General features: G+C 34.1%; 1 pseudogene; it reads right to left on the bottom strand.

The window, feature by feature from the left end:
* Positions 1 to 40,272: 40,272 nt before the first annotated feature.
* Positions 40,273 to 41,291, bottom strand: LOC101436198 (carnosine N-methyltransferase pseudogene; annotated as a pseudogene).
* Between the last annotated feature and the right edge of the window lie 30,798 nt (positions 41,292 to 72,089).

Below are 72,089 nucleotides of genomic sequence, written 5' to 3'. Positions count from 1 at the left end.
ACCCCATGGTGACAGACTTTGAGATTATTAAATGTCCTGTTTCTCATCAGATTTCGTCTTCAAATTTTAGTATCTATTGAGAAATCTTGTCTACAACAATTATTACTGTGGTTCTTGCCTAACAGTGATTTTTAATATTTTCATCATTCCATCTATAATTATTAATTAGAATTAAACTATATGGACGAGCTTTCCCTTCATCATTCATTGGTTTATCCAATCATGTATTTATGTCAGTAAAGATTTGTTGATATTCACTTTTTTCTAGTACTTATAATTCATTCCTCTTCATATTATACTTTGCTCAAATTGTCTCCAGTTTGGTTATTGGGTGCTTCTTCATTATGTCTTTTCAATATAGAAAGAATATATATACACACACATATATATGTGTATATATATATATATATATAGGTATGTATTTCAGTAGCACATATATATATATATAACATTTCCCATTTAAACATTTTAACTGTACACTGTAGTGATATTTATTACTTTCACAATGTTGTACAATTATCGATATTATTCATTACCAAAACTTTTTCATTACCCCAAACAGAAAGCCTGGGACCATTAAGCATTAACTCTCAATCCCCTTCTACCCATACCCTGGTAACTTCTAGTCTACTCTCTTTGTCTGTGAAATTACTTTCTAGATATTTCAAATAAGTGGGATTAAACAATATCTTTACCTTTTTGTCTGGTTTATTTCACTTAGTATAAAGTACTCAATGTTCATACATATTTTACTATATATCAGAACTTCATTCCCTTTTACAGCTGAATAATATTTCATTGCATGTATACAGCAAATTTTGTTTAGCCATTTTTCATTTAATAGACACTTGGGTTGTTTCTACCTTCTGATTATTGTGAATAATGTTGTTATGAACATTCACGTGCATCTATCTGTGTTCCTGTTTTCAAATATTTTGTGTATATACCTAGAATTGAAATTGCTGGTCATACAGTAATTCTTGGTTTAAATTTTTGAGGAACTGCTAAGTTGTTTTCCACAGTGACTGGATAATTTAATATTCCTGCCAATGTACAAGGATTCCAATTTTTCCATATCCGCACCAACATTTGTTATTTTCTGTGTATATATGTGTTTTTATAATAGCTATCCCGGTGGGTATGAAGCGATATCACATTGTGGTATTGATTTGCAATTCCTGAATTACTAAATGATGATGAGCATCTTTTCATGTACTTATTGACCATTATCTATTATCTTTGGAAAAATGTCTCTTTAATATCTTTGCCCATTTTTATATCAGGTTGCTTGTCTTTGTTGATGAGTTTTCAGAGCTCTTTGTATATTCTGGATATTAAATTTATTCAGGTAAATGATTTGTAAATATTTCCCCATTCTCAAAGTAGTCTTTTCAAATTCTTGATGTTCTTTGAGGGACACAAGTTTTTTTATTTCGATATTATCCAATTTATCTATATGTCTTCTGTTGCTCATGCTTTCATGCTTTTGGTCTTATAACTAAGTATCCCTTGCCAAATCCAAGGTTACGAATATTTTCCCCTATTTTCTTCTAAGAGTTTTATGATTTTAGCTCTTACATTTAGGTCCTTGATACATTTTCAGTTACTTTTTGTGTATGGTATGAAGTAAGGAACCATTTTTTTTCTTTTTATTTTACATATGGACATCCACTTTTCCCAACACCATTTGTTGAAGACACTATCCTTTCTCCATTGAATGTACTTAGCACACTTGTCAAAGATAAATTTGGCCATAAATATGCAGGTTTGAAACCAACATTTTTGAGCAGTTTCTTACTTGCTGGCACCAAGGTTTTTTTTTTTTTTTTAACTTTTCTTATATTTTGTCTTTTCCAGCCATGGAAGTATTATTTTCTTTGAAGTGTCCTAGCTCATTTTAATGAAGAATAATATTTAAAAATAGAAATCTGGGTGTTAGTTATGTTCATTGCTACTGAATGCCACTGATTCTAGGACAAGTTTTCCTGTGGCTTCCCTGTCTTCAGCTGGCTGCTCCAGGAATCCATTCATGTTTCTGAAGCTGCCACTATTTTTTCAGTGCTGCCACAGGCCTAGGAAGTAAGACAGGTCACTGATTCATGCTTTCACTTAGAAAACCTGAATTCTCAGCATCCTCTCCCTTTTTCCTGCACTCTCATGGCAATTCTATATGTCCAATCTGGTTCCATGGTTGCCACCTTGTAAATTCCTAATCCTTTTTCCAGTTCAGCCATTTTCCTAGTAGAATGAGTGAGGTAAAGGCAATATGGTCTCCATTAGTACCTCTTCCTGCTATTAGTGGGAAAAATATTTTTTCCCAATACAGTTTAAATTTATTCCAATAAAAAATGTGATCAATCCATTTACAAACATTCAACCTTTAATTTAAATGAAATTTCCCAATTTGTCAGTTATTATCAGCCTTAATCTCATCATTCTCTTCCCAAGAAGAATAGCTTCCTTGGCCACATTCTGGTCTAGCTAGTATTGAGAATAATGTTTCTTGTCTATTTGGGAATATACTGCTTTGTTAATATTATTGTTTATAGTATGCAAATGCTATAGTCTGTAAATACTGAAATTTGTGCTCTCAACTTTTTTCACTTTGTTAACTTCCTAGATCAGGGGTTCTTAACCAGGAGTCCTTGGAAAGATTTCAGGGGTCTGTGAGCTTGAACTGAAAATTCAAAAAACAAAACAAAACAAAACATTATTCTTGTGGGAACATGTGGGTGTATTTGATATATTTATTAACTAACATACAGTATACTTTGGACTTATAGTGGGTCCATGTTTTTCACCTCACTGGCAAAGGGGTCCATGGAACAAAAGGTTAAGAACTCCAGGCCTAGAACATTTCCTGGATTATAATCCCAGACAGTTGTAAATATTAGAAAGAGTTCCAAATTCTCTTTCCAACTTCCTTGCCCATTTGTCCACAACTAACCCTTGCTGTGGAGTCAACTTGTTCTTATACGGACCTCCAGAAATGCCCACTAGCTCTTAACTCAGCATTCAAATGCCATGTAGCTTAAGGTATGACTAAAAAAAGCTAAACGTGAGAATCCTTTTCAGCATGATTTTGCTCCTTGAACAAGTCACTGGGACTGAGTCTCAGGATTATGTGAGGTTTGACTGGGGGCAGCAAATGAGGTGATATCTATTGAGAGACCTCATCAGAGACTTATGGAAAAAGACTCCTTTCTCTACATCAATATTACTTTCATGTACTTAACATTATATTGCTTGTTTTATTTTCTTTATGAGAAGTTGTGGATTTACAAAACAAGCAGCAAAAAATACAGGATTCCCATATACAAACCTGTTACTAACACTTTACACTGGTGTGGTACATTTGTTACAGTTGATTAAAACACATTTTTATATTGTACTTTTAACTGTCACCCATGGTTTAACTTAGGGTTCATTGTACAGTGTAGTTTCTTGGATTTTTAATTAAATTTTATTCTATTACTCTATATACTACCTACCATTCACCCTTTTAATCATATTCAGATATATGTATCTCAGTGCTGTTAATTACATCCAAGTTATTGTGCTATGATCACCACTATCCATTACCTAACCATTTCCCTCATTCCTGCTCCTTTTTAAAAAACAAAATACAGAGGAAAGAAATCAGGGGACATATTCTGATCATATATTCTACTTCCTTTTTTCAGTGTATTAACATCAGTTTACAGAACAATCTTTTTAAAATGTTAATTTCACTATATTGTATTCTTCTTATGGCCTTGATGCCAAAGGTGGGAGAGGTAATTTCCATACATTACAAATAAATTATAAAATAGGTCCTCCAGACTTAGCTGTTGATATACAAAGGTAGGAAGACCAGAAGTGGTTAATAAAATATTTAGCATGTTCTTTTTAAAGAAAAAAAACGCTTGCAAGGTTGTTTCTTTTCAAATAGCCCTATTTTATATGTAAAATGTGGGATGTTACCTATCTTCTTTTTTCTGCATGTTTAATTCCTCATGTCTCCTCACTTGCTTCTTAAACCCCATTCCACTGCCAGATAATTGCTCCAGGTCAATTAGGAAAACATCAAGTACTTAGGAAGTTAAACATAGAGAAATTGTGTCAATAATTTAACATGAACATCCCCATTGCACATTAAGAAGCAGCATGTTAACTTTCCATAAATCTCTTTCTCTATGTATTTTTCTTTTTTTCTTCCTTTCTTACTCCCTTTTTTTTCCTGTCTATTCAACCATCTTCTTCTAGACTAGAAATAGCAAATTCAATAAGAAATAAAGATATACTGACAGACATAAAAGACTGCAAAATTAACTAAGTGGTTTCTGTGAATAATGACTTTGGAATACACAGTGCTCCTTATTCACTTTTACCAAGTTGGAAATTTTTCATAATTTTCAGAAAGGACCTTACTTTTTAAAAAGTTTAGTTGCTACTTATATAGAGGAATCATAAAACATTTTAAAGTTTATATTACAAAGGTTTTGAAAGAAAAATGTCCTTGGCACATAATTAGGTTTCATTTCATAACCTGGTAGGTCCTATATCTCAGTGTGGCTAAAGACCTGAAAGAATAATTTGCATGTTTTGATGAGAAAAACTTAGGATGAAATTTTAATATCCTCCTCTATTTGATTAAAATAAAGGTGAAGACCTGAATCCGTGCATTAAATGTCTATAACTCTCACCTTTCCTCAATATACAGAATTTTACAGCTTTAACCATAGAAATACAATTACAAGTTAGACAGGATGAGAACTTAAAAAGTCACTCCTACCTTTCTGTGTACATCTTGCTCAATTCCCCAATAGTGATCAGGAATACAATCCATCTGGTATTTTTATTTGACTTTTAAATTTTGACTCAACTTGGTCATATGTAAAAACCGAATTGTCAAATTGCTTTCACTTCTTTCTTCTCATTTTTCATTTCTTTATATTTTAAAAATTTATTTTAAAACATTTAAATATTTAGTCAACTACTATATGCCAACTACATGCCAAGCAATGTTTTAAATTCTTAATACATTAGTGAATGAAAAGGCAAAAAATGTATACCTATCCCAATTAAGTACTCATTATAATAAGCACCAAATATTCCCCTTGCATCTGATAGATATCTTTAATAAAAAACACAATAAGTTATTCCATGTCTGGCATTCACTTCAGGGGAATTTGGAACAGTGGAACATAATATCATGGGGACTGTTCAGGTATAGTAACATTATTTTATAGAACAATCCTGTTAACTATTGGTAACAAGTATTAACCAATTGGCTTTAGAGGGTACAGTTCCAGGTGATATTCATTGGTCCTATTAGGAAAATATGATAGGACAGGCAATTTGAAAAGAAATATATATTTTATTTTTTAAAGGAGAAAAGTCAGGGAGCTTAAAGACTAAAAGCATCCAACAAGCCTCCATCCCCACAGAGATGTACATACACATACACACATATCCACACATTCCTATGTACAAAGGAAAGACTTATAATGATAAAATGAAAAATATTGTTTTAATAGCTTCTAGTTCTTTTAGTACTTCATACTTGAAAAACATGAAAATGTAAGAGGTATCATCTAATTTCTCATCACAGTCTCAATGCATGTCTTCATCTCCTTCTCCTTAAGTTCCCCAGTGAAAACATTCCAGACAAAGATAAAAGGATTTCTATGTGAGCAATTTTGAATAAGACTATGCAATATTTAAATTGCCTGCCTATGAAAAGCATTGGAAAATTTACCACATTTAATTAGCATCTAATTAAGATGGGTGTTGTCTTAAATCTTATCTCAATTTATTGCAGTGTTCTAAAATGTATTAAATTAAGTAATATAAATAAAGACAAAAGCACAGTGATTGGATCATAGTTAACAACAAATAGTCCAAATTACTATCATTCTTATCATAATTTTTGCAATAATAAGAGATTATTATTTTTTAAAATCTCAGAATTCACAACTTTATTAAAAGAACATGGATCTTTTTTGATGAATTTCAAAAGGAAATATTGATTACTTTTGTAAACTGGCATTATACCCTTTGATAGGTATTAAATTCAGAGGTTTCACTTTTTCTTGATTAAATGAAGATTAGGGGTTGATTTGGCCACATCAGTAGGATGTTGAATCTTCACTCCCTTGGTGGGTAGACACTCACACAGAAAATGATACAGCAGAGGAGACAGTTTAATTTTTGATTCCAGAGCCCAGGGAAGAGAGCCAAGTCATTCACCTGATAGTTTACAGCTGGCCTTGTGGAGAGACCAGAGCAGCTGAGGCTGGAAAGAGATGAGCCCTGGGAAGAGAGATGAGCCTTCTGCCAGCCTACATTTGAGATTGTAAGAAACTGAGACCATGGAGCCTTAAGAGGAAGAGGAAGCCTGTATCTTCACAGAGACTGGCAGCCATCTTGCTCCAACATATGGCAACAGACTTTGGTTAGGGAAGTAACTTACTCTTTATGGCCTTATGACTGTAAGCTTCTATTTCAAATAAATACACTTTATAAAAGCCAACAGATTTCTGGTACTTTGCATGAGCACACTTTTGGCTGAGTAATACACCAGGAATTAAAATTATATAGCAGTATTGTATTTTTTTAAATTTTGTTAAAAAATAATTCAGGGGAAATCAAGATGGTGGAGTAGGGAACAGAAGGCTGCACTCCTCTTCCAGAAATTGTGGGAAGGTGAGAAGGTACACTTGGAAGAAAGGAAACTGCAAGACATGGGGGCAATTGGAGAGGACAGCAAGAGAGGAGGGGCCCAGTTGATGGGGTCAGGCAAGCCAGCACACAGCCAGCTTAAAGGGAGAGGGAAGCTGGGGAAGTGATTTGTGGAAGACTAGTGCTCAGCTGGCCCCAACGGTGAAGAAAGCCATCAGGTGACCAGGGCTGCATCCTGGTGGCTAGTAGACTCTTCAAGTATGGGAGATGAAGGGAAAATGGGAAAGAGGAGCTGGGCTGCTGGGGAGTTAGGGCAGGTGGTTCCCGGGAAAAGGAGAAATGTCAGCCAGTGCTGAAGTGGCTCCAGGGAAAGGGGAGTAGGGAGTGTATCAGGTATGCTGTCCCACCAACCTGCTTTGGGAGAGAGAGGAACTGGACAATGAGGGTTGGGCTAACAGGAGCCTAACAGCCCAGGTGAGAGGGGAGCTGTGAGAGGCAGCCAGTGAACTGTCAGATGCCCAACTGGCCTGAAGGTAAGGAGGAAGGAAAAGGTATGCAGAAAGTTTGGCAGGTGCCCAGCCAGTCCAGAAGAGAAGGGAGCCAGAGAGCAATTCAGTAGGTTGTCAGGGATCCAGCAGTGTCCCTGGGGAAGGGGGAGCTACAGGAACAAGCAACGACCCAATAGGGAACTCAGAGTGAGCCTTTTTAGTTTATTTATTTTTATTTTATATTATAAAATTTTTAGTTTTTGTTCTTTATTCTTATATTTTCCATCTACACCCAGGTACTTTACCCACAGAGGTCAGACCACAAGGTGAATGATTAGTGAGCAATGACAACCAAAGATAGTTGCTAGTGGCCTGAGAAGGAGGTCTATTTTTTTCTTGTTTATATCTTCTTCATCTTTTTTCTTTTATCTCCTTATTTTCATTATTTCTTTTCCCTCTCTCTTTGCTTTTCTTTTGTTCCACCTTCTCTTGTTTGGCCTTCATTTTTTTCTTCTCTTCTCATTGTTCCTGTCATTTACTTATTTTTTCCTGTTTCTTTTTTTCTTCCACATTTTTAATCTTCTTCCTTTTTATATTTTATAATGTTTCACTCTAATACTTCTTTTTTTCCTTTGCTCTTTTATGGTTCCTTTTCCATCCTTAATTTATTATTACTACTGTTTTTTTTCTCTTCTTTCTCTCATTTTTATGGTCTTAGTATTTTTTCAGGAGAATGAAGACAACTACAAGTCTATAGATTAAGTGGAATATCAAAGAGTATCAACGAGGAACCTTAACACAAAACAAAATGAAGTAAAACCCTAGAGTAGAAAGAGAAGATAACCAATTGAATAAGCCAGTCAAGATAAACAGATGCCTAGACACCAGCAAATATTACAAGCCATACTAAGAAAAAAGAAGATATGGTCTAGTCTAAAACTAAAAAGCAGAAGGAAATGCAGAATGTGGAACAACTAATGAAAGATGTTAAACAAATATCATGAAACAACTTAATGAAGTGAAGGACAAGATAAAGGATATTGAGAAGACACAATGGTAACAAACAGAAGAAATCATAAAAATACCTAAAAAGATAACAGATTTGATGTTGATAAAAGGCACAATTCAAGCAACCAAAAATACACTGGAAGCATATAAAAGTAGATTTGGACAGGTAAAGGAAATAATTAGTGACATTGAAGATCGAAAACCTGAAATCACACAGGCAGTAGAACAGGTAGTTAAAAAAAGTAAAAAGTAAAATAAAGAAAAATTCAGCGGGACTCAGGAAATTGAATGACAACCTAAAATATACAAATATACACATTATAGGCATTCAACGGGGAGAAGAGAAGGGAAAAATGACAGAAAGACTATTGGAGGAAATAATAGCAGAAAATGTCCCAACTCTTCTGACACCTATGAGTATGTATGTCCAAGAAATACAGCACGTTCCAAACAGTATAAATCCTAACAGACCTACCCAAAACACATGTTTATTAAATTGTTAAACACTCAAGACAAAGAGAATTCTGGAAACAGCAAGAGAAGAGAGATTCATTACATAAAAGGGAAGCTCAATAGGATTAAGTGAAGATTTCTCATCTGAAACCATGGAAGCAAGAGGGCAGTGCTTTGACATAGTTAAGGTGCTAAAAGGGAAAGAAAAAAGAAAAAAAAACTTCCAGCCAACAAATCTGTATCCAGTAAAGCTGGCATTCAAAAATGAGTGTGAGTTCTAAACATTTAAATGCAAAACTATTGTAAGATACAAAGAAGGACACTATATATTAATAAAAAGGGTAATCTATCAAGAAGGAGGAGCAACACTAAATATTTATGCACCTAACCAGGGTGCCCAAAAATACATGAGACAAACAGTTGTAAAACTAAAGGGTAAATAGATGCCCTTACAGTCATAGTGGGGGATTTTAACACACTGTAGTAGTCAACCAAACAGGTGCTGATGCTAAGTACCAGAAGTCTGTTGGCTTTTATAAAGGGTATTTATTTGAGGTAAACACTTATAGATACAAGGCCCTAAACTCAAGAATGCTTTCTCACTAAAGTCAGTTGTGTGTTAGAGCAAGTTGTTAGGCAATCCCTGCCTAGTCAGGGTGTCCTATATCAGTTTTTGGCATAGGGGTCATTTCTTTCCCAATCTTCTCAGTTGCTCAGTTGCTCTGTTTGCTTCATATGCAAGCAATCAGGTGAATGGCTCATCTCTCCCTGGGGCCCCAGGATCAAATATGATAAAGCTTCTTTTCCATTTGTCTTCTTGAGTGAGTGCCCATTTATAATAGCTAACCAGGGAATGGGGCTCTTCCCGAGACACATCTTACTGACATGCTTGAATCAAAGCTCTAAATTTAATAGGTAACTTAATCAAGACATATCAGCTGAATCTAATGCTTTCAAAGACTATCACACCAAAAGGAAGAGGTTAGTTTACAAACATAATCATTCTCTTTTTGGGATTCACAAATAATCTCAAACTGCCACATACATCATCATCAACATTAGAATATCTCAGCAGAGGGCTAGCAAAGAAACAGAGACCTTGAATAATACATTAAAGGAACTAAACCTACCAGACATATACAGAAAATTATACCCAAATATAGCCGGATACATTCTTCTCAAGTGCACATGGATCATTCTCTAAGATAGGCCACATGCTAATACACAAAACAAGTCTCAATGATTTTAGAAAGATTGAAATTATGCAAAGTAATTTATCTGACCACAACTGGAAATTAATAAGGGGTAGAAAACCAGAACTGGCACAAATATATGGGAGTTAAACAACACACTCTTACACAATCAGTGATTCAAGGAGAAAATTGCAAAAGAAATCAGTAACTACTTCAAAACAAATAAGAATGAGAAGACAACATATCAAAACTTATGGGATTCAGCTAGAGCAGCACTGAAAGGAAAATTTATAAGCATAAATGCCTATATTAAAAAGAAGAAAGACTTAAAAATCAAAGTCCTAACTACACACCTGTGGGAACTAGAAAAAGAAGAACAAACTAATCCCCAAGCAAGATAAAGAAGGAAATTACAAAGATTAGAACAGAACTAAATGAAATTGCAAAAAAGAAACACTATAAAAATTAACAAAACCAAAATTTGGTTCTTTGAAAACATCAATGAAACTGACAATCCTTTAGCTGGACAAAGGTAAAAAGAGAGAAGATGCAAAAAATAAAATAAAATAAAATAAAATAAAATAAAATAAAATGAGACAGTATATCACGCTAATTTTGCAGAAATAAAGAATTCATAAGAGGATATTTTGAAAAATTGTATGCCAACAAGATGGATAATTTAGATGAAATGGAACTTACAAGCAAATTGCATTTACAAAAGAAGAAATATATTAACTCAATTAGAGAAACTGAATTAGTCATCAAAAGGCTCTTAACTAAGAAAAGCCCAGGACCAGATGGCTTCACAGGTGAATTCTACCAAACATTCTGGAAAGAAGTAACAACAATCCTGCTTAAATGCTTCCAAGAAATAGAAGGGGAGGGAACATCAACTAACTCATGTTATGATGCTACTATCACCTTAATACCAAAGCCACATAAATATACCCCATGAAAAGAAAACTACAGACCAATCTCTCTAATGAACTTAGATGCTAAAATCCTGAACAAAATATTTGCTAGTCACATTCAATACCACATTACAAAATTATATACCATGATGAAGTGGGTTTTATCCCAGTATGAAAAGATGGTTCAACATAAGAAAAGCAATCAATGTAATACACGTTAGCATATCAAAAGAAAAAATCATGTGATCATCTCTGTTGACACAGAAAAAGCATTTGACTAGATATAGTATCCTTTCTTCATAAAAACACTCTAAAAGATAGGAATAGAAGGAAACTTCCTCAACATGATAAAGGGTACATATGAAAATTCCACAGCTAACATTGTACTCAATGGGAAAACCTAAAGACTTTCGCTCTAAGATCTGGAACAAGACAAGGGTGCCCACTCTTATTTTCTTATGTAAAATTATATTAGAAGTACTTGCTTGAACACTTAGGCAAGAAAAAGAAATAAAGGACATCCAAATTGAAAAAGAAGAAGTAAAAATTTCACTATTTGCTAATGACATGATTCTATACATAGAAAGCCATGAAAAATCTATAACAAAGCTTATAGAGCTGATAAACACATTTAGTAAAGTATCAGGGTATAAGATCAACACAAAAATCAGAGCCATTTCTGTACACTAATGAAGAGCAATCTGAAGAGAAAATCAAGAAAAATATTCCATGTACAATAGAAACTAAAAAAATCAAATATCCAGAAATAAACTTACCTGAGGATGCAGAGGAGTTATACACAGAAAATTACACAGCATTATTAAAATGAATAACAAAGAATAAGTAAATGGAAGGACATTCCATGTTCATGGATTGTAAGAATAAATATCATTAAAATGTCTGTCCTACCAAAATTGATTTACAAATTTAACACAATCCCAATAAAAATAATCAGGGCATTTTTTTACTGGACTGGAATAGCCAATTATGAAATTTATTTAGAAGAACAATGGGACCCAAATAGCTAAAAACATAGTGAAAAGGAAAAATGGAATTGAAGGAATCACAGTACCTGATTTTAAATCATACGACAAAGCTACAGTGGTCAAAATTGCATGGTATTGGCACAAGGAGAGACATACTGGCCAATGGGCCAAATTGACCATTTTGATATAGTTTCATGCATATATGGCCAACTGATACTCATCAAGGTGACCAAGCCCATGAGCAGGGACTGAATAGCTTCTTCAACAAATGGTGCTAGAAGAACTGAATATCCATAGCCACAAGAATGAGAGAGGATCATCATCTCACACCCCATACAAAAATTAACTCAAATGGTCAAAGACCTAAATGTAAGAGTCAAGTCTGTAAAGCTCCTAGACAATAAGGTAAGGAAGCATCTACCAGATCTTGTAGAAGAAAATCATTTCATAAACTTTTCACCCAAAGCATGAGCACAAAAGAAAATGTAGATAAATAGGTGCTCTTCAAAATTAAAAACTTTTTTACACCAAAGGAGTTTATCAAGAAAGTTAAAAGGCAGTCTGCTTAATGTGAGAAAATATTTGGGAACCACTTATCCAATAAGAGTGTAATATCCTGCATATATAAAGAAATTCTACATATTGAAAATAAAAAAACAACTCATTTTTAAAATGGGCATGTGATTTGAATATACACTTTTCCAAAGAAGAAATACAAATGAGTAAAATATAAACAAAAAGATTCTCAACATTACTGGTTATTAGGGAAATGTAAATCAAAACTACAATGAGATATCACCATATACCTATTAGACTGATAGCTATTAAAAATCAGAAAACTACAGATGTTGGAGAGGATGTGGAATAAAGGGGACACTCATGCACTGTTGGTGGGAATTTAGAATGGGGCAGCCATTTTGGAGGACAGTTTGGCGGTTACTCAGGACACTAACTATAGAATTGATATATGAGTCATCAAGTCCACTACTAGGCATATACCCAGAAGAAATGAAAGCTGGGACATGAACAGATATATGCACATCAATGTTCATAATGGCATTGTTCACTAGTGCCAAAAGTTGGAAGCCACCCAAGCATTCATCAATAGAAGAATGGAAAAGCAAAATGTGATATATACCTACAATGGGATATTACTCAGCTGTAAGAATGTATGAAGTATTGACACATGTGAAAACATGAGTGAATCTCGAAGGCCTTATGTTGAGTTATGGAAGCCAGTAACTGAAGGACAAATATTGCATGACCTCACTAATATGGTGGCATACTGAGCAGACTCTTGGAGATAATGTCTGGAACATAGGTTACCAGGACACAGAAAGGGAGTAGAGAGTCGTTAGCCAATTCTCAGTCTGGGCAGAACCTACAGTGAGGTGGAAAGAGGTGGTTTGGCAGTGGATGGGGTAATGTTAGTGCACAGATGTGATTGGGGTCAATGGTGCTGTAATATGAGTGTGAGAAGGGTTGGAGAGATTGGTTGGACTATCTATGGAATGGGGGAGAGGACTGTGGGAAGGAACAGGTGGGCTCTGTGAAGTAGAAATCTGTGGTTGAGAATACAATTGTTAACAATATTCTTTTGGCAAAAATGGCAGGGGAGGGTCACTGGTACAGTGTTTCAATCTTGGGGTGGTGATGTATTGAAAAGGTGCACCTGGGACATGTTTCTGTGGAAGATGGATGTGTGAATGTGTTCATCTTATCATAGCTTATCTCGGTGGGTGGAGACCCACACAATAAAACACAAAATATTAACTCACAACCTGGGAAATCCTGCTGTGTTCTCAAATAGAGGGGTAAGAATCTCAAGGATATAGGCCTAATTAAAGAAAACAGACCAATATATCAAGCTTTCAATATTAATGTATACACCTTTGAAATTTATTCTTGAAAAAAAAATTGAAACGTAGTGGTTACCATAGGTTCTGAGTGGGGGACAGAATTTGTGGAACATAGGATATTGTAATTGTTCTACATGATTTTGCAATGATCAATAGAGTCCGTTTTACATTTTGTCAAAACATATAAAATTGTTTTGTGCAAGGTGTAAATTATAATGAAAACTACTAACCATGATTAGTATCAGAGCTTCAACATTTATCAATTTTAACAAAAGTACCATGCTCATGTAAGATGTTATTAATAGGGAAAATCGTGAGAGGAGGAGGGTGGGGTATAAAGATATCCCCTATATTTTAAATATAACTTTTCTGTAAGTTAAAGTTTATTTGAAAACAAATTGAAAAAAAAAAGGCAGTGGGAAAATATACAGAAGAAATTGTAAACATACATAAAAGATAACACATCTTTTGCTAATGAAAGGCACAATACAAGAAATTTTTTTTTACTTTGGGGAGGTTGGCATTACAGAAAAATTACAGCTATTGCAAGATAGGATCACTGGTACAGGGTATTGGTGGTTACGGGTGTATAGGGACATACCTCTATGGAATATGAATGTGTTCAAGTGGTCATGGACTGATATTAATGCATTTGAACCTTATTCATGTAAAATTAAAACTTAGCCTAGTAACCTCCTTGTTATTCAAATTTGATCTCTCTAAGCAAAATTCAGCATATAAACTCACTGCCTTCCCCCTGGGCAAGAGATGTGACACCTGAGGACAGGCTTCCTTGGCACTGAGGGATTATTACAACTAGTGATGTGTTTGGAAAAAGACCTTGACCAAAAGGGGGAAATATTAGATATAAAAGCATTTTTATGGCTGAGATTTCAAAGTGAGTCAAATGTCATTCCAGAGGTTACGCTTATGCATGTCTCAGGAGGATTTCCCTGACTGCCACAGAAAGCAAATCTTCAATCATGAGTTCTCCTGAAGGGTCTAGAAACCTGTGGACACTATAGGCAGGGAAGACAACTCCACAAAATTGGAACCCCATGAACTAGGTTGGTCTTAACTTGGAATATATGTTAACCTTTTACCCCTTTGTTGCAGAGTTAGACTCATTTATAATTTCCATACCCATGGTACTTCTCCCCTTTTATTTGATCATATAATTAGCACTATACTCACTAATATAGGTCCCAGAAACTTCAATCTTGTCTCTGGTCATATGCTAGTTGAACCTTGAATCTCAGCAGATTTGCAGCCACTACCTGCTCTCAGTTCATTGGATTCACGACAACTAAGAATATGATGATGATGGACAGCACATATTGCAAAAAACAGAGAGAATCTACAACTACAAGCAAGACAGTTTTATCCATCTACCCCATATGATCTAAGCTCCCTCTTAGTTGAAAGCAGAGTGGGCATCACCACCTTCAAATTCTCAAGATTGAGGAATGAACATACATAAGGGGAATGATACATGGACCAAATCAGACATATTATTATTGTACTACCAAAAGAACTTGTAACATTGATATAAAGATAGCGGGTCACCAGAGTTTCTGAGAGGAGGGAGAAGGAAGACTAGGTGCAACACGGGGCATTTTGGGGACATTGTATGGTATTGCAATGCTGGATATAGGCCATTATGTATTTTGTCAAAACCTATAAAATTGTATGTGCAAAGTATAAGCCATAGTGTAAACATGGATCATGGTTAGTAGCAATACTTCAATATTCGTTAATCAATTTAAACAAGTGTACTACATTAATAAAAGATGTTATTAACAGAAGAAATGTGAGAGGGAAGGTGGAAGGGGGTATTGGAATCCCCTATACTTTCAATGTAACTTTTCTGTAATCTAAACCTTCTTTAAAAATAAAGTTAAAAATAATAATAAAACGAATTCAGGATTTTTGCATTTAAATAGCATAAAACAAGCAGCCTTGAGCAGTCAGTCTTCCTACTAAATTATCTTTGAAAACAATATGAAAATCCATAACATTAAAATATTTAAGGGTCCATAAAGTATTGGACCCTATGAATATGAACTTAGTGCTGGTAAAGAAGTCTTTGTTCTGAAAAGAAACCCAAGGCCTTCATCAACTGGAGAACTCAACAGATTCATCTTCCCTGTATAAGGAATTCTCAAGTTATATATCACTTTTTCATAGAAGCATTTTTACATACCAGCCTATTAAAGTCCTTGTTTAAACCATATTAGTTTCCTTAGTAGTTCTTACCTCAATTTTCTTTTCATATGAAATAGTGGGTTTACCTCTTTCTCATCCTTTTTCCATCTCTAAAATAGTTTATGCTCCTTTAGGGAAAAGGGAAGAATTTTTTGCTCACCTTCCGATCCCCTCAGTTGGGTACAGTGCCCGACCCATAGAAGAAATACGATTAGTATTTTTTGAATGTTGAACCTTTCTTTCCATCAAATAGAAATAAACGAGTAAAAATAGAAAGCAGAACAGAGCTGGAATAGCACGACACACTGCATCTCAAAAGATAACATCCCCTAAAGGAAGCCCTGTAAATGGGAATGAAAATAATTAAAGGCCTAACAGCAATGCTTATATTATCAGATAATTCATTCAAGGATAAAATTCAGAGGAGGAATCAATCATTAGTAGAAATCTGTATCTCAGTAAATCAAAGTTGTATGGATTGAGTGTTTGTTATGCAGTGGTAATTGAGACAGGCAGTGTGCACAACTACCTGCTGTGTTTCAGTGACCTAGGGTAGCCAATGAGTGTGGAGTGAGGAGAAACTATGTAACATTGCACAATTTGTCTCTTTTTAAACACAAGTCTTGATATATTTTTAAGAATTAAAAGTTTACATTGTCATTTTAAAGAACAAATCAGTGATGTGAAAGAAAAACTTGATAAATACATTACACAGCGAATGGAGAAAAAGAAGGAAAAAGAAGAAAAAAGAAAATAACAATTGTGGAGAATAAATAACAGATCCTACACCACTTTAATCTTATGGAGGAAATTAAGAAAATAAGCAAATAAAATAATAAAATTTACCAAAATATTTAAAAGAAGATTATAGATAGGAAGATTCACCACTGTAAAAAATAAATTATTTTAAAATTAATCAATAATTCAACTTAAGTCTAACCAAAATAATGACAGTCTCTCTAAGAAATGTGACAAAGTGGTTCTAAAAGTTATATTTAAAAGCAAATAGATAAAAACAGCCAAGGAAAGCTTGAAGTAGAGCAATGAGCTGGAATGCAGTACCCTAACAAAATTATAGCTGGCAAATAAATAGATAGATCGATATATGAAACGGAGCAGAAAGCACAGGTACAGTTCTACATATATGTGGAAACTGAATATACGATAGACTTGTATTGCAGAACAGTGAGAGAAGGGTAGAGTCTTAATTAGGAGATGGTATCAAAATTTAAAACTTCTAGAATAATTATGGAAGAAATCTTATATACAAAACTTAAGCATATGCTGTTAAGCCAGATACAGAAAGTATTAACGATGCTTTATTGCATTAAGATTATGAGAATTAAATGACATTTTAATACAAGTCACAAACTGGGAGATGATATTTTCAACAAAATAAACCAGCAAAATATTAACATTGGGAGTTCTGTAATGAAAAAGAACTGTAAATCAATTGAATTTAAAAAACAAAAGACTAGATTCTCAGAAAGGGAAAATATTTGAGAATAAACAAGAAAATAGAAGATCAATTTATATTAGCAATTAGAGAAATGTAAAGATAACACCAAAGAATAATTTTACCTCCAATTAATTGGCAAAAATTAAAAAGTCTCCTATATCAAGTGGACATGAACACAAATTGGTTGGAATACAAATAAATGTAGTTACCTTTGAAAACAGTTCATTGTATTCTTATAAGTTAAATCTGTGTCTAACTAATGGTTCAGTGATTCCCTTCATAGTCTAACTCAGGAGGAATTCTTGCTCATAACCTAGAAAAGACAGGCATCATTATATCCATTTTGAATAAGTTATAGTGATAAAATAATCAGAAACAGCCTAAAAATCCTATTCAGGAGAATGGATAATACATCTTATAAAAACAAATACAGTGCTAAATATACAGTGGTAAATAAAATATATGCAATGGTGAAATGAAAAATACAAAATGTATATACACAATGGTACAAATCAATAAAGTATAACCACACATAAAAATAATAAAATATTTTATAAGTATAATGTTATGTTCAAAAAGAAATTCCAGCAAAACAAACACAATACAATATTGATTTTAAAGCAAATAAGAACATTAAAAAAGAAAAACTAAATGACATCACAATTATGATACATGTATTCAAATCATAAAGAAACTAAACACAGAATTCAAGATATCCTTCATCTTTGAGGAGAAGGTAATGAGACTATAATTGGTATCCAGATAATTTCAATGGTTTATGTAATTTGATATTTGTTGAGTTGTTGGCTCTCAGATGTCTGTTTTATTAATTATATTTTATAATTTGAATATACAATATATATTCACCTATATTAAACAAATATTATGATAATATATCATGGAAATAAAAGTGTGAAATAGCAAAATAATAAATGGAATATATAGCTGACATCCAATTGAACTCAGATAAAATAAATGAGATAGAAGACTGAAGAAATTAGTCAGAATGAAGGAAAAGAAGACAAAAAGAGAAAACAGTATATTAGTCTAGATATGTAGACGAGTGTAAGAGAAGGGCAAAATAACTCATCTTAAGGTTATAATAATTACAGGGTTTTTAAAAAGAATAGTAGTAATTCTATTCAGAGAGGAAACAATGAATCACTTGAAGGAATTCAGAGAGGAAACAATGAATCACTTGAAGGCTGGCAGGTGAAATCATCTGAAGACTTGATCAGGCTGGAGGATCCACTTATTTTCTATTTTTAAAGAAGCTTTAAATTACATAAATGTTACAAAAAAAATATAGGGAATTCAAACCAGCAAGAGGGCAGCAGAGTAAGGAGCTCCTAAAGTCAGTTAATGCTATAGAACAATGAGTAATCACCCAGAGCTATCCAAAGCACCTATTTGTAGGCTCCAGGAGACCAGAAGAGCATCCTGCAACATCCTTGAAAGAGTAGAAGGAGGAGAGTGTCCATCTGCAGGGAAGATTCATAAGTAGAGCACTCCACACTGTGGAAGCAGGTGCCCATCCTCCACTGGTGGCACAAGTCATCTTGGGAGATATTCCATGGCTGGAATTGGAAGCTCCATTTCCAAAAACAGTGGAGGAAGAGAGTCTTGGGCACTAAGTTTATCTACTGATCAATGAATTCATCAGGCTAAATTATAATCATAAACAGCTAAAGTTTGAACTTGTGTGTGTCAGAAATAGGCCAGTAGCTGCCATTTTAACTCTGCCCCTAGCATGAGGGGAAGCAGAGCAGACTGAAAATCACAGCATTGGAAGGGACTGGCTTCTTTCCACCCAGATTGGATCGAAACTCTAGCATGGGCCCTAGCTCTGCCTCTAGCAGGAAGGCAACTTGGGAGACCTGCATCAGCCTGTCTGGGAAACTATAAGCTACACTATAGAGGCCAGTATAATCCTGCTTTGGTGGTTCAAGCTGCCTCTGGAGCTATTCTGTGGCTGAAGTTAGAAGCTCTATTTCTCAGGGACAGGGAAGGAAGAGATGGTTGGCTACCAGCTTTGGCTACTGATTGGTGAATTTGGTTGACTGGGGTATAACCCTAGCAAGAGCTGAAGTTTGAACCTGTCCAAATCAGATAGAGACTGATAGCTGCCATTTTGACTCTGCCCTGGCATGAGGGGAAGCCAGGCTGATTAAAAATCACATTGATAGTAGGGACCAGCTTCTTTTCACCCAGATCAGACTGCAGCCTAGCCTAGGCTTCAGTCCCACCCTTACAGGGAGGAAGCTGGCAGGGCCTGAACTTGTTTCTCTGTGTAGCTGTGGGCATATTTAGTTGGCAGGCTGAATAGTTGGAAGTCTACCAAAGCAACTGCAGTTATTTTGAACCTATACAACATAGATTTCTGCCCACACCTGCAGCTCCATCCCTGATCTTGGCAGAGGAGGAAGGAGTATGAAGCTTTTCATCAGTCTCTCCAGGCAACTACAGTCTAGTCCTGCATGACTTGGATTATTATACATGGCTGTGGCTCTGTCCTTACCTCTAAAAAAGGAGAAAGGTGGGAGAGGCTTCATCAGTCCCTAGGACAATGTAGGTAGCTTGAGAGTGCACAGCTTATAGTACCAACTACATTCTTGGCTCCTACTACAAAATCAGCAAGGGAGAAAGAGCAAGAAAGCCCTAGACAAAAGATAGAAATTGCATCCAGAATAAATACATCTAATAAGCCAGATGCCAAGACATCAACAAAAAATTAAAATCCATGCCAAGAACCAGGAATATATGGCCCAGTTAAAGGAACAAGCTAAACCTCCAAGTGACATATAGGAATTGAGTCAACTAATCAGCTGTTCAAACAAATATCCTTAATAAACTCAATGAGATGGTTAAAGAGATTAAGAATATTAAGAGCACATTGAATGAGCACAAAGAAGAATTTGAAAGCATATAGAGAAATAGCAGATCTTACAGGAATGAAAGGCACAATAAATGAAATAAAAATTACACTGAAGTCATATAACAGCAGCCTTGAGGAGGGAGAAACTGATTGGTTCCCTTGAAGAAATGGCCTCTGAAAGTAATCATATGAAATAAGAGATGGAGAAAAGAATGGAAAAAATTGAACAAGGTCTCAGGGAACGAAATGACAGCAAGAGATGTGCAAATATGTATCACATGTATCCCAGAAGGAAAAGAGAAATGAAAAGGAGCAGAAGGAATATTTGAACAAATAATGGTAGAAAATTTCCAAACCTATTGAAGGATATAGATATCTATGTCCAAGAAGCACAATGTACTCCCATCTCAATAAATCTGAATAGACCAACTCTGAGACACAGACGAATCAGAATGTCAAATGCCAAAGACAAAGAGAATTCTGAGAGCAGCAAGAGAAAAGCAATGCATAACATATAAGGGATACCCAATAAAATTAAGTGCTGATTTCTCTTACATAATTATGAAAGCAAGAAGACAGTAGTATGATATGTGATATGTGGTATGAAAGAGAAAAACTTCCAGCCAAGAGTCTTATATCTGGCAAGACTGTCTTTCAAAAATGAAAGCAAGTTTGAATATTCACTGATAAACCAAAACTGAGAGAGTTTATTACAAGGAGACCAGCCTTGCAGGGAATCCTAAAGGGTGTGCTACAGTCTGAAGAGAGGCTTGGAAGAAAGACTAGAAATGAAGATCACATAACTAAAAGGAAACAAAATTCTTGAAAGAGTGGGGAAACTAAAATATACAGATAAAACCCAAAGGTCATATGGGTGAAATATGTGTAAAATTCTTTTACAGTAATAATATTGAATGTAAATGGCTTAAAATCCCCAATCAAAAGACACAGACTGGTGGAATGGATAAGAAAATATTAGCCATTTCATGAGGGCTGAGAAGGGGTACTGATGTTTAATGTATGTAGAAGTTTTAATTAACTTTACTGTAAAAGTGTGGAAATGTGTAGAGTTGGTGTTAACACATTACAGTGAGTAACAGTTGGTTTATAAATGGGAATGTGGCTGGAAAAGTTAGTCTAAGGATGTCAATGTCAATTTAAAGAAAGCTAGAGAATAATCTAGGGACTGAATAATGCAGTAAACCCAGAAGTGGATAAGAACTGTAATTGATGGTACAGTTGCAAAAGTATCCTTTGAAAGCTAGAGCAAATGTACATCATTATGGCAAGGTAGTGGGAATGTGCAGAAGCATGGGAAAAAATACAACTGGAATGACCTATGGACAGTGATTAACAGCAATGCTGTAATATTCACGCATCTATGCCAAAGATGGACTGTGTTGACAATGGGAGAGTATGGAAAAAGTGTGCCAAATATATGCTATGGACCATGGTTACTGGTAATAGTCTGATGATTTTATCTCATAATCTGTAAAAAATGTTCCACCACTGTGTAGTATGTTAATGGACGGGTGTTGTGGGGGAGTTCTGCACATGTGCATGATTGTGTTGTAAGTTCATAACTTTTGTAACCATGGTCTAGAGTTTACATTATAGTTTACATTTTGTACCACTCAGTTTTGTAGACTTTGGCAAAATGTATAATGGCCTGTGTCCATCATTGCAACATAATGCAGGGCAATTCCAATATCTCAAAAGTGCCCCTTATTATACCTATTCTTCCTTCTTCCTCCCCTCAGAACCTCTGGTGGCCACTGCCTTATAATTATATCAATTATACAAGTTCATCTATTGCTAGAATAATAATAATTATATTTTAGTCCACAGTTGCATTCCCCCTTATGTTTATTCATTACTCAATATTGAGGATTTGGGGATAATGATTTCCATTCTGTTTCTGATTGAGAGGGGACTTAGATACCATGAGGCAGATGGATGGAATTGTCTTGCTTGCAGTTGTGTATAGGCTCTGTTTTTTGGGGGTGGGGGGGTGGGCATTGTCCATCACCATCCTTCTATAGTTTTCCTGGGCAAGTCCAGTGAACTGCAGAGAAGGTGTGGCAACTCTGGTGAGATTCGGGGCTCAACCAGCATATAGTCAGACAGAAGATTTAAGTACCTGGGACATATATTTAATGTTTACAGTGTTAATTATAGGTTCAAATAAAAGAGGCAGAAGTGTCATGTGTAGGGAAATTATCAATAACTTTAACTCTGTTATATTGGGGAGCATGTATTTGAAAGTTGGGCCCACTTACAGGGTGTTGAATTCCTGAGATTGTCTGCCCTGCCTATAATGTCTAAATGCCTCTAGAACACTAAGGAATTTAGCTAGTTTGCTAGTTTACTGTGGCAGTCTATTGAGGGCCTGTTGAGGCATGCATAAGTATGACTTCTGGAATGACTTCCCAACTCACTTTGAAACCTTTTATCCATAGTAACACTTTCGTCAACTGTGAAGAAAGAAGTGAGTTCTCAGATTGAAAGTGCAAGCCGGGAAACGGACTTGGCCCAGTGGTTAAGGTGTCTGTCTACCACATGGGAGGCCCACAGTTCAAAACCCAGGCCTCCTTGACCAGTGTGGAGCTGGCCCATGTGCAGTGCTGATGAGTGCAAGGAGTGCTGTGCCACACAGGGGTGTCCCCGTGTAGGGGAGCCCCATGCGCAAGGAGTGCACCCATGAGGAGAGCCACCCAGTGTGAAAGAAAGTGCAGCCTGCCCAGGAATGGCGCCGCACACACTTCCCGTGCCACTGACGACAACAGAAGTGGACAAAGAAACAAGATGCAGCAAATAGACACAGAGAACAGACAAACGGGGGAGGGAGGGAATTAAATAAATAAATAAATCTTAAAAAAAAAAGTGCAAGCCAATATTGAGCAAGAAAAATAATATTTTCACTTCTATATTGCTTATTATATATTAACATTTATCATAATCTCAAAGCTTTTAAGGAGAAATTCACTTGCAAATAGGTAAAATTAAGGGATAACTTCATTTTTACATACTGTTATAATGATAACTATAGCAAACTAATTAATTAGAATCATAAAACAAGGGAGATGCTAACAAATAGAAGGGGATTTAGGAAGGCAAAAATTATTTTTTTATTTTCTTTTATTTTTAAATTGAGACTTGATCATGGCTCATTATAGTCTGACAATTGGAATAATGAAAATATTTAACCGTTATTATTATACCAAAGTAGAGTTTACTTTGAAATATAGCCCTTTTAGGTACAATGTTGATGAAAATATCAGTAATCCTTTTTCTGTCTTTATTTATTTTTTTAAGTATTACATTAAAAAAATATGAAGTCCCCATATACCCCCCCACCCCCTTCACCTCATTCCTCCCCCCATAGCAACAATCTCCTCCATCATCATGAGGTATTCATTGCATTTGGTGAATTCATCTCTGAGCACCACTGCACCTCATGGTTAATGGTCCACATCATAGCCCACACTCTCCCACGTTCCACCCAGTAGGCCATAGGAGGACATACAATGTCCGGTAACTGTCCCTGCAACATCACCCAGGACAACTACAAGTCCCAAAAATGCCTCCACATCTCATCTCTTCCTCCCATTCCCCACACCCAGCAGCCACCATGGCCACTTTCTCCACACCTATGCCACATTTTCTTCGATTACTAATCACAATAGTTCATGAATAGAATATCAGTAAGTCCATTCTAATCCATATTCTATTCCTCCATCCTGTGGACCTTAGAATGGTTGTGTCCACTCCACATCTATGTCAAGAGTGGGCTTAGATTCCACATGGATGCTGGATGCAATCCTCCTGCTTTCAGTTGTAGGCATGCTTGGATCCATGGTGTGGTGGTTGACCTCCTTCAACTCCATGTTAGCTGAGTGGGGTAGGTAATATCAGTAATATAAGAGTTAAAAATAAATGTAGATATGGAATTGTTTGAATAACATTAACATAACATTAATAATAATGGAAACATAAAAGTTTCCAATTGTTTTTAAAAATGTTTTCATGAAATTTCTTAAATTTTTTTCTTTGAGAAATATGTGCTTTCTTTTCAAATGAGCAAAAGTTTTTCTACACTTGAATACTCAAAAGATGAGGATGTATTTTTAAAACTTAAATAAATGTAGCATTTATTCTAGACTAGCATGCTTAGTACTTTATCACTCATTTTGAAATCATCAAGATTCCCGAGGGAATGAAGCAGAATGCAAAAGAGATAGAATTAATAATTTATATTTTAAACTTTTGATTCACATGCAATTCTTATTTTTCTACCCACTGAATCTTTCTATATTTAAAACTAACACTAGTGAAGATATACTCACTTACATAATGCAGATTCATAAACACTTCAGTGAGCCCAAAGTATAATTTAATAGCAAAAGAAATAGAACTTTGAACAGAGCAAAGGGGAAACTGTATTATTAAAATGCATGCCAAAAAGGTAAGCATGTTCGATTGACTCACATTTCTTGGGACATTTACTCAGAAGTATCCCATATTTCTAAATAATAGGTCAAGTTTGCTATAGCATTAATGCACTTTGGTGATTAATTTTACTAATGAAGAATATCCAGTTTTACAAAGCTTGTGTAAAAATATTTCATTTTTGAGAGAAGAGGTCAAATGAGTTATTAAATAATAGAGATAATTATTTGCACTTATATAGGAAAGAAAAATGAATTATTGTGCCAAGAAAAAATACAAAGAAGGATTTGAGTTATCATGCAACTATAAAATCAATCAGCACAGGGAACAGAAAAGTAGAATTAGCTGGATAGAATCACAGTCTCAGCAAAAATTAGCAGAATTAAAGAAAAGCTCTCCTAGAATCTTTCAAGTTGTATTATTTTAAAGATGTATACTATATTATAAAACAAAATATATAATTTTATTATGTCAACTTTGAAATTTATTTGTTAATAATTTAAAAGGTTGCAAAGCAATAAAAATTGCTTAGCATATTTCCAGAATAACCTTTGGAATTTGGTTCAAATTATGATAATATTTTACTTATTTACTTATTTAGGCATTTACAATGGTATTTATTAATTTATAAGCTTACAATTCTGAAGCTGGGAAAAATGTCCAAATCAATGCATCAGGTGCCACACTCTCCTGGAAGGTGGGCTGCTGGAGATCCTGGCTCTTGTCACATGGCAAGGCATAATGGCAGCTTTGCCAGTCTCTCCTTTCTTGTCCATGCTCACTTTTCCTGGACTCAGCTGTAGGCAGTCAGGCATAAGTCATGTCCTCTTGTCTCTCCTCTTTCCTCCAGGCCTCATTGCTTTTAGCTTCAGGCTGCTCTGTGACTTTTATCTTTCCTGGGTTTGCATATTTCAGCTTCTGGAGGATTCTCTCTGTCTATGCAGATTTTTTCTGTGTCTGCAGCTTTTTACTCCTTCTTTTATAAAATACTCCAGGAGGAAGGTTAAGACCCACCCTGGGTTATGCTATACTTGAGTGATCTAATCAAACAGAAGCTCCCTTAAGGGAATCTTATTGAAAGATTCCATCTACAATGGATTTACAGGCACAGGAATGGATTTCCTCTAAAGACATGACCTTCTGGGATCCGCTCAGCTTCAAACTGTCCCAACTGATTTCAAGACAAGAGCTAATACAGCTTCCTGTTTAAACATCTCCAAGATCTTCGAGGCAAGCCTTTTAAGGTATTTACAGAGTCATTATACATTTTAAACCTAGATTATTTATGTTTTAGGCATAAAGGAGTCCATCCATGTTTGATGTTGGCAGTAAATATACACATGGAGTAACCACCTATTAATTAATCAATAACTAACAATTGCATGGGTGATATTTTAAATTTAGATCCAATAACAAGTGAAACATAATTGCTTGGGTTAAGAGGCTAACTATGCCCTAAGTATGTATCACTTATGAGAAGAACATCCACTTTGCTTTTACAAGTGATTAGAGACTGCTGTAATTATCAACACCAACCAGTAACTAAAACATAAAAGTTTAAGAGAGATTGATTATGTGTACTTGTCTGCCTAGAAGGAAATTTTAAGCTTTTGTCTGCCTCATTGAATGCGATGCTGACTGTGGGTTTTCATATATGCCTCTTTTTATGCTGAGGACTTTCCTTCTATTCCTATCTTTAAAGTGGTTTGATCAAAAAAGGATGCTGGATTTTGTCAAATGTTTCTGCATCAGTTGAGATTATCATGTGTTTTTTTTCTCTTCAATTTGTTAATGTGGGATATTATATTAATTGATTTTCTTTTGTTTAACCACCCTTGCATACCAGGAATAAAACCCAGTTGATCGTGATGTATAATTATTTTAATATGCTGTTAGATTCTATTTGCAAGTATTTTGTTGAGAATTTTTTCATGTATGTCATTAAACAGATTGTTATTAATTTTCCTTTTCATAGTATTTTTTTCTGGCTTTAGTATTAGGTTGATTTTGAATTCATAGAATGAGCTTGTTGGCATTCCCTCCTGTTCTAATTTTTGGAAGAGTTTAAACAGGATTTGTGTTAATTATTATTGAAATGCTTGGTAGAATTCACCTGTGAAGTCATCTAGCACTGGACTTTTTTTTTGTTGAGAGATCTTTGATGACTGATCCAATCTCTTTAAATATGACTGGTTAGAAGAGTTCTTGTATTTCCTGTAGAGTCAATGTAGGTTTTTTGTTCATTTCTAGGAATGTGTCCTTTTCATTAGTAGCCTAATTTGTTGGCATACAACTTCTCATAACATCCTTTTATGATCCTTTTTTTTTCTGTTGGGTCAGTCATAATGTTCCCCCTTTCAAATCTGATTTTATTTATTTTTTATTTTTTATTTTTTTAAAGATTTATTTTTATTTATTTAATTCCCCTCCCCTCCCCCAGTTGTCTGTTTTCTGTGTCTTTTTGCTGCGTCTTGTTTCTTTGTCCGCTTCTGTTGTCGTCAGTGGCACGGGAAGTGTGGGCGGCGCCATTCCTGGGCAGGCTGCTCCCTCCTTCACGCTGGGCGGCTCTCCTTATGGGTGCACTCCTTGCGCGTGGGGTTCCCCTACTTGGGGGACACCCCTGTGTGGCACGGCACTCCTTGCGCGCATCAGCACTGCGCATGGGCCAGCTCCACACGGGTCAAGGAAGCCCGGGGCTTGAACCGCGGACCTCCCATGTGGTAGACGGATCCCCTAACCACTGGGCCAAAGTCCGTTTCCCTGATTTTATTTATCTACATCTTCTCTATTTCTTTGTTAGCCAAGCTAAGGAGTTGTCAATTTTATTGATTTTCTCAAAGAATGAGCTTGTGGTTTTGTTGATTTTCTCTATTTTTGTTCCCAATTTCATTTATTTCTGCTGTATCTTTGTTATTTCTTTCTTTCTGCTTGATTTGTGATGTTTGCCGTTCTTTTTCTAGTTTTTCCCGGTGTTCACTTAGGTATCTGATTTTAGTTCTTTCTTCTTTTATTAAATATAGACATTTAGGATTACAAATTTCCCTCTCAGTACCTCCTTTGTATATCCCATAAGTGTTGATAAGTTGTGTTCTTGTTTTCATTCACCTCCAGACATTTACTAATTTCTCTTACAATTTCTTCTTTGCCCAACGATTGTTTCGGAATGTGTTGTTTAACATCCACACATTTGCAAAATTTTCCCTTTCTCACATATTTTTGATTTCCAGCTTCATTCCATTATGATCTGAGAAGGTGCTTTGCCAAATTTCATTCTCTTTATATTTATTGAGTCCAGCATTGTGACTTAACATTTGGCCCATCCTGGAGAAAAATTCATGAGCACTTGAAAAGAATGTATACCCTTCTGATCTGAGAAGCATTATTGTGTATATGTCTGTTAGTTCCTGTTCAATTATCATATTTCTCACATTCTCTGTTTCCTTGTTTATCTTCTGTCTAGTTGTTCTATTGATGTGAGTGGTGTATTGAAGTCTCCAGCTATTGTTGTAGAGCTGTCTATTTCTCCTTTTGATTTTCCAGAGTTTGCCTATGTATTTTGAGGCACATTGGTTAGATGCATAGATATTTATGTCTATTACTCCTTCCTGGTGGATTGTCCAATTTATTAATATATAATGGCCTCCTGTATCTCTTGTAATTTTTTGCACTTAAATTCTGTTTTGTCTGGAAATAGTATAGCTACCCCTGCTCTTTTTGGTTACTGTTTGCATGAAATATCTTTTTCCAGCCTTTCAATTTCACCCTATTTGTATCCCAGGGTCTAAGTTGAGTCTTCTGTAGACATCATATGGAAGGATCATATTTTTTATCCATTCTATCAGTCTATATCTTTTCATTGGGGTATTTAATCTATTCACATTCAGTGTTATTACTGTAAATGCATTATTTACTTCTACCATTTTATTCTTTAGTTTCATATGTCATATATTATTTTTATCTGTCCTTTTACCCATTTGGCTATCCTTTCTGATAGTTTTCACTTCTTTACTCTCCTCCTATTCTCTCTTCTGTCTTTTGCTTTCAGGCTGCAGAACTCCCTTTAGTGCTTCCTTTAGAGGCAGATTCTTATTTATGAAATATTTTAGTTTCTGTTTACTTGTGAATAATTTAAACTCACCTTCATGTTTGAAGGATAATTTTTCTGGATTAAGAACTCTCAGCTGGAAATTTTTCTCTTTTAGCATCTTAATTGTGTAATTCCACTCTTCTTGCCTCCATGGTTTCTGATGAAAAACCCATGCTAAATTTTACTGGGCACCCCTTATATGTGATGGTTTGTTTTTCCCTTGCTTTTTTCAGAAATTTTTCTTTCTCTCTAGCATTTGAAATTCAGAATAGTATGTATCTTAAATACATGTGTTCAGATTTATTCTGATTGGAGTACACTGTGTTTCTTGGACATGTAAGTTCATGTCTTTCATGAAAGTTGGAAAATGTTCTGCCATTATTACTCATATATTCCTTTTGCTCCCTTTTCTGTCTTTTGTCCTGGAATTCCTATAACACATATTTTGTTGTTCCTTGTGCTGTCATTCAATTGCTTGAGTTCCTGCTATTTTTTACATTCTTTTCTATCCCTGTCCTTCTCTTTCTTCAATTTCAGCTGTTCTTTCTTCTATATCCCTGATAATTTCTTCTATGATTTTGAATCTGCTGTTTTATGCCTCTAACGTGTATTTAATCTCACTTATTGGGTCTTGCATTCCCATAAACTCTGCTATTTTTCTATTAAAGTTTTCAAATTCTTCTTTGTGTTCACCCAGTGTCTTCTTGATGTCCTTGATCTCTTTAGCCATATTGTCTTTCAACTTCTTGATTTGATTTAGGAGATATATATGAACATCATTGATTAGTTGTCTCAAATCTTGTGTCTTGTCTTGGACTTTGATTTGTTCCTTTACTTGAGTCAAAGCTGCTTCTTTCCTAGTATGGCTTCTAATTATTTTCTGATGTCTAGGCATCTGATTATGATGGTGAGTTTACTTTGTTGCTCAGTTTCTCTCTCTTCTGTAAGGAGAGTGGTGGATGAATGTATCTTACTGTTGTTCTCTGATTCTTAGTTCAACATATTTAGGATAGTCCCTGTTTAGTTGTTTAGTTTCTCAAAGCAGAGCCATGGGCTCAGTGTTAGGTTGCAGACAAGTTTCCAAGGGCTTTGGGAAGGGAGGCTGTAAAAGCAAAAAAAAAAAAAAAAAAGTCTATTGTTTTACTTTTATGAGTCATTGTATGCACTTTCTTGATCTGCCAGTAGATGGTGCACTTTGACAGACATCTCTGCTCAAACCTTAATCAGAATGTGTACACTGTAAAAATGACCAGGCATAGGGCGACCGTCTACCACATGGGAGGTCTGCAGTTCAAACCCTGGGTCCCCTTGACCCATGTGCAGCTAGCCCATTTGCAGTGCTGATGAGCGCAAGGAGTGCCGTGCCACGCAGGGGTGTCCCCCGTGTAGGTCCCGTGCAAGGAGTGCACCCCATAAGGAGAGCCGCCCAGCGCGAAAGAAAGTGCAGCCTGCCCAGGAATGGTGCCGCACACACAGAGAGCTCACACAACAAGATGACACAACAAAATGATACACAGATTCCCAGTGCCGCTGATAAGAACAGAAGCGGACAAAGAAGAATACGCAGCAGATAGACACAGAGAACAGACAATTGGGGTCGGGGGGAAGGGGAGAGAAATTTTTTTAAAAATCTGACCAGGTTGGAGTGCAGAAACAAGGAACAGGAGAATTCTCCCTCAATGTGGGCTATTTAGTGCCAAGCATTGCAAATCAAACTTTCTCAGAATCTGCTCTGCTCCCTGGATCACCAGCTTCCTCCCTTTTCCTGAAGAGGAAATAATTCCATTTCCCTCTGCATCATGAGCAATCAGTCCAGGTCTGTAGGGAGGGTGTTTGAGAAGGTAGGATCTCTTAAGTCCTTTGCTGGCTCCCAGGGTAAACAATGGCAAAGCCCCCATATGGTCTGGAAGGCTATGACTCATAAGACACAACCAAATTTGTTAGCCGAACGCTGAATTGGCCATAGGCTGCATCCTTCTCTCTCCTGGGGAAATGAACCCTTGCAACTCTTTCCATCAGTAACTGCCACACCAGAGCCAAAGAACTCAAAGCTGTCTGCTATGAGGACGGAGGTGGTGCCAGTAGATGCAGCAGCACTTTTACTCATAGGTTTTTCCTGTCAAATCTCCTTTTCTTTGCCCCTTTCTCTTCTGGATAGTGTCCAGATTTCCCCTGGTGCCCTAAGCCCTACAGCAGCTTTCTGGACAGTTTCTGCCTATCCATTAGCTAATTTTCTAGGAAAGTAGTGAGTCTTTTGTCTCTATAATACTCCCTCTTCCTGGAAGTCCTTAATTTATCTTCTCGCCTCCTGAGATGGCTCCCTCATCTGTCTGCTCATTATCTGCTTGCTGTGTGTGCTCACTGCTTGCTCATTGTCTCTGCTTGTTTTGTCTATTCACTACTTCTGCTACTTGTGTTTGTTCATTTATCAGTTCATTGCATCAGCTTGTTGTGTCTGCTTGTCTTCTTTGGGAGGTACTGGGAACCAAACCCAGGACCTCCTATCTGGGAGGCTGGCACCCAACTGCTTGAGCCACATCTGCTCCCCATTAATTTATTTTTTTCAATGCTATTTGTAGAAGTATCTCTCTACTCTAAATTTAATACTAGAGTGTTTACTGTAGACTCAAAACACAAGTAAACATGAATTTCAAACTGCTTTTGGTCTTATAGCCACAATTTTTAAATGTATCACTGATTCCCATGAATACTGAGTTTGGGCCAAAACACTGGAAAAAGTATAATAGATATTGACTAAGTAACAGAAGTATTAACCATAAAGAGAAAATCTAAAAGAACCAGTGTTCCTTTTTTTCACACAGATTCAGTAGATTGCAAAGATACTTAATGATTTTGTTGTTGTATTTAGCATGTATATTTATTGAACATGTATTAACTGACATAGCTATAGGTATCTAGAAAGAATGAATTAAATAAAAATAGCACAATTATTTAATTGGCATTACTAAAATATTATGTGAGCAACTTAGGTAAAAAAGTCAAGATTTCTCAATATATAGGGAAAATATAAATAAAAATTTTCTTTGAAATTAATGATTAGAGTACATAGTTTCCAACAGGCTGTAAAAGGTCTTCTCCAGGTTTCTTCTAGCCTCTACCATTGGAAGATGTGGAAAATGGAAAAGGAGCACTTAATCCTCCAGGATTTGCTGGTTAATGGTGTGGACTTCAGTAGAGAGATGATTTTAGTGTAATTTGTGTCTATTGTCTGAGAATCACTGACAACAGTTTGCCATAGTTCATGACACTTCTTGGCTCTGGAAACCAATAGTGAAGCAAGGTACTTTGGGATATATATTCTCCAGCTTCATCCATGACAATTCACTGAGAAGAGGTACAAACTTCTGCAAAAGCCATAGCTCTACCTATAGTTGCTTTTGTGGGTTTTGGTAACTCTTCCCTCCCCTTGCTCTTTCAGATCTATTAAAGTTCTAGGTTCCTCCACTTGTGAGTTCTGCCCCATCCTAGATTCCTACTTGGAATGCAGTGTATGTGAGGAGTACAATGTTGGAAGATTTTTTTACCATGGCACTTAATCATGGTGGGAGTAATAATTAAAGTAACATGTTATGAGGTAAATTGGCTGTCAGAATAAATAATTATCTGGTGCTAATAATCGGAAATGCTATATGTTTTGACTATATGTGTGTATGTATGTATCTTTTTCAGTTTAAATTTGGACAATTTCAGTTGATTCATGACTGTATGAAGTCCAATATTTAATTTAATCAACAACAGAATTGAATACAGGATTTATGCAAATCGCTTATCTTAAAGCAAATGTAATGTGCATATATCAAATATAAATATATAATCTATGGAGGAAATTATAAATATATAGAAAAATTACATCATGTCTTAATGTTACTGTGGTAAAAATGGCTAGAAATTACCAAAATAATTCCTAAACAAATACACCTCAGAACCTTCTGCATGCTGTGTTAAAGGTGTGAGCATGTGGTCTAGATTGTCTAAAGATAGACAATTCACTTTAGCACTATGGGCCCTAGCATCAATACCTTCGAAAATATTGACATCCCTTTCTGTTGTGGCCTAGATATGATCCCTGACCTCAGAAAGAAATGAGAACACCAGTTATTTTTCCTAGCTAGTTAGTTGTAACTAGATTGATATCAATTCATAACTTTTTCATAAACAATACATCATTATTTTGTTTCATGGATGTAAAAGGGGTCTTGCTAAAAGAAGCTAATAAATGAGAAACTAAGGTAAATTTCACTTGATACATAATTTGTATTTCCTTCTCAATGATTTTTTTTAATTTCATTGATTACACTATTTATTCAGTAGGCAATTATGGGACTTTTACTATTTGTTCCTAATAATTGGTTTTATACTGTATTTAAGATGAATTAATTGGAGCTTTCAGTTTTTGCATTTATAGATACTTTTTTTTTTCATTTTACCAGAATTCTTGGGAAAATTATTAAAAAGTGTCACATACTAAATAAAAATTCCTCAGATATAAGAATGTAGCTGTATGTCCTTTGTGGACCTGGGTCACAGAGGTGGTATCATATTTATAGGCAATTGCCAGAGGGATGTAAAGTCTGTCCCTTACTCTTGCTGCTCAGACCACTGAGGGGGGGGTGGGGTTTGAAAAATGCAGTCCCAACCTTTGCATTGGTTATTTTAAAGTATGATGCTCTAGCTTTCATTTGGTTTAGTGGGGACTGAATTAATTCCTATCCAAAGCGGGAAAGTATGGGTCAAGTTATTTACAATTATAACAAACCAAATCAAAACAAATTACAAAAAAAAAAAAAAATCCTTCTAAAGTTCCCAAACAATGATAAATATGGTATCTAGAACAAGCAATTTGGTTGAAAACCTCAGCATTTATTTGTTATTTTATTTTCATTAAAATTGACATTGGTTAATTTAAAATAATTATTCAAACTGTCCAAGATACATAGTATTATATTTCAGTTAATAAAACCATTCATCATCTTTAGGAGATTTTTATAGAATCCTAAATAAATGTGCTGCTGTATTATGATCCTATATGAATATGTTTTGTAAGATCAGTGACAGTTCATAGACAATAAAATAACTATTAATAAGGCATATAAATGCATATTACTTATATAAATGAAACTTAGAATTGTATTAAAATTACTTTTGCAATAATTTTTCCTGACATTTACATTGAGATTTACAGAGGCTTCATAAATAATCTCATTTGAATTTTACACATAATTTGTGAGGTATGTAGGGCAGGAAATAGCCTTAGAGAGGTTAAGTGGCTTGTCCAAGGTCCAAGGATTAAGATGCAGTAGTAAATCTAAAAATGATTGCTCTTTCCACACTAATACTCTAATGGACCTGACACAAAAATTTGAATAATATAATGTAATGTAATACAAATAATTTGATTAATTTATTTGTAATTGAACACTTTTCTCATTACAAGACAAAACTTATTACAGAAAATAAATCTGAAAACTGAGAAAAATTAAAACCTTATAACAATTGCTAATATTTTAATATTTAAAATATTAAATATATTTAATATTTTCTTTGTACAATATAAATAATATTTATTTGATATATCTTTAATTATTTTTAAGGAGTATGTATTGTATTCAGATGTATGGTATTTAAATGCCATTGAGAAACAATCTTATTAAAAATAGTAATAACTAAACCCAGAAAAGGATAAACTTCCTCTTCTGGGCTTCTTCCTAAATCTTGACTGACACTTTACTGCTCCAGCATTTGTCCATCAGAGTCCAAATCTAAAGCATCTTGGGCCATTCTGGACAGAAGCAAGGTCACTTGAAGTACTGGCTTATAAAGTGCAACTTTATTGTAAATGTTTAATAAATGGCTCTCTGAAGGAGGGATAAATATCCCTACTTTTCAATATTTACCAGTTTTGTGATGTAAGTACTCCCAAAAGTGGTGATTTTGATCTAGAAATGTGGGGTCACTGAACATGAAGTTGGGAAGAAATGTGCACAAATGGCTCTCACAAGTCAGTGCAAGACAGCCCCAGCTTATTACTATTTCCTGGATTATCACAAGGTCCCCTCCTGAAACTTTAAAAAATAACAAAGATATGAAATTATTGATTTCTTGTGAACTCTGTCTACATACAGAAGTTATATTAAGCAAAACCAAACTCCTACAAACTTGGATATTCAAAAAGAATTAATAAAAACCCTGGTAGATAAATATAAAAACTGATAACAGGATAGAGGTGATAGATCTAAATATTAATGCAATGAAAGCAAAGGACATTTTCAGATATTTTAATATATAAATGAAATTAATAAAAATTTCAGTTTTCTGTTTGATCAAAATTTACTTTTCCCCATATAAAATAATATACTGCACAAAATAACTGGCATGAATTTTGAGAAAGAATTAATAGGCTTACTAAATTAAAAGCTCATTAAATTATAAGTGAAACACTAAGATGCATATATTCGAAACATAATGTATATACAACTAAAATCTGTAGTCATGGCTTATATTTATCAATATACTATTTTATAAATATTTATAAAATAATTAAATATTGACTATATTGGTATGACATGCATAAAATATATAGTAAATTATTAAACTGTTTTTAGATTGGTATTAGGTTTATAGTAAAATTGAGAAGATAAGTTCCCATATATCCCACACACAAATTCCCTTATTAGCATCTTACATTGATATTGCATATTTGTCACAATTAATGAACCAATATTTATATTATCACTACCTGGACTCCATGTTTTATTCAGATTTCCTTAATTTTTACCAAATGCCCTTTTTCTGTTCCAGGATCCCATTCTTTATGCCACTTTACATTGAACAGTCATGTCCTCTTCGGTTTCTCTTTATTGTGAAGTTTTTTCAGATTTCCTTTCTTTTGATGAGTTTAACAATTTTGAGGGGTCCTGGCCAGTTGTTTTGTAGAATGACCATTATTCGGAACTTTTGATTTTTCTTTTATCATGATTAGACAGTAATTATGAATTTGGAGAGGAAATGTACCATTTTTATCCAGACATGTCAATGTTATATGCTAGTAACATCACTGTTGATATTAACGTGGGCCACTTGGTTGAGGTATCATTTGTCAGGTTTTTGCCACCGTAAAGTTACTCTTTTTTCTGCCTTTTCATACTCTTTGAAAGTGTGTCACTAAGTGCAGCCCACCTATAAGGAATGGGAGTTATGCTCTACCTTCTTGAATTTGAAGTATATACATAAACTATTTAGAAATATTCTGCATAGGAGTCTGTCTCATCTTTCCCAGTATATATTTATTCAGTCATTTTTATATCATTATGAATTCTGGGATATTTATTTTATGCTTTGGATGGTGTATTAGGGTTGTCTTGGGAAACAGAACTAACAGGATATACGATAAATAGTATGAGAGTTTTTAAAATGGTCTCGCATGACTGTGGAGATGTACAAATTCCGTAGGGCAGGCTGCAAGGCAGAGACTCCAGTGAAGGTCCTTGTTGAATTCCCCAGGAGACACTGGATATCTGTAGTAGACTTGGGGATTCTCTTTCTGAATGCTGAAATTACTTCCCCTTTTAAGGCCTTCGACTGATTGGATGAAATTTCACTCATTGCTGAGGGTAATCTCCTCAGTTGATTGTAAATGTAAGAGCCATTTGAGCAATCAACTCACAGATGATTAAAGTACATGAAATGCCTTTGTATTACGATTAGCCCAGTACCTGCTTGACCAAAAAACTGGGCACCATTACCTGACCAAGTTGACACATTAGCTTAACCATCACAGGTGGATAGTCAGAATATTTAGCTGTACTTTTGCTAAAAGTTTTAAAAATTTACCTTCCATATTATGTCTTTAATTGGCTTTTGTGGCAAATTTTTGTAGCAATTGGCCAACTTTAATATTCAAGAAAAATTAAGTCTATCATACATGTTAAAAATATAGGACTCCCATGCAGATATGAAGCTTCCAAATCTGTCTTTGTGGTTACTTTTAGAATGAGAATTACATATAAATACAGTACATTTTCCAGTTCCCAAACTTCGTAATTGCATACTGTGATTTATACAACTTCTCTTTATATTTTACATGCCTGGCATTGATCACTGGAGGAACAGCTTAACCTGCACTGCTTCAGCTTATAGAAAAAATAAAAAATAAACGATAAAATTAAAAGGCAAGTACAATGACATATCTCCTCCCCACTTTATGAAGATGAATGAAAACATTTATGTGGTGAGTTAATTTAAGGAAAAAATTAACTTAAGGTCTATACACTTTACTAGCTAGGACTAAACACAAGAAATATAAAATTAAATAAATTCTCCAGTGACACTTCTATTGATTGATACTGCATTTTCAGGTTTAGAAAATGTTAACTGCAAAAACCATTAAAAAAAAGGTGAAGCAAATCATAACATTTAAAAATAATATTCAGGATATGAGGAAAAATGAAAAACAAATGGAATATCTGATTTCAGAATTAACCAAAATATGTTTTCATTTAAAATATAAATAGCTAAAAAATGAATCCTGATAGTGAAAAATTTTACATAATGAGAGCACTTGTGGGTGTCAAACTGCTTTTGCCTCTATAAGAAAAAGAAAGATTTGTTTTGATCCTAGTTGTAAAGTAAGTGAATAATAATCAGTGAATCAAGCATTTCTAAATTATTCAGAGAGCATGCATTCCTTTTCTTTCAATGATATTTTTCTAATTCTTAGACTCCTTTTAAGTCTCTCTTTTTTCCCTAAAACCAAAATAATTCATTAGTCTTTTTCTCTTGCAATTAATTTCAAGTACATTCATGTAGGTAATGAGCATTCTCACCAAATGAACATCTGCCAAGTATTGAGAACATAAAAAATAGAAATAGGTTTTTTTTTTAAATAACAACAAACAGGTTACAGACTTCCGTAATTTGTCAAATCAAATTAACTCCAGGGAATTGTTTACTGCATTATGTAAATAAAGAATCACAAAACTCCTTTATTGTATCACAGAAAGTCCTACTAGGAAGATACCAAATCATGTAGTGACTCTCCCTACCTAAGTGATGCTAAAGATGTAAGTTTTTCTTTTTAAAATGTCATTTATCCTACTAGCACATTATTGTGATTAAGTCCAACTGATCCAAATCTCCAAAGAGGTCTTCTAATGCAATCACAGTCATCTGTGGAAATATTCAACAAAAATATATCCTTGTCTCCAAGAAGAGGGGAAAACATTGTTTTACTCGTCTCTACTGTCCAAGCAACTAGAAACAGAATAGTAAACATAAAAAAGTAGAAAGGAAACTCCCTCCAATAAAGTTCTGCTAGAGGTAGAAACCTAAAGCAGTATGTACTATTTAAGATCAGGAAACAAAATTGGTGGTAATCTGAATTTTTTTAACTTTATTAATTTATTTATTTAGAAGCTTAAGATTACCTAAATGTTACATAAAAAAATATATCGGATTCCCATATGCCCTATCCCTCCCGCTCCCACATTTTCCCACATTGACAACATCCTTCATTAGTGTGCTACCTTTGTTACAATTGATGAACCCTTATTGCAGCATTGTTACCAACCATGGACTACAGTTTACATTATAGTTTACACTTTGTCACACACAATTTTGTAAGTTATGACAAAATATACAATGGCCTGTGTCCTTCATTGCAGTGTCATGCAGGACAAATCCAGTGTCCTGAAAATGTCACCATTATACACCTGTTTTTCCCTCTTCCATCCCTCAGAACCACTGGTGGCCACTGCCTTTTACATCAATGATAAGAATTCTTCCATTGCTAGAACAATAAGTCTATAATAGAATAATAATAAGTCTACTTTAGACCATTGTTCATTCCCCAATCTTGAGAATTTTAGGATGGTGATGCCCACTCTGCTTCTAATTAATAGGGGGCTTAGATCCCATGGGACAGATGGGTGGAACTATCTTGCTTGCAGTTGCAGACACTCTGTTCCATTTGGAAAAAAATTTTGCTCTATTGAATTATTTGACCTTGAGCTAAATAGGCCAGGTCATGTAGAGTATAGGATTTTTTAAATTTTTTTTAAAAATTATTGAAATATGTCACTCATACATAAATATACATAAACAATAAATGTATAATAGTTGTGAACTTATAAAACAAACATATATAACATCAAACAAACATATATAACCTCTCACCCTACCACCAATAACTTGCATTGTTTTTAAACCTTTTTAATTAATGAATAGAGAGCATTATCAAAATATTACTACTAAATAATTTTCACCCTAACCAATCTGATTATTATTATCTTTATATGATTTATATATGAACAGACATAAACAATTAAGTGTATAGTAAAAGTTGTGAACTTACAAAGCAAACATGCATAACATCATACAGGTGTCCCATACATCCACCCTCCACCAAGACCTTGCATTGTCATTAGAAGTTTGTTACAAACTATGAAAGAACACTCTCAAAATCTTACTACTAAAGTTCTTATCTTATATTTGGTGTGTTTTTCCCCAACCCACTTTATTATTACATTTTAAATATATTTTTTTAATGACAGAAGTTTTAAACTTATAAAACATTCATGCACATTAATGGCTGCTGCTTACAGATAGACACAGACCAAGGATAGTAGTTTATTCCTGAATTTCATATTCAGAATTTCCCCATCTTAACATCATTATGTCAGTGTCAGTTTCTACTATTATTTAATTGTTTTAATGAAAAAAGTCCTTGCTTTTGTAATCCAGGTGCTCTAAAGGCATTATCATAAACATCACACTGACAAGACAAATTCTGGATTTGTTTATAATTTGAAATACATTTCAAATGGTTATATTTTATTCATATTTTCCCAGTTACTAACACTACCTTGAGCATTACCTAGAATGAAGGCTTTTATGTCTCACCTAGGATACTGAAATCTCAAACATTTCAAAGTGATCCAATGATGAGTATGTTTTTAAAAAGTTTTCAGTTAAATGTTGTCCCTAAAGACTTACTATATTCTCAGATTACCTAAATGTGTTTTACCAGCCTGTGGTGCTATTAAATTTAGCATTTCATTAAAAAATGTAATGTTTCATGCTTCTCTTTTTAGTTCAGCTAGAAATAAGAAAATCAAATAACTGAATGATACATGAATAGATACAGCCTTTAGACTGCTTATGTACAAAATAAACAAGTCCCAATTTCAGATGTTGAATGTGATAGCGATCCTTAAACTCCTGAAACAGAAAACCTGTAATGGGAACAAAATAAAAAGGGAGATTACTGTGGACTTAAATACTATTAGTCATTAAATGATAGATTTGCAAAAGGACAGTTTCATAAAGCCTGGAGATAAGGATTTTCCCTACTGAAAGATTCAATTCTGTGTTTCAGAGAAAAAGTATACTTGAAGAGATTTCTTCCATTTTCATTGCTAAGTACAAATATGCATAGTATGTATTTCTGAAAAACAATATATATGCATATTAAGAAAGTAGATGCTATTTCTTAACTTTGTTAGGAGAAAGAAGGCACCAATGATTTGAGATTGTGTCCTTTCATTACTCGTACTTGATTGAGTTATTTCAACATTGCTCTTATTAAACTATTTTCTTTCTGATGACATTTCTCAAGACAATTATTGTGGTTTACTGACCACAAATACAACATATTCATAGTAATATTTCATCATGGAGAGATCATTCACAGTATATTTTGAAAAGACAATTTCTTTCTCTACCTCTACCTGGAATTCACACTGCAGAACAAGATTTTTTTCATATCATCATAGCTCAATTCTATTGAAAGTTCATTTGCCAATTTTCAAAGTAGTACAGCAGAGAACCTAGATTTATCCAAATTCTAGCTTGAGTATTTAAGATATTGTATCAATGTAATCAATTACATTATGAGCAGTGTCTATGAAGAAACAGACTGTAATACAGTCCCAGATATTACATTTTGAATCTCTCTTGAAAATCTCCAGCGGTCACTGAAAATTTAGAACCAAAGGAAGGCTGTGGGAGTAAACATCAGGGTAAAAGCTAACCTCCCGTTATTGCTAAATTGATGGATTCAGGGATAATCTTACATTTATTAATTTCAGGACATCTGTTGAGTACAAAGTTGGAAGCAAAGAGCATAAAACACTCCATTCATTTCCTTGAACAACATTACATAGCATAGTTATTTCCCAGGCCAGTCTTCCAAGTCCAGCACCATGGACAGAATATTTATTTTAGAAGAATACCATTTCTTTTTTGGAAATTTTTAAAAAAGTTCTTTATTGATTGGCTGGTCGCAGGCATCCCTTTCTGCTTTCCCAGTTTCACTCCCATCTCTCACAAACTGTTTCAATGTGGATTTTAACTTACTCCTGGCAAAGGTAGATGCTGGCATAACCTGTGCGTTCCTATCTTCTCCATGTTCTTTGTTTTCAAACATATGAATGCATTCATTCACAGTGGTCAGCAGTATTTCTTGATTATAATCAATGTATTTCCAGATCTTATCCAAATGAAGAAACTGAGGAAGTAGTTTTTGCTGATTAGCAGGAAGTGATCCAAATTATATTTCTGTTGGGTTCACTCGTTCTTGCATACTGGTGTTGTGGTAGTGGACAACATGAATGATCACCCAGAAGTTCTCACACTCGAGCTGCTTTCCTCCTTGGTGGTGTGCGCAGCCTTCATAATCATGGCTGAGGCCAGACACCTGGCTGGACTAGTGTTTTGAGTATAATGTGAAATAGAATCTAATTTCATTTTGGTAAATTATCAATCACACTGCCAACATTTTTGAATATTTAATCAAATATAAACCAATTTGCAGTGCTATCACTCTCATATATTATTTCTACGTATATCCCATATTCTTGTCGCTAAGCTTTCCATTTTTCAACAGCTAATTTTTTAAGGCAGGGCCCAAACATAACTTATAATAAGTCATGATATGTGGTAGTACATCCCACTCCATAACTTATTGCTGTTGCAAATTGACTTGGTTGATCTGGGTCTTTTAAATTTTTGTAGAAGATTTAGGATACATTTGTTAAATGCCGTGAAAGATGCTTTTGATATTTTTATTGAAATTGCATTAATGTATATGTTTGATACAGTTTCAATATTAAATGCTACCCACCTATATTTATTTGACTGTGGTACAGTGATACATTAATGGGTCCAATCTATCATCCCTCCCTGTATCCATGTCCTTTCCTTGTGACTGAAGTTTCTCTCACTAAAGAGATCCCCACAACTTGATTTGGTGCTATCTTTGCATCCTACCTTGGACAAAGAGATAATATCACTGGTGAAACAATAAGAGGTACTAAAAATGCTAGTGCATTCATTTCTGTTTGTGCTTACACCCCTACCATAGCCAGATTTCCACCAGTCCAGGTAAACATCAGCCAGCCTCCAGACATGGTGTAAACCAGCTAGACAAGATTTATCCAGCTGAGCCAGACCTAAAAGCCAAGGGAGACTCATGAGGTAAATACATACTGCTTTAAGCCATTGAGTTTTGAGGCAGATCATTACATAGAATTATTGAGGTAATAAAAAAGCAAGGCACACTCAGTTATTCAATTTGGCGTATGGAATATAATAATGAGTATTGTATGGAACATTCTCCTTAAAATTCTTATGCTGTTTTTCTCAGTGTTTCCCTTAGTTTTATCCTTAAACCACTTATAACTTTTGCTGCTATTGTGAAATTAATATTTTCTTTTCTGTCTTAATTTCTATTTGGAGCAATTTTAATAGGTATAAGGCTAATATTCTTATCTCATTTCCGATTTTAAAGTAAATATGTCAAAATTTCATCCTAAACTTTTATTTTTATTTTTATTTTTGAAGAAATCACTTTGTTTTACTAGCTTCAACTACTGAGATTATTACATTTTCTTTGTTTATTCAGTAATAAAATTATCATACTAATAGATTTTTTTACATGAAGCATCATAATAATGTAAGAATAAACCCTATTTGGATATGAGTATGTGTGTGTGTGTGTATGTGTGTGTTTTAAAGAACTACTGATGTAAATTTTCTAGAGAATTTAATATGTATATTCATAAGTCTGTTTCATTATTTTGTGTACTGTCCTTGTTTTGACTTGTTATCAAAGTTTTTCTAATCTCACAAATTGAGTTGGATAGATTCATTTTTGTTTTCAATTTCTGAAGCAGCTTTAGCAAATGTTGGTTACCTATTTCATGAGGGTTGAAGTTTGGAATTGGATGGCCTCAGGATATTTCTGGGATATCAGAATTATCGGTTAGCATTTTCTTGATCTTCTTGACCTTTTCCTCACGGTGTCAGGATGACTATTACAGCTCCAAATATTACACCTTCGCAGAGCTATGTTCAAAACCAGAAGGCAAGAGTGAGAGAGAGAGAAAAAATCGTCCTTGCAAGTCTTCTGTTTTTTTCCCCAAAGAAGAAAATTATTTTCAGACCCCTTTATTAGAGTTCAATTTATGTCTCATTAGTCAAAAATGTTCACATGGCCACCCACACATGATTTAATAAGAAGAATGAATGGCATCTCCCTGGTAGTATATACCAATCACAATGTAGCTCCAGAAACTTGAGCAGTAGCCTAACTTCCTTGAAATCAGAGGATTGCTACTTATGTCCTGAAAATTATCGGACTCTAGGCAGGGGAAAAGGAAGGAATGGTTGTCTGATGGACAAAAGCAATGTCTGCCACATTCATTGTTAATATGTAATTTAATACATGTACTTTATGCAATAATTTAGTCTCTAAATATTGCTTTGTAAAAATTTTCTGAGCATATTCTCATCTTGTTGATTTTTTACTGAGCTGCATTTAATGGTGATTTATTCACTAGTATATGTAAAGCTGCTTGTTGTTTCCCCTTAATATTATAAACATTTAATAACATTTTTTTCTGGTATATGTTGTTGCTAGTAAGAAATCTTGACAGTCTAAGGATCTTATCATTGTAGGTGATATGAATTTGCTGTTTGTGTTGTTGTCTCTAGATTTTATAATGAAATTTGATGTTCCTAACTTTCACACTGATGTCTAGGTAAATTTGTTTTACTTCCTCTTGCATAGTTTTTAGTTTCACTTTTTAAGTCCAGTTTCAATTCTGAAACATATTCAGTCATCACCATTCCAAGTATTACATCTCCAAATTTCAAAATTTGCTTTTATCTGAAATTTCCGCTACATACACTTTGAACCAGTTAACGAACCACACAATCAATATTTATCTTTTAAATATTTCTTGCTTTCAATTCAGAGAACACTTTTTATCCTTTCAATAAAGATTTAAGAATAACAAGTTATTTTACATTTATATATTTATATTTAGTTATTATTTCCTTCTATCTTGGACACATTTTTACAACTTTCTTTACTTTTATGTGTGTTTTTAACCTATTTATATCCATGAGGTTTTAAGATTGTTGTCGATATTTTATATTGTAATTTCCTTTATAATGAGGCCATTTTTATTGATTTTTTTGTTTGTTTTTCTCCATGTGTTTTGGGATTTGGTTTTGCAAGCTAATTTTGAGTTAAATGACTTCTTTTTTCTTTTGCATCTCTAATAGCTTTTTGTTTTCCAACCAGTTTCCAAACTCCCAACTCAGCACTTGGTGTCATATTTAGAGTTTGGGACTCTGTCATATTTGATTTGGGGAATATAACATATAAGGAAGCAACCAGGTGCGTGGCTTTGTTCAGCTGCTGTACGAGAGCACGTCTCTCCTTTTCTAAACTTGGGGTTTCCTCTGTGTCCTTTGCAGATTTTTCATTCTTTGTTTCTTATACTAGACAGTTTCCTAACTCCTTTATTTCTGGACCCAAAGACTTTCAAGTCTAGCACCTCAAGCACAAAATTCATTTTTTTCCCCAATTCTTGGTATTCAGAGATGTTTCTATTAATTTTGATACACAATATGTCATTTGTGTAATTTTATATATATATAAAATTAACAGAAACAAGGAAACCCAAGTATTAATTTAGCAAGCCTAATATAAGGGAATGTTCAGTTTTCCTTTCTCCTTGCTGAAGGGGAAATGAAATAGTGAAGAAAGGAGTCAATATAAAATTACGTGAAAAATAATCTGAGTGTTAGGTATGAGGATTGAAAAAAAGTTTGAGGAATGGACACATAGCCCTCGGCACAGTAGAGTTTTAGAGTCACAGTTCTTTGTTTCTATATTTAATGCCTCTTTAACAAGCTTTTATTATTCACTAGGACTGAAAAACCTGTCATACAATGCATAAAAGCCATTCATAAAAGAAATGCTCAAAGCAGAACATAATGACAGATTTTCAGTAAACATGAACAGGTTAAGGGGATTGAATGAAAACTAAAAGCTAAATCCCATATGCATTCTGACAAGAGTAGATAAATCTTCAGTACTCAAACGCCCTACTCCTATGCTTTTAAAACTCTAAACTATTACAAAATACCTGTTAGTACTGTAGACACTCATTATCTACATAACAATAGCTTCAAGAATTCCTACATTTGCATGCGCCTGCATTTTCAAATTGTGAATATTAGAATCTCTAATGGGTTTGCTACCACTTATTTCATAGTAATAGAGAATTTCAGAAAGTTAGGTGGCTATGAGTTATTCCGTTTATGTGAATATATATAAAAACCTTTTTGGTACTTGAAACATTCATTCAAAATTAGAGTCAAAATTCTAAATTAAACATTTACAAAAGGAATTCACTAGTAGGATTTTTTTTTAAAAGCCATTGTAGTGTTCTAGATTCCCTGGCCAAAATACGCATTTCTTCATATTTACTCTTTTGCCTTATTTTGCTAGCAAATTACAACTCAATGAACTATATGAAGAAATAATATTTAAGGGGAATAAAAAATGTTCCTGTTTCATGCTTCAGTTAAAAACTTGTTCCTATTAACTCTATTCCATCCACCTCACTTTCACTTTCCTGAAATTGGCAGGGTTACTAGTTAGCTAGATTATAATTTGAGAAAGAGCAAACTTCTGGACTAATCATGGGTTGCTGGGATATAATGTATGAAATATTTTAATAGGTGAGAAAAAGAATGAGACAGTGAATATTCTTTCTTGTGTTTACTTTGCACAATATTATATGTTATTTGTTTTGAAAAGTTGTGCCATTCTAAATGCAAAATTAAACATACAATTTTAAAATAAAATGAAACTTTTGTAAAATACATGTTTTAGCATTTTATGCCCCTGCTTCATATGATCTAAAGAGATATTTTAAAAATCACATAGATGTAGTTACATTTGTTATTTCAAAATTATATTATTGGAGCTGTGGTTCAAGACATTGCATTTAGCACATAAACTTGTTTACTCTCCCTCCTAAAATTTAATTACAATGGTAATAATGGAATAGAAAAAATATAAACCAATAATAGCAGAGTCAGGATGAGGTCAGCAGTGGACATGGGATTTCCAGATTTGAGAATGATAAAATGTTTTAGAATTGTTGGCAAATGAAAACAGAGAAAACCAAAACTGTGAACAAGGAAGTCAATCTGCCTTGGTTAAGTTTTGTGCTTTGAATCTCAGGAACAGAGGGAAAAGGGAGGAAGGAAGGGTAAAATAAGGGAGAATTAAAGCTGAAAATTGATAGATGAATAGAAATTCACTTTATTGAATCTCTACCTCCATTCATAGTGCATGCAGTTTAGAGGGGGCACTTAGAGGCAAGGAAAATCGGTTGTCTTTGTCTTCTAGAACTGGTATGACAAATAACACATGAGGAAAGGTGTAATCAACAAGCTCTTTTTTTTTTTTAATTGCCTCATGGTTTGGGAGGTACCAGAACAAAATCAAAGCATCAGTCAGGCCATACTTTCTCCCTGATGTTTGTTACATTCTGGTGCTGGCTTGCTGCAAACCTTGGGATTTCTTGGCTTGCGTCTCTCCTCCTGACTTGTGGTCACCGTTCTCTCCTTGTGACTGCTCTTCCAGCTCTGATTTCTGCTGACCTCTGACTTCTGGCCCTTCCAACAGCCTCCAAATTTCCTCTTCTTATAAAGAACTTCAATGATACAGATTAAGGTACACTGTGATTGGAATTGGCAAAACCTAAAGAAAAATCTTACAAGATCCTATGCACAAATAAGTTCATAACTTAACTGATAATACATTTTCAAATAGACTCATGCTTACAGGAACTCATATTAAGATTAAGAGCATGTATTTTATTTCAGTACATAATTCAATCTACCACGAGTATTTTTATTTAAAGAAAACAAAAAGGGAGTATCTGAAAAGTTTGGTGGATGTTGACACTCCAGAAGAAAGCCCTTCTCGCCATGCTACCAAGATCCCAGTAAACCTTCTACCCTCTTGATAAAAGGAAATACATCAGAAAAAAATGTTTCTCATATTCTAACTTTTTAAATAGTTAAAGATTGTCAAATATCGGGGGCCAGTTCAGAAAGATTATTAGCTTGTGTAAAACAATCCTATTTAGCGGCAAAAATAAAATGAACTAAAAAGCTTAATAGCTCACTTATGATTAAATACATCTTCAAACAGACCATTGAATATCATTTAAATATTAATTGCAACCTTCAAAAAGTGGAATGGATACAACATGGTCAAAGAAAATAAAAAATAAAAGAAACATCTTTTCTAGTAATATACATGTCCTTAGATTTTTCCCTTTCAACCCCTGTTGAAATACTCGTATAACACCTCTGCTAGTCACATACATCATGTGCTCTCATTTTTCCATTCATTTCCAGAGATTTACAAATAACCTTTTAACCAATTCTGCACAGATTAGTCATCAGCTTTCCTATCTCTACCTTCATTCTTTTTTCTGGTGATCTACATTCTAATTATTAATTCCATGAGTTTACATTGTGTATTTAGTTCATAATACACAACCATACAGTAATTGTCCTTGTGTGTCTGGCCTGCTTCACTCAACATACTGTCCTCCAGGTTCATCCAAGTTGCCATATGCTTCATGACTTCATTTCTTCTTACTGCTGCACAATATTCCTTCATGTGCATACAGCACAAATTGTTTATCCATTCATCAGTTGATGGATACCTAGGTTGTTTCCAACTTTTGGCAATCATGAATAATGCCGCTATGAACATCAATATGCAGATATCTATTTGTGTCTGTGCACTCAGATCTTCTGGGTATATACATAGTAATGGTATTGCTGGGTCACAAAGCAAGTCTGTATTCAACGACCTTAGTAAATATCAAGTAGTCCATCACAGAGCCTGTACCATTCTACGTTTCTACCAACAGTGAATAAGTATTCTTATCTCTCCATAGCCTCTCCAACATTTAAAGTTTTCTGACATTTTAATAGCAGCCAGTCTAATAAGTGTGAAATGATATCTCACTGCAATTTGATTTGCATTTTCCTAATCAATAGGGATGTTGAACATTTTTTCATATGTTTCTTTGCCATTTGTATTTCTTCTTTGGCAAATTATATTTTGAAGTCTTAATTGGATAAATTGTCTTTTTATTGTTGAGTTGCATAATCTCTTTGCCTATCATGGATAGTAACCCTTATTGGGTATGATATTATGAAATATTTTCTCCCATTGAGTCAGCTGCTTTTTCACCCTTTTGACAAAGTGCTTGGAGTTACAAAAATGTTGAATTTTGAGGAGGTTCTATTTATCTATTTTCTCTTCTGTTGCTTGTGCTTTGGGCATAAGGTTTAAGAAACTCTATCACAGTATCTTGAAGATGTTTTCCTACATTTTCTTCTAGGAGTTTTATGATTGATGTTTTTACATTTAAGTCCTTGATCCACTTTGAGTTCATTTTTATTTAAGGTGTGAGATAGGAGTCCTATTTCTTTCTTTTGGATATGAATATCCAATTCCCCAAGCGCCATTTGTTGAATAGACTGTTCTGGCCCAGCTCAGCGGACTTAACAACCTTATCAAAAATCGCTTGACTATAGATGTTAGGGTTAATTTCTGAGTTCTCAATTCAGTTCCATTGGTCAATCTGTCTGTCTTTATGAAAGTACCATGCTATTTTTACCATTGTACCTAAGTAATTTGCTTTAAAGTCAAGAAGTCAGGAGTCTTCCAACTTCGTTCTTCTTTTACACTGTATAGCCATGAAACCTTACGTAAAATATCAATATGGGTGATGTTTTATATATATGACTTTTAACAAAATATAAATATAAATAAATAGAAGGAAACAGAATAGCAACTATGTACAACAGGGAAGCATAAAAAGATTGAGATATGATTAGGTTTTATTTTTTTTAGTATTATTCATATTTTTTCTACTGGAATAATAAAAATGCCCTAAAAATAATTGAAGTGATGATTGCACAACTAGGTGATTATACTGAATACCATTGATAGTACACTCTGGATGGATTTATGCTTTATTAATATATATCAATAAAATTGATTTGTAAAAAAATAAAAGTAAAAGAAGTAGTAACCCTAGAAAAGTAAAACATGTTTTCTTAATGAGAATTAATACGAATGTAAATTGAAGAAATTGTTTGCAAGAGAAAGTAATGGAAATAACCTTAAATATAGAAGAGAAAGATAGAGATGGATGATATGAGAGGAATTATAGGAAGGGTAGAGTTTAAAATAAAAAACGTCAGGCAGTTTGCCATTACACTAATACATTTTTCAACAATGGAGAATAGATAAAACGGAAGGTAAAGTTATTGAAAGAAAGGATAGAAATAATTTTATTATAGGAAAATAGTCCCAATTATTCTAATCAAAAACAGCTGTCAAGGACAAAGCAAGAATAAAACAGACCCATGTAAGTAAACCTTATTGAGCACTGCTTTTAGAACAATTTTTTTAAATCTAAAACTTCCCAGAGATTCAACAAAACAAAACATGAAACACAATTCAAAATGTCATATTAAAGGAAAAGTATCAAATCAGTAGCAAATCCTTTATTAAGAAAGCATAATTAGAAGGCAGTAGACCAAAGTCTTTGAAGTTTTTCTTTACTATATTTGAAACTATAATTTTTATATATTAGGAAACTGTTATTCCAGTGTTTTATTCTCAGTTAAGAGCTTTATTGAGATATAATTCATATACTGTAAAATTTACCATTTAATATATGTGGGTCAATGGTGTTTAGTATGAATATTCACAGAGTTGTGTAACCATCACCACAATCTACTTACAGAACACTTTTAACACCCCGAAAGGAAACATTACAAGCATTAGCAGTCACTTACCACAACCACCTCCAGTCCTTGGCAAACACTAATCTATTTTCTATCTGTTTAATATGCCTATTTTGGCCATTGCCTAAAAAAGTAAAATAAAAATTTGATTAGATAATAGGTGGCCAGCTTTGACTGGCTTTTTTTTTACTCAGTAAAATGTTTCAAGTTTCATTCATGAAATAGTATGTATTAGTGTTCCATTCCTTTTTACTGCCATTCCTTTTTACTGTATATGGATATATAAATTTTGATTATCCATTCATTGATTTGTGGACATTTGGGCTGACTCTACTTTGGGGCTATTAATGATGCTACTCTAAATGTTCGAGAGCAAATATTTGCATGTGTACATGTTTTTAAGTTCTCCTGGAAATATACCTGAGTGAATTTGCAATATCATGTTAACTCTGTATTTAACATTTTGAGGAATTGCAAACTTTTAAAAAGTGGCTATGCCATTTTTCACTCCTACAACAATGTGTGAGGGTTCCAATTCTTTAGCATCCTTGCCTAGATCTGTCTGCCTTTTTAATTGTTGCCATTCTAATTGGAGTAAAGTGGTTTCTCACTGTGGTCTTGATTTGCATAACCCTAAAGACTAATCATGTTGAACATCATTTCATGTGCTTATTGGTCATTTATATATTTTCTTTGGAAATATGTGTTCAAATCTATTTCCCTATTTTAAAATGAGATTGTTTTTTAATACTGAGTTTTAAAATATTGTTTTATATATTTTAGATACGATCACTGATCACATATAGGTTTTGCAAATATTTGCTCTCATCACGTGTGTTGTATTTAATTGTTTTTACTTTTGTCTCTTATGGTTTTTTGATGTCAATTCTGAAAAGTCATTGTCTGGCCCAAGGTCACAGATAAGCTTTTGGTGCCTTATCTAAGAAATGACTGTCTAACCCAGTGTCAAAGAGATTTACTTTTATGTTTTGTTCTATGAGTTTTACAGTTTTAGCTTTGCCATCTAAGTTTATGACCTATTTTGAGTTTATGTGTGTGTATGGTGTGAGGAGGGGTTCACATCCTTCTTTTGCACTTGAAGTTTTCTCAGTACTATTTATTGAAAAGACTAGCTTTTCCTCATTTAATTTTCTTGGCACCTTCATTGAAAATAAATTAAATATAAGTATAAAAGTTTATATTTAGAGACTATAAATATAGATCTATTCCCTTGGTCTATATGACTATTCTCATGCCAGATCTACACTGTCTTGTATATCGCCATTTTGTAGTAAGATTTGAGGTTCAGAAATGTAGTATTTCAACTTTGTTCTTTTGTTATTCCAAGGTTGTTTTGACTATTCTGCATGCTTACTTCTTCCATATAAGTTTTAGGATCAGCTTGTCAATTTCTGCAACACAGGTGGAGGGATAATCAATATAAAGTCTTCTGATACATGAACAGAGATGCTTTTGCATTTATTTAGGTCTACATTAATTTCTTCCAACAAGACTTTTGTTTAGTTTTCAATGTACAAGTCTTGTATTTCTTTTATTTAATTTATTCCCAAGTATTTTATTCTTTTAGCTGCTATTGTAACTCATTGCTTTCTTACCTTTCTTTTCAGATTGTTCATTTCTAGTGTGTAGAAATATATTTTGTATATTGATCTTATATCCTCCTCCTTGCTGAAATTGCTTATTCGTTCTTAACATATTTAATAAATATTTTAGGATGCTCGATATGCAAGATCATGTTGTTTGTGAATAGAAATGGTTTTGCTTTTACTTTTTCTTTATAATATTCATACTGTTTGTTTTCCCTTCCTATGTTTTTTCCTGGCTAGAATTTCTATTGCAATGTTAAGCAGAAGTGGTGTGAATGAACAACTTTAACTTGTTCATCTTAGAAGGAAAGCATGCAGTCTTTCACCATGTATTTTGATGTTTGCTGTGGGTTTTTTGTACATGCCCTTTAACAGATTGAGGAAGTTCCCCTCTCTTCCTGTGCTGTTGAGGATTTTTATCATGAAATGGTGTTAGATTATCAAATGCTTTTTTCTGTGTTTATTAAGATTATCATGTGGTTTTTGCTGTTCATTCTACTATTTTTTTTATCATTGATTTTCATAATTAATCCAACCTTGTATTCCTGGGAAAATTTCCAATTAGTCATGAAACAAGCTTCTTTATATGTTGCTGGATTTGGTCTGCTAACATTTCATTAAAATTTATTTTTATTAAATTTTGAGGGCAAAATGAAGTCATGCAAAGATCCAAAGATTCAGAATTATTCATTTTAAGCATCTTTATTAGAAAAAGTCCATATTAATTACAGAAAATTATGAAAAATAAAGTTTCAACTATTAGAGGACCTTTTCCAGGAATACAGTTGAAATATATAATAAGTTTAGCTGTACAGCTTATCTAGAAAGCAGTTGTTCCTGATATAGTATAAAATAACAAATGTCTTTGGAAAACCATTGGAACAGAATCCTAGCAATATATAGAAGAAGAAATGCCTGGAAGATGTTATAAATTTCATAAAAAAGACATATTACTTTTCTCTCAACAAGTAAAACAAAAGCAGTATTAAACTACACACACACACACACACACATATATATATATATTTAATTACCAAAATTAATGTTGCAACTAATCAGCAAGCCAAAATGTTAATGGAGTATAAGAAAGGAGAATTCGTTGATTAATAATACTGTGTGCCTTCCTTTGAATGACATTGGTACTGAAAATAAGGAAACACAATCAAAACATACTATTTAGCACTGTGATGAACAGTTACATTTTCATAAGAATACAGATGCAATTTCTTGATTTCCAATATTTAGAGTTAATCTGTAGAGGAGGGGATAGAATTATGATTATATAATAGGATACAGATAATATTTACTCTGATGAGATGTTAAAGGTTAGGAAAAGTGAAATCAAAGGATATATAGGGTTACTGATAACCCTGTAGTACAATGTGGTGAAATTAAATATTCTGATAAATTTTTACATGTAAAATAAATTTGGTAACTTAAGTTATATAAATTCCTCATTCACATATATCTTAATTAAAGCAGGTATGGTTAGAGATCTGCCTCAGGGGAGTGATAGGGAAAAGTTGGTGCACTGAGAACTTTTGCTATAACCCACTTACAATCTATTGAGGGTTTCTATATGAACTCTAAAACAAATCCTGTATCCAAGAACTGGTGAAGTTCTCTTATCCAAAAGCTTTCTTCTTTGAATAAATTTCATAAATGTAGAAACAGTACCTTAACTCATATAGAAGTAATATAAAAACAAAGAGAAAGCAAAAGTTACTTTTAGGTGCTATGATCTCTAAAGCTTCATGTCAAAATCAGATGGGCTTGGGAAGCAGATTTGGCTCAACTGGTAGAGCATCTGCCCACCATATGGGAGGTCCAGAGTTCAAACTCAGGGCCTCCTGACCCATATGGTGAGCTGGCCCATGCATAGTGCTGATGGGCATAAGGAGTGCCCTGCCATGCAGGGGAGTCCCCCACATAGGGGAGCCCCACATGCAAGGAGTGTACCCTGCAAGGAAAGCCACCCCACATGACAAAAGCGTACCCTGCCCAGGAGTGGTGTTGCACATACAGAGAGCTGACGTAACAAGATGAAAACAAAAAGAGACACAGATTCCCGGTGCTGCTGAAAAGAAGGCAAGCAGACACAGAAGAACACACAGTGAATGGACACAGAGAGCAGACAACGAGGAGGTGTGTAGAGGAAGGGGAGAGAAATAAAAAATAAATCTTTTTGAAAAATTAGATGGGCTTTAGAAGACTGGTAGTTTCTGTTTAGATCAGAAGACAAGAGAAGACCTACTGCTGATGGAAATAACTTTAGCAAGAAGTTGAAGATGAAAAATAAAACAACAAACAGCAACAATAAAATTTGTTTTGGAGGAGTAAACAAATCTAGTTTTCCCAGAGGAAAGTGTACATGTTTTAGAGTCAGTAAGAGGAAAGTTTGGAAAAGTATGAGTATTCATCTCATGAATGGAACACTGGGTCATCAAGAACCCTTAAAAATACTTAGCAAATTTTCAAATTACCTACCTGTGCCACCAAAAATTAGTCTATATTCATAAGTGGTGGTTTTTATTGTACAAATATACATATCTATTTAAATAAGGCCATCCCCATATCCAAAAAGTGAGATGGTTAATAATTTTGATGACACAGTTCAAATAAATGATTCTTCTCAAATGCAGTGCACCTTAGAAGGACTATCCATAAATGAGCACATGACTTTTTATAAAATGTTAAAATGTTTTAAAAATAATTTTCCTTTTATGAATGCCTGTATGTAGAGTCATGGTTGCGAAAAAGCATGTGAGGTTCTGGAACAATTACTAAGATCAAAAGTCAGAATCTAAAGATTGATGGGTGTTGTAAGTAACAGAAAAGGAACTTACCTATATCATGGACTCAAGTAGTTATGTTAAGTAACCTGTAACTTGCATAATTTCATCAAAATAAAATGCTACATTGATATAATCCATGAGAAAAAGAAAGTTTTCAAATTTATCACTTTTTCACCACTGTTCTTTCAGGTGATCGATTTCCTCAAATATCTACTTATTTATTCCTTGAAAAAGTCTTCTTGTAATGGTTTGTTTAAAAAATTATTTAGCCCGAAAAATATTGGAGAAAAGCCCACATTTGTAACACATTGCATTGCACTAGAAAAAGTAGACATAGACAGGAATTTCATTTAAACAACTTATTACAAAGTCTAAAAACTATATTTCAAATACAATTCAATCAAAACTAAATAAAAAGAGGATGTCATTCATACTTTTTCCCTAGTCTGGCCATGGATTGACCAATGATTCATGGACATAAAGTCATGATTTTGAGGCATGAAAGCTAATTATAAGTTCACCAATGCTATTGAACTGCTTAGGCTAAATATCACCAAGCAGTGAAGGTAGGATTGTCAGTTCCATCAGACCTGTGTAATGAATCAATGCAAGGGATAGAACATTTACCTCACTAGAACACATACTTTTCCTGGTTTTGCATTTTCCTGCCACATACTTGCCATCACCTCCTAAAGTATACTTACTGAACATCTAAAATACAGACACAGTTTTTGCTTTAATTTTGTCCTTTACCAAGAAATGTACAAGGGAGCAATAGGGAGAGCAGATCATGCCCTTAAAACTCATACTTACCATCTGTTTGTTCATCCACAGTTATAAAACACTACTGAAAAATCCTTTGAGTTGCTAGTTTGGAGACTATTGTGTGAAATGGGGGTGAGGTCCTTGAAATTTTATATGATTTATTTTGAGTAACATTAGAAAATAGCATCATTACAACTATACATTTGGTCAGAAAATTGTGTGCAGTCTGCACATCTCTTTCCAAGAAGCTCAGTCCCTTACCTGTTACCTAAATAATTGTATTATTTAACCCTGTCCTTCCCAGGCCAACTGATTCTTCTGTAGTGTTCACCAAACCTAGAAAGTACCATTCTTTAGATGTATAGAAACAATGAGAGTTTCTCTTTTCAGAATTTAAACTAAGCAAGTCAGAAATGAGGGATTGAACAACTGGGGCATTATGATTTGTGGGGCATTTTAGGTATGGACCACTTCCTCCATTTATCCTTATAGATATCTTAATTCCAGCCTCTCTTGAGTTGAGATTGCTCTAATTTGCCTCAAATACTTATAAACCACACTTACCTATACACATTATCTGAGCAGATTACAATAAAGTTCTCTTCCTTAATGTTAAAAGTGCCTGGTAAAATAGTACACAAATGAAAACAAAACAAACAAAAACCCCCAAACAAAACAAAAATAAAACTAGGAGTCATCATAACATTAATGCAACTTGAATATTCTATGTCATATTTTGGGTTGCAAAAAACATGTCTCTGGCTGTTTTCCAAATGCAGACAGACTCTACCACTGTAAGCATAGCAATTTCAAATTCTATTTTCTCTCCTAACAAGTCTTTAATTTTCTACCCTTTATGTTAGGAACCTCCAAGTCCTGACAGGTATCATCAATGTTAGAAGAGTCCATTTTTGTCTTATTCTAATGTGCCATTTGTAAAGAGAGGAACTTGTTTCAAGAGTAGCTGATCTTAGTGTTTTTTGTGTATAAAATATGGATACAGAAGTGAAGTCTCCTGCTCTTTTACTGGCCATGATTTTAAGGTGGCATCTTACCTCAGTGGTAGTAATTAATCCATAACAGGTTGACCTTTTCTCTAATATTGTGCTTAAGTCAGGAGATCTTCAAGTCAAACTGGTCAGGGCACTCCAGTTTAAAGCTATTTTGAATTCTTTGCCTACCTTTTTCTTCAGTCTGGCATTGGCAGAGAATTGTGCCTCAGTAAAGCTAGGTAACTCACTGAGATACTATTGATGAGACTACATAAAGATATAATAGCCAAGGAGTCTCTCTAAGAAAAACACAGAGCTTTAGCAATAATGATAACATTTACAAGGTTAAGCTGTAACAAAAAGATGAAATCCAGTATTGGTGTCTGAAGCTAGCATTTTCTGCTGCGCAGCTTGCCACCAATGTGATCTGAGTAAAACCCTTGGCCGAGAATATTTTGAATATTTAAGTCTTACATAGGATTTTTAAACTATATATATATATATACATGGTTTAAATATATATCTTATTTCCTATTCCTATATATATTGTCTTGCAAAGACAACAATCTTGTGAGCATCAACAATAAAATAACCCAGTAACAGTACAGAATCTAATTATAGCAGAACACATTAAGTGAATAATCACTATCTTGGTGTGAGTTATGGACAAAGTCCAGAGAAAAGTTCCAAAAACCATTTTGAACAGAGAGATGAAAGTGATTCTCAATGAAGAGCATTCCCAAAGCCACATATGGAAAAATATGAAAATGCCTAATTTGACAGAAGCTATAGTGATTAGAAAGCTGTAAAGGGCAGTATAGGTTTGGTATTAGAGAACACACAATCTACACAAGTGTATGGTACAGAATGTAAACCATAATTTACCTTGATCATGGTTATTCGCAAAGCTTCAAAATGTGTCCATCAATTTTAACAAATGTACCAACTGCATGTAAAATGTTATTAATAGGGGAGAGTGGAAAAGGGGGAGGACTTTGAGTAAATGGGAATCCCCTTTGTTCTCTAAGTGACTTTCCTATAACCTAAAACTTCATTGAAGATAAAATGAATATAAATCAGACACGGGGAGAATATACAGAAGAAAATGTCACTGGAAGACATAGAGGACATAGAGGACAACAGATCTTACAGTGATGAAAGATACAATGTCTAAAAATTATTTTTGATTATTTCAAATTTTTTAATTTAATTTTTTATATCTCATTTATTTTTAAAACTATTATTATTATTGCATTTCTTTATTAATTTTATTTGGTTATTTTGTTGGCTTCATTTTTGGAGAGGTTTTGGATCACAGAAGCATCACAACTGTGGCCAGCAAGGATTGCTGCTGAGGGGTGTTTGTGATGGGGGGGATGCATGGGATTCACCTGGGGCATACCTCTAAGGCATATATGAATATGTTCATGTGTTCCTGGGTGTTGCCTCTGTAGGTGGAGATCCACACAATAGCCAAAAGAATATTGAATTTCCATCCTGGGGAGTTCCGGTACATTCTCTAATAAGATAGCAAGAATCCCCTGAGTACAAGGGCAGTGCCTAGTGAAGGAAGACAGACCATTACATCAGACCCTTGATATTGATGATTGTACTTATGAATCTTTTCTAGTGAAATTGAAACTTATCCTAGCATTATATAATACCTAAGAGTTACCTCCTGAAATCTTCCTTGTTGCTCAAAGGTAGCCTCCCTCCAAGTCAAACTCAGCATGTAAATGCACCATCTTCCTCCTGGCATGGACATGACTCCTGGGGATGAGCCTCCCTGGCACCAAAGGATTATTACCAAAAGCCAACTAGCAATGCATTTGGAAAAAGACCTTGAACCAAAGGGGGAAATGGTAAATACAAATGATTTTTATCACTAAGAGATTTCAAAGTGAGTCCGGAGGTCATCCCAGAGGTTACACTTATACAGGTTTCAGCAGCATGTCACTGACTGCCACAGTAAACAGTGCATCTAACAGTGAGGCTCCTAAAGGCTGTGTAAACATCCAGACACTATAAGAAGGCAGACAAGCTCAAGAATTTGGCATTCTGTCAGTGGGCCTTACTTTGGAATTTATGTTCCCCAATGTAACAGAATTAGACACATTTATAGTTTTCCTACACATGGCTCTTTTGCATTTTTTATTTGAACCTATAATTAGTACTCTATTTGTTAAATATATGTTCCAGATATTTAAATCTTTGGTCTATCCATGTGCCACGGTCTGCTAAGAGCCCTGAATCTTAGCAGAGTTCCAACACCTACTCTCCAGTTCATTGAACTCATCCAGTGAACTCCTAAAGGGAGACAGATAATGCTCATTCCAAGGAACAGAGTGTCTACAGTTGCAAGCAAGATGGTTTTATCCATCAGTCCCATGGGATATAAGCACCCTCTCAAATAGAAACAGAGTGGTCATTGCCATCCCCAAATCCTCAAGATGGGGGAATGAACACTAGATTAAAACAGATGTTATTATTCCATTATAGACTTATTTATTATTCTAGCAATGGAAGAACTTTTATCATTTTTGATATAATGGCAGTTGCCACCAGAGGGTCTGAGGGGAGGGAGAGGGAAGAATAGCTGTAATAGAGGGGCATTTTCTGGATATTGGAATTATCCTTCATAACATTGCAATGACAGACATAGGCTACTATATATTTTTTCATAACCTTTAAAATTGTTCAGGACAGTATAAACAAAGTGAAATTAAATTTATTGCCCATTTAAAAACTAAGTAAGACATGGAAAAATAAGCCATTCTGTTTTGTTAAATCTAAGACAAGTGACCAAAGTAAATCTAGAAAAAATTATTCAAATGGTTATTTTTGAGAACAAATAAGGCATTTCGCATTTTTAAATAAAAACTAATTTAGTTTTAATTAGTTGGGGACATGCTTGTAAATGTGATAAAAATTAGACAAGTCTATTTATTAAATCCTCTTCCTTCCACAACATGGTAAAACGGATGCTGATAGGAAGCTATGAATAACTTAATTCTATTTTAAAAACTGGTAAGATGGTTCTAATTTACTTTAAGATAAGATAAACAAACCCCTTGTGAAATGATGTGAACAGCTTTCTATTAACAAGAGAAGTTTCAGATGAATTGGAGGCAAAGCATCATGATTTTGCTGATTTGATTACTAACACGAGTGTGTGATCAAAGATATAAAATGTGAACAGCACTTTTGAGTACACTGGTTTCATTTAGGAAAAAAGAGAAGATAACAAATAAAGAATATTTATCACTGGCAGCTGGAGATTAATATTTGATTTACCATGTACCTTGCATTTCAATTTCTTCCATTGCTTACACTTATTGGCCGTCCTCTTCCTGTCATTACACCATCTCCTGTCATTACACCATTGCCGAGAAATACGTGACTATGATAACCTGCATTATATTCCAAAAATGCTGTGGACTATTTAACTGAGAACAATATTGAGCAGCACACTGATGCTGACACAAATTTTAGTAAGAAAAATTTCCCTTGGGAATGATTCTCCTCACCTATCAAAGTCAGCACAGTGAAGTAAAGGCAATGACACCACAATTATTGAGGTCAGCCCAAATCCTTGCTCAGGTTCCCCTAGAGGTAAAGTTTGGAGTGTTTCAAGGGCATTTTAGAGTATTTCTATTTACTTATGACAGGTAAGTCATAGTTAAGAAACCAGTCATAATACTTGAAACATGTGGAAGACAGATGAGCCACATCACAATGCATCTCACTCGGCTCATGGTTTATTATGTTCTTATTTTTATTATGTAAGAGAAGCATCACAATTTAATGATCACTAGCCTAAATATTTCAGCATATTCACCACCATAAATACCATCCATCACATTTGATATTCTGTTAGCTGTCCTAGAATTATTAAAAATGTATCAAACATAATTGCAAGAATTATTAAGATTTATATGAAGAGGCTTTTCAACATCGCCTAACTTCTTTTTGGCCCTGATTTCTTACTGATATTTAGCAAAGGAACCACTCTATGATTGATTTTCAATTGCACCAACAACAAAAGAATAATTATAACATATTTGGATGATGCCAGGTAAGTATTAATGTGCTTGCACTTAACTTTGTATTTATTGAAATATTGTTTATAATCATATAAACGTTTGACATTAAAGGACTGAGGTAATCCTGGCCTTCATTTTCCACTCTTTGCCAGCCCTCCTCTCTTGGATCTTGTGTTCTTTGGGAAAAAAAAAAATCTTAAACTATTAGCTTCAAGTATTTTGTTTTTGAAACCCAGTAAAAAAATGATCAGCTAGGTTTTACTCTCTTATGTAGATATGTGCTTAATATATTATGCCCAATAGATATTTTTTTTACTTTTTAAAATTAAAATTTAAAATTTTTAAAGACACTTAGATTACATAAATGATACATAAGAAAAATGTTGTTTAACAAAATCCAATAAATTGAGCTTATAGAAAATGCATTTAAGGATGTTAAAAAGACTTTTCTTTGATCTTTTGTAATCATTTCAATTTAATCTAAGAATACTTTTATTTAAATTTTAAAAGTAATGTAGTAATATTTTACTCATGAATTAAAATATCTGTGAATTATACAGAAGGTAATTTTCTACAAACATTACAAATGAAAAAGGTATAATGATATGATAAGACTTTATGAAATTAATAAATATTTTAAATCAACAATATGAAAGTTATTATATCACACATTGAAAACTTTCAATTCAATCCAAATAAAATGACTATATGTCTTATATCCCAGGCATTGTGTTAACTAGTAGCAAATGGTGACTAATAGCTAGGGTCTTCTGAAAAGTTGGCGGTCTTATAGGGGTATAAAAATTGACAAAATAATGAAAATACAGTATTGTAGCTATAATAATGGATGGTTGCTCAACTTTGCTTGAGCTAGTAAAAGATAGCCCCTGAATAGTGAAGTTGGGTGTGGTTAAAAGAGTTTTTATCTATAAGGTACTTGAAACTTCTCACTTCCACACCTGCCAAAATGTATTTTTATCGGTATGACTTTTTTTTTAAAGATTTATTTATTTTATCCCCCCCCCCCCGCCCCGTTGTCTGTTCTCTGTGTCTATTTGCTGCGTCTTGTTTCTTTGTCTGCTTCTGCTGTCATCAGCAGCACAGGAAGTGTGGGTGGCGCCATTCCTGGGCAGGCTGCACTTTCTTTAGCACTGGGCGGCTCTCTTTACGGGCGCGCTCCTTGCATGTGGGGCTCCCCTACATGGGGGACACCCCTGCGTGGCACAGCACTCCTTGCGCGCATCAGCACTGCATGTGGGCCGACTCCACATGGGTCAAGGAGGCCCAGGGTTTGAACTGTGGACCTCCCATGTGGTAGACGGACGCCCTAACCATTGGGCCAAGTATGACTTTTAAGGTGCTTTATCTTGTATGTCTTCAATAAAGCTGAGAATTTTATTTTCTGTGCCTAAAATGATGACGTTCAAAACTAATTTCATCTATAAATTGGAATAAATTAAATATAATTTCAAAATATTTTATAAATATGCAGAACACATTTTGAGAGTATATTTAAAATAATTGACCTTAAGCTATTTTTTTCAGAAACAAATATTTCTTATTTTTTATGAAATAAGCTCCTATAGAGTGAGTTTTGACATATTAGAGCAAACTAAGCATAGTTAGATGTGAAATGGCATTATGATGATATTGTACTTTTACCAGGCACAACTTGCCTTAAAAAGTGAAGAAAAGAAGAGGTTGAGAGAAACCCATTCTAAATATAGGATTTATATAGAAATGGAAGAATAAATCTATTTTCTGTAGAAGACATACATGAGTCAGATATACATTCTAATAGGACCTGCATACTTCAGTAAAGTGACAGACCAAATAAATGATCTAGCATATGGAGGGGAAAAATGATCAAATGATACTCAAATTGCAATAAAAATACAGTAGATAAAAGTTCTCGAAAACATATCAAATATAGGAGAAAATGAGACAGGCTATTGATGTCTATCCTGTGGTTTCTCAACTATGGAGACAGTTCTTAGCCATTAAAGAAAATAAAATGAAAGGGAAGTGGGCAGAACTTGTGGCTAACTCATTTGACTACCAACGATTCCATATTTGTCAAATAAAACATGCTTCTGTAATGAGCTTACCAAATACAATGATTTTTATCTGAGGCTGTCTCCTATGTTCCTGGGATTATCTGGGGCCAAGTGATGGCAGCAATAGCTAGAATTACTGCTATCCACAAGCTTCAAATGCTGCTACAATTTCTGAGGACCTTCAGCTTCCCATAATCTCTCCTTCTTAAACTTTTGATTCTTCATCCTGCCATAAACCAAAATTTCACTTTGACTGTGGTAATGTTCCTTTTCTGACTTTCAATGAAATGAAAAAGTTTCCAATTACTTGTTTCCATCCCTCAATTTTTATGGCATACAATACCCACCAAAAAAAAAGAACAAAAATACAGAAAGAAAAATAAGGCCAACTGTTAATGCATGAAGAAGGAAGAGAATATATGTGGAGAGTAGATATAGATATAAACAGATAGATATGATGGGAATATAGATATTTTAGATGATTCCTCCCTTTGAATAATGTGGACAGGTTGCTTACATATACAAAAATGTCCTGGGTGGAAATCACGGCTCTTATTTCTGCTGTGAATTTAAAGGCATTTTATATGATATTGGGATCATAACTTGATTGCTTTTTATGGTGACATAACAGAGTATTATATTTGTGAAAAAGACTTAGAGAAGTGATGACCAATCTGAGGCTTCCAACTCCCATCCCTTTCTAAAATCACTTAGGTGGTATGCACTGATAAACCTTGCTTAACTGTTATCAATTTGGAAAAGACATATTTATTCATTCAAGAGAAAATTTTGAGTGTCCAAATATGCCATGCATTGTTCTACATGAACAAAACAGGCATGTTTCCTTTCCCCATGAAACTTATAATTTGGTGGAGGAGAAAGATATAAACAACTAAAAACATACAAATAAAATGCTTATATATTGTGATGAGTGCTATGAAGGAAACTAAGGGATGAGATAGATAATAACAAAAGGATTCCCTGCTTAGAGAACAAAAGTATAATATAAAAACCCTTCATGGAGCTGAATTGCTGAGATGTGAAGAGTGTGAAAGCACCATTGAGAGGGAAAGATAGGGCTGCTGCATGGACTAAGATAGGCAGAGAGGCATGAGGCAATCATAAACATTCACATCCAAACCTGGTACAAAGTTTCTGGCAGAGAGAGAGAACCAGAAGTTCTACTTCTAGCAATTATAATTAGTATTTATCAATTGATTATTATTTGCCTGACATTGGGTTATGTCGGTTAAATCTCTTAACAACCATACTAGTTAGGTTTTATAATTAATTGCATTCTATTAAAAAGGAATACTAAGGATCAGGGAAGTAAAAAAACTACCTCAAAGTTACACAATTAGTCTGCAGTGAAGCCAAGCTTTAAATCCAAGCAGAGCTCATACTCTCACAAGTAATTTTTACTGATGACTTATTTAATGCTAAGTACCAGGCTAAATCATTGGAAATATATCATCTTGATCTTTAGAGCAGCCATCTCTGATAAGCACATGAAATTTTGTTTTCAGATGAGGAAAACTTAGACTATTTAACATGTTTAAAGTTATTCAGTTAATAAGCGAAGACATGAATTTAGATGCAGTTTAGGCATTCTTATGCAGACATAAGAAGGAGGGCTATGTTTTATTTCTTCACCCAAAATACTAGCATTTCAAATAATTAGGAATATCAAAACTCCATTTTAAGCATAACTATTTCCTTTCAGAATGTTATACATTTTCATTTTCTTTTTTACTAAAGAATCTTTTCCTTTCTTCTGCATGGTAGAACATGAAGTATTAGCAAAGAAGTGATTTTTCTATTAGAACAGTGATTCTCAATTTGAGGTGATATTTGCCATTAGAGGATTTTGGCAGTGTCTGAGACATTTTTGGCAATATCTAGAGATATCTCCAATGGGAGATGTCAGTGTGTAGATAGATGCCAGGGATGCTGCTAAATATCTCACAGTACACCCCACATAATAAAGAATTTCTAGTCTGAAACAACAATGCCCAGGTAGGAATACCTTTTGTTAGAGCAAAGGATTTCTCTTTTATTTTATCCATTGGAATTCTTCAAGTTGCAATTTCATGTTAAAAATAAATGTTTAAAGGGAAGCAGCTGTGGCTCAATCAGTTGGCCTCCCATCCACCATACGGGTGGCCCTGGTTTCACATCCCAAGGTCTCCTTGTGAAGGCAGGCCTGCCCGCATGCTCTGGAGCACCACCCAGCCCACAGATGCTGCAGAGAACTGACTCAGCAAGGTGACACACACACACAAAAAGGACACAAGCAAAAACACAGAAGAGTGTGCAGTAATGGACACAGAGAGCAGACAGCAAGCAGCCACAATTGGGGAGGGGAAAGAAATAAATACAGATACAGAAGAATGCATAGCGAGTGGATACAGAGAACAGACAGCATGCAACAAAGTCACAGAGCTGGGCCGGGGGGAGATAAAAAGCAAAAATCAACTTCGGTTTCTCCAGTCACTATAAATTATAAATAAAACAAGTATACATTTAAAATAAAAATAAATAAATGTTTAAAAACATTTTTCCATTTAAACCTTGAAATAATACATACAATTTAAATAATGTATTATAGGTTACTCCTCCAATTTGAATATGGCTAAAACTCAAAATCTTCTAGAAAATATAACACATTTGAGTGGTATTATATGGTGAAATTTAAGAAGTTTTATTTTGGATTTCAAATGCATTATGTACATTAAGAGTGTTTTTATTTTATTTTATCTTGTTTTAAATGCGTATCTTAGGAAAATCCCCATCAAAATCACCCTGGGGTTGTTAAACATGAAGATTATTTATTCCCATCCCCCCCCCCCAAAAAAGCTCCTGAGATAATACAGTTTAAAAGCAGTCCAGAGTATTCATATACATTTTGACAATTAAAAATATCTCATTTAGAGGCAAAAATTAAAACTACAGAACAAACCATAATCTAACACATTAATAAGATTATATTTTTATCATCTGACAATCTTAGTAACAACTATTTTTAGTGCGCAGTGAGTCATCAAATGTACCGTTGCAAACAGGTATAAATGTGATGGCATTAATATAGTGTATTATGGATCAAATAGGACAAACATTTCAATAGGTGGGTTAAAGGTCACATAAAGTCTTTTATTAAGGATTATGATGTTATCCAATTTTATATTTTGAAAAGATTATTCTGATTAAGTGTGGTAGTGGAGAGACTAGTGAAGAAAGTATTGACTAGTCCATCAGAGAACTAATGGTGTATTAAACAGGATTGGTGGCATTGGAAAAGAGGAAAAGAAAATGGGCTGAGAGATAGGTGGGAGATAAAATTTACAGCCTTGGTGATCTAAATTTAATATGATGGATAAGAAAGAAGATAATACTTAGGTTTTTGGGGAACTTGTGGATATATTGAGTAAATACATTGAAGATTTGGTGGAATATTGGAAGTTACAATTTGAGGAAGATTGAGTTGTTAAAGATGACTTTCAATGTTCTTACTTGAACAAAAGCTTGGGCACAGGAGCCATTATAAAATATGGGGGAGAAATGGAAGAGAAATTTATCTGTGTGATATGAGACTGGTTGAATTTGGTAATATTATATTTAAAATGTCTGTAGAACATCCAAGTGGAAATTTTTGATAAGTAATTGATTATACAAGTCTAAAACTTAGAGAAGTGTTCATGGCAAAATATATTTGATCTGTTATAATATTTAATTCAATGGCTGATATCCATACTGGAAAAAAAAAAGGGGGAGACTTAGATATTATTGAGGTAACTAGAGCCCAATAATTAAATGGCCTAAGTGTCCTGGAAACTTCTTTGCTATATCCGGGATGCAGCTACACAGCATAACTGCACTCAGCTTCCGGGGGATGAACTTGAAACTCTACTGACATATATGCTAGCTAATCATTATATATAACATGATAGGTATGCCACTATAAGAGCCAACTGTATATTCTGATAGAAGTAACAAGAAAGCAGCTCTCCCATGTAAACGGAGGAGCAGAGAGAACAAAGAAAGGTAAACACGAGCATGGAATAAACTCAATATCAATAAATTTCCCACGGCTCCACATGCCTTCTTCTTTGCAAATTGCCCTGACTCCTCCACTCTGGTAGAGCACCTCGGACCCAATAGATATCCTTTTTGATAGTTCTGAGAATTTTCAACATTTAAAGAAAGGTAAAGGAGAAATTAAAAGAAATGTTTAAGAAAGCCTGAAGACCAGTATCACAAGGTAACGAAAGCTAATATAGGAGAGTATAAAAAAGAGGACGTTGGAAAAGTATTGATTAGTTTTGCCAACAAAAATATTATTGATAGAATTGCCAGGTAGAATGTCAGTCGGTGAGGAAGAAGCCAGATCTAAATTTGAAGAGTAAACAAATATTAGGAAGTGGACAGGAAATAGAATAACTTTTTCATGAAGCTTGTCTCTGAAGGGTGATAGAGAGAGGAGATACTAAAAGGAAAGGGTGTAGCTTTAAAAGCATTTATGAGTACAGATAATAAATATAAAGAGGGGGAGAAATTGAAATTTGATGGGAGATATTGATATGTCCTGTGCATAAATTCAAAATTGTTTCCAAGTGTACCTAGTCCCCAAAAAGTCCAAATAAGTAATGCAAGCCTACAGTCTTTGAATGTTCAGAAAGGATGTAAGACTGAAGGTGTATTCAAGGTTGCCTCCAGACGGAATGTGGAAGATATGCTAAATCCAAGCTGGCTTGGAATGTGGGGAATATGTAACTCACCTGGGGGAAATAACCTATCTGATACTAAGATCAAACATTGAAGAACCTAACCAAAGGTCTGTTTGCCTACCATCACCATTTGTCTCCCTAATCCTATATCCTCTGTATAAAAGGGCACCGAGAAATGCTATTCAGGGCTCGGTTTTTGTTAGGACAAGAGACTGCCGAGTCCGCCAGTCGAAATAAACCAACTTCCTTTTGGTGCTCTCGTATCCTGGCCTTCAATGACCTACTTTTTATCTGACTAAACTTCTCTCCTAAAATTTTTACAGATCTCAACAATTATCACTTTCTACCCTTTCTAGTCTCAACATTTCTTCAAACTTTTCTCTATATGAAATACGTGACATGGTTTATATAAAAACATAGTACACAGAAAATAGAATACTTTTTATTCCCATTAACAAAACTACAAACTTACCTATATTTTCATTCATCTTCTGAATTTCCAAAATGGAGAAAATTTCTTCTATGAAAAGCTATACTGTCACATATATGCTATATCCTACACTCTTTTGTGTTCTCAGAAAACTTGCTACATTTACTGTCTCATATTGTTGTAGAGAAATCAGGTGTGCACGGTAGCTCAATTCAGAGAGTTATTACAATTTTATGGAATTTCTATTAATCTGTATAATATTTAAACACAATATTCTGTTGCTAAGATACTGGATGAAGAAAATGGTTGGCTGCATTCACTCATAGTTCACATTTTACCCAAGAAAGTATAATGAGACATCTGAGTGACTTGAAAGTATTTGAAAAAGAGTGTTTATAGTATTAGCCCCTGGAATCTAAGCTGTATAAGATGGAAAGTAAAACCAGAACGAAATAAAGGAAAAACTGCATCTTGTATATGTTTGATTTGGTAATTACTGAGACAATTCATTTTCAAGGTTCAGAGCATGAGTAATAAAGTGAGTAGCAGAGTTAGACTGAGGGAGATCATGGGAAGTGAAGTTGAGGAACTAAGATTATAAGAAAGTGCATCAGCATCCTCTCTTGTTCTGGATCTTCCCATATACCTCTGATTCAAGCAGAAGCTGTCATCTTAATAAAATTAAGTTGAATTGTCCAGGGATAGCACCTGATCAAATTTGGTTTAACTAGTTCATTTCCTAAGTTTTGAACTTGATGACAATCAAAGATTTCCTAGTGACTTAACGAGTAATTCACATTGACAATGGCCATTTTCCCCATAGGGTTCAGATAATCAAAGACAAACTTCAGTTACTGAATAGGATACAAAAATAAAACATAGCCCCAGAAAGAAAAATAATGAGAGATGTAGCTATGAAGAGTCTTATGTTGATGAATTTCTTAGTATAGAATTAATATCCTTACAATGAATTGAAATTTTGACTTAAATTTGCATTCTAGAGAGTCTGAAATACTATATTACTAGCTTTTTAAGGGACACTGAAATTATATAAGATTGTAATATGAAAGTAAAAGAGGCAAATAATATATAAAATTCTCTTTATGACTGTTTCAGTTGTCTTTGCTTAATATTTTCTTATTTAGTCATATTTTGTATATTTAAAGAGAGATGTGAATCCTTAACTTAGAATTTTCAGTAGCAGTTATGATTTTTGGGAATTAATATTAAATGGGACTCTATTTTATATGTTGTGGGATAGGAAGACAATAGCATAAATGGCATGATGATATTTTCTTACTAAATAAAAAAATTCAAAATTAATTTCTGACATTTCTGTGAACAATGTTACTAAAAAGTATTTTCTACGAAATTAAAATTATACCCTATTAATAGTTAACAGATCTATTACTATATTCAAATATTAATATCTTCTCTATGTTTTTAAAAGGTTAATATGTAGGTCACTCAGAATATAATAAGAAAAATCTGTGAAGAAAAATAAAAAATAATCTAGAAAGTAAAGCATTGAGTCAAGGATGCAACTAATTCAAGTTTACTGTCTACTAGTTATAAAGTATAACACTATAGATAGGGAAGTGAATTCTACATTTTTAGCTGGAGGACTTGATATCAAAATTTCCTATAGTTACAATTAAAATAATTTTCAATACCACAAATACAATAAATTATATGGTAGTTGAACAGCAGTAATCAGAAAAAGCACACTAGCTCTTAAAGGACTTGATAGTGAATGTTCATCTATGGGCACCTAATTTTTAAAAGTGCACATAGTTTTATTAACTACAGCCAGTAGAATAAGACTGTATAATTCTACCATAAATGAAAGTTAACCAGAAGAAAATAATAATAATAATAATTTGCCAGTATTTGATGTTTTTCACAAATTCTTTTAAATTTTATAGGATAAGAAAATTGTATGCTTTGGAAATTTAAGGTGTAAAATATGAGTTATTCATTACAATATGTTACTTTAAGAGTTCAAATGCACCTAGTAATAAAATATATATTGCCTGTATTGTTCAAAAGAATGTAAAATTATATTAGACGGAGATTGCAAAAGAATCTCCTAGGAAATAAAACCCAATAAAAACATTTATACTTTGGGATAGTATTCAATCATAGTTATTTTTCTGCTTTGACTTTATTCATTATTTGGCATCATGCCGAAATGAAGATTGGGTGTTTTAACAGATCTTAAAATTTCTAAATGGCTATTGAGAATATAAACTGACCATATTCCATGTCATAATGAAAATGGCACAGTCATTTATCAAATAGATTATCCCTGTTAATTTCTGAATGTTTTAAAACTCTTAGATAAATTAATTATCTTCATTATAAAGTGAATGATATCATAATCTATTAAATAATCCATAAAACAATCCATTTTGGAGAATAAAACTTTCAAACAGGCTTAAAATATTTAAGTATAAAACTTTGATAAGAAAATCCTGTTTACATTTTATATAATACATAAATATTTATAAAATACTATAATCATTATATGATTTAAATACCCATATATGATCATTTAGCTATGGAAATAATTATTAACAAAATAATATATAATTTAATCTTATGGTATGATAAATTAAATGTCAAAAGAGAATCTAAGGTACAGCAAAAAAATAATTGATTATTTTTAATTTAACAAGATTTGTAGAAAAATTGTTTCTTTGTTTTTATAAATATTTTCTGTTCTTCAGTTCAGCTAGAGTGGATCTAATACTAAACTGAGAATAAGAAAACACAGCCTTGAACCATCTGCCCAATGTTGAAGAATGTATTAAATTTCTCCTTGAATTTCCTCAGCTACAAAATGTTAAACAGATCATATATTTAGCACCTTTCAACTCTAACATTTTTCTAATTTAATAGATATCTTAAAATTTGGAGCATCCACTTGAGTGACCTGTGATTACTTATACATGGTAAGATCTTTGATTTTATGTTGCATATACATGCTATTTGATCTGCACATTAATTCATCAAACATATGATATATAACTGCACAAAGATAAATAATAAATATAAATGTATATTTTCTTGGAAATATGTTATTAAATTTGTCAAGTGAAATTTTATTGGAAGTTGGCAGGCTTTCCTCTTTGCTTATCTAAAAATCTAACTATAGGCATCTTGAAATGCCCACTGAAGCCTTGTTCAAGCAGTTTGAAGCCACTGTGACTTACCCTATTTTTCATCCACGGTTGACTCTCTTCTACATCCTTGGCTCTCAAACATGGTAATATTTATTTATTTTCCAATAAAACAATAACATATGTCTCACAATATTATTTTTCTTAGTATTGTCTTCTCCCTCTCTCCACTGCTCAGAACTATTTCATGGTGCATATGCTGAACTTCCCATGCCCATTGCGTGTTTCCTCTCCTTTTCTCCTTTCCTGTACTTTTCCTTTTGTTTTCATTCCATCCTTCTTTGTTCTAAATAAAGAATATGAGCTGGATAGGTAAAAGTAAGTGTACTTGGATGACAGAATAAGGAATGGCAGACTGCAAACCTTCCTCCCGAAACTGCCAGTAATAGGCAAGTTTACCTGGCAGAAGGGAAGCCACAGGACTGTGGGGGAATTGGAGAGGGTAATTAGAGAGGGAAGATCAAGTTGGCCTGGGGGTGGGGGGAGAGAAACCTTAGGAGAAAAGGCATTCATGTCCTCTCAAAGGTGAGGGAAGCCAAGGAAGTGAAGGATGTGACCTGGCTGGAAGAACAGGGTTTAGTGCTCTAGAGTGAGTTAAGTTCCCCACCCCTTGGGTGGCCAGGGGACCATCTGGCACCCAGCCAATTGAGGGGGAGAGGGTGTAGGTGGGAGAGGATATAAAGCCAGTGGCCCAGGAAAAAATATATACACCAGCCTGAGCTGAAACTGCTCCTGGGAGAAGGGAGGGGGAAATTAATGAGTCAGGCGGCCACTCCCACCCATCCTGGGAGAGAGAGGAGATGGGTCAGTGAGGGGGCAGGCTGACAGCAGAGCCTAACAGCATGGCTGAGTGGAAAGCCTGGAGAGGCAAATGCCAAAATATTAGAAGCCTAACTGGCCTAAGATAAAAGAGGGCAGGGAGAGGCAGATGACCAGCTTTCAGAGGTATTTAGAAGCCTAAACTAAATGGTGGAGCATGTGTACTTCACTGGTTAAACTCTTGTTTCATATATGCAAGGTCCTGGTTCAATATCTAGCACTTCCTAAAAAAAATAAGATAAAATAAAAAGCCTAACTGGCCCCAGTGTGGGGAGAGACACACCAGTTCCTGCAGGGAAAGGAGTTGAAGGACAAGCAGTCTCAGAACAGGGAATTTCAGACTGAGAATTTTTTTAGGTTATTTGATCTTTGATTATTCTTATTATTTTTATTATTCCTTATTCATTTCTCTATACCCAGGTACATTATCTGGGAAGGACAGGCTTGTACTGAGATTGATTGGTGAGCACTGGCAGCCTGAGACTCTTTTCAGTGGTCTAAGAGGGAAGCCTGTCTGTTTCTGTTTTTGTTATTTTAATTTTTGTAGTTGTTGTTGCTCTGATTTTCTATCCTTTTTTTCCTTCTTTTCTCCTTAGTTTATTTCTTTTCTTTCTTTCATTTCTTCCCCATTGACTTTCTTTCATTCCACCTTTTCTTGATATGTCCTCATTTTCTTTCTTTTCTCATTTTTCTCATCTTTTATTTTATCTTATTTTTTCCTGTTTCTTTCTTTTTTTACTCTACATTTTTATTGCTAATTTTTTTATGATTTTTTTAGTACTTTTTTTTCCTTTTCTTTTCTTCCTGGTTCTTTTAAGCTTCTTTTTCCATCTTTTTTTTTTCTCCTCTTCTTTCTTTCATTTACTATGATCTT

Source organism: Dasypus novemcinctus, chromosome 13, assembly GCF_030445035.2.
Source record: "Dasypus novemcinctus isolate mDasNov1 chromosome 13, mDasNov1.1.hap2, whole genome shotgun sequence".
Lineage (NCBI taxonomy): Eukaryota > Metazoa > Chordata > Mammalia > Cingulata > Dasypodidae > Dasypus > Dasypus novemcinctus.
The sequence above is the reverse complement of the archived record's forward strand: the minus strand, read 5'-3'. Positions and strand labels throughout refer to the sequence as shown.